Source organism: Cryptomeria japonica, chromosome 8 (genome assembly GCF_030272615.1).
Source record: "Cryptomeria japonica chromosome 8, Sugi_1.0, whole genome shotgun sequence".
Lineage (NCBI taxonomy): Eukaryota > Viridiplantae > Streptophyta > Pinopsida > Cupressales > Cupressaceae > Cryptomeria > Cryptomeria japonica.
This window is the reverse complement of record NC_081412.1, coordinates 448972237-449044325: the sequence shown is the minus strand read 5'-3', so window position 1 is coordinate 449044325 and position 72089 is coordinate 448972237. Positions and strand designations below refer to the sequence as shown.

At 36.9% G+C, this 72089-nt stretch overlaps 2 protein-coding genes across 2 annotated transcripts; both read left to right on the top strand.

Annotated features, from left to right (window-relative positions):
* The first annotated feature begins 13746 nt into the window (after nt 1–13746).
* On the top strand, nt 13747–62014 carry LOC131052616 (uncharacterized). Its single transcript, XM_057987226.2, has 5 exons — nt 13747–14382; nt 14670–14781; nt 17394–17514; nt 60061–61092; nt 61245–62014. The coding sequence occupies exons 1-5, from the start codon at nt 14142–14144 to the stop codon at nt 61683–61685; spliced, it is 1947 nt and encodes a 648-aa protein (XP_057843209.2). The 5' UTR covers nt 13747–14141; the 3' UTR covers nt 61686–62014.
* On the top strand, nt 31954–34879 carry LOC131048358 (uncharacterized). Its single transcript, XM_057982292.2, has 3 exons — nt 31954–33274; nt 33390–34088; nt 34183–34879. Exons 1-3 carry the CDS (start codon nt 32117–32119, stop codon nt 34561–34563), a joined length of 2238 nt encoding a protein of 745 aa, XP_057838275.2. The 5' UTR covers nt 31954–32116; the 3' UTR covers nt 34564–34879.
* Nucleotides 62015–72089: the final 10075 nt, after the last annotated feature.

The following is a 72089-nucleotide window of genomic DNA, read 5'->3' as shown; positions in this document are numbered from 1 at the left end:
ACCTGTAACTTCGGGATTCGCTCTAAAATCATCATATCCGACGGCCCTGAAAATTTGGTGAAAAGTTGTCGGGACCGTGGCGCCCGGTGCACATGGTCCCGGACATTTTTCCCGAAATTTTAGGAGCACGATCCAATCATAAAATAAAGCTTAACCCCAAGAAATTGGTAGGATATTCAATCTCTAGGTCGGCCAAAAGTCAAAATTAAGATCTAGGGTTTCATACATAAGAGCTCTCTTTCTTCATTTGAAAGGATCCGATTTTTGGTTTTCAGGGACCTCATATGCAGCGAAAGAGCAGATCTTTGAAGACTTCAACAACATTCAACATCCATCCATAAAGCATTCATCAATTTCATTCATGTATTTAGGGCTTGGAAGACATTGAAGAACAATAGGAGATTACTGACTGAAGATTGGCTTGTACTCCTCCCTTGAGGGTTGGGTATGATTTCATGTTGTTTTCATGTCTTTGCATAAGCTTCAAATATCCTTTATTCATGCTTTAGATCACTTTGCATCTTGATTTAGAGCATTTACATTATCATTTACAAGCAATTAGGGTTTACTTTCTAGGTTGCTCTAGTTTGCTTTCTTGCATTTAAGGACCTTGCACACACACTAGGTCTGCACACACAATACATTTTACAATACAACTTGGCTATTCGTGGAGGTGGAAATCACCGAAGCAGGGGTTTGACTAAGGCAAAACCCTATATAGCCACCCAAACACCTTTTCAGATATAAGTGCAGGTTTCGGGACTCGGACGACGCCGCAGGTTACAGATCCGGAAGAAGCAGACTGAGACCGGCCTTCCTACCAAATTTCAGAGCAAAAGACTAGGACAGGGGCGTGGGGCACCCTGGTCCTGCTAGGACAGGGGCGTTGGGCGCCCTGGTCCCTGGGACAGGGGCGCTGGGCGCCCTGGTCCTCCTGACAGACAACATTTTCAGCATTTTTGACAGGTTTTCCAGAGTGCAAAACAGCAGTTTTTGGAGCAGTTTCAGGGGCAGAATTAGGACAGTGGCGCCCGCGCCCCCGTCCCAAACATTTTCAGTCAGATTTTAACTCTGGGTACGCATTTTCATTCTTGTCTTATCCTTGTGTTTACAGCTTTCCATCATTTAAGTTCAATTCTGCAATCTTGTCATTAGTTCATACTTGCATTTTGGGGTTAGGAATTGAACTTGCATCATTTTATCTTTCAATTACAACAAGGGAATAGAAATCCTAATAGGTATCCCGTGGCTCTCTCTTCCACAAAAAGAAGTAGCCAATTGTGTGATACCTCTAGGCTCTTTCGTATTCCACAAGTGTGTGGTTGAAAGTGGGATTAGGGCGTGTTTGCTTAGTGTCACTTTTTCTCCTACACATTTTGGTGAACCCGACGTGAAGTCCAATCTTCTCTAATTCTGATTTATGTTTTCAAATTTGAGTGTTTATGCTATTTCAAAATCAAATTTGTATTTACAAGTTTTAATTTCTTGCAAGATTCAAAAATCTAGAGGAAATTTTTGCTAAAACCCTAATTTTTCAATTCAAAGTTGAACTTGTGGATAGCTTAATTGGGATCAATAATTTCAAATCTGATTTAGGAACTCATTTGAATCATAAATTTCATTTTCTAAGTCTACATTCTAAGTGCTTGCATTGGTTAAAATTGAACATTTCCTTCTATTTTGCAAGTGTTATCATTTGAAAAAGGAAAATTGTTGTCATGATGCATTCATTTCATAGATGTGATAATGGGTTAGCTTCCCTTGTTTCAATTTTTCCTTCTCCTAAAGAACCTCCCCCCATCTATAACAACATTTTAGTGCCTAAAAGAGTTGCTATCAATCCCTTTGAGACTCTCCCATGCTCTAAGGATGAAGACTTTAAGAGTGATCTTGACAACTCTCCTAAAATGTGCCCTTCCTATTTAGCTATCCTAGAGGAAGAGAATGATATCATAAACACCTTTCTTAATGTTACTTCACCTTCCCTACATGATGCCTCTCCAAGTGAAAAGGTATTGATGGATATTGACTTATTTTCTCCTAAAGTTGGTCCTTCCAATGGGGGCATGTTAGTGCAACAAGAGGTTATGAACACTTCTTTCAAAGATCTCCTTCCTAAGCATGAATCTTTGGAGAAATATGTTCATGTTCCTCCTAAAAAACACTCCCTTCATGAGGATCCTTTTGTGCAAGAAAATGACATTATCCCTACATTTCCTAGTGATGGCATTTCCTTTTCCAACAAGATTCCCACTAGAGATGATGAATTAATGATAAATGTTTATCCTTCTCCTAAAGTTTGTCTTACCCATAAGCATCCCTTAGAGAAAGAAGATGAAATAATAAGCAATTTCCTTAATTCTCTCTCCCCTAAAGATCATATTAAACATATTTTGAGGAAAGAGGATGAGTTTAACACATCTATTGATGCTCTCCCTTCTACGGATGAGGAATTAATAAGCAATGTTATCTCCTCTCTCGAAATTGACAATACTTCAAACATTCCTTTCAACAACTTCACTATTTGGGATGAACCATTAGAAGAAGGTGTAGATTATTCTCTACCCCTAGCCAAAGGGGATGAAATCAAGATTGAAAACTCCCTTGATAATTTCTCACCTTCCTTGAATCTCAATTATTCTCCCTCTAAAAATAAATCATCTCCCTCTCCTCAACTTGGTTCTACTCATAAGGAAACCCTAGTTCAAAGCAAGATGGTTAACATCTCTTTCAAAGATCTCCCTCTCAAAAGTGAGACTTTAGAGAGTAATGTTGGTCCTTCTCCTAGAGAGTTTATTCCCCATGTAGGTCATTTAATGATAGAGGATGATATGACCTTTCCTAGTATTACTCTTCCTACTAGAACATCAATGCCTATCCCTTGTCTCTCTCCTAAAATTGATTTGATTCGTGATGAGATTTTAGTGCAAGAGAAGACTATCAATAATTCTTCCAACACTTTTGTTCATTCCTCTAAACCATCCTCAATCAATTTGATACATGTGAATGAAACACCTAACAAACCTCTCTTCATTGTCCAAGGTGCTTGTCCTTCTCAAAATTCTCAACCTTTAAATAAGCCTATCTTAGTGGTTCAAGGTGGTTATGCTAATGATTCTTTTTGCACTCCTAAGAAACCTATTATTACTGTGCAAGGAGGTTATTCTACTAAGAGCCCTTATGAGTATGCTAAGCAACTAACTAGAGAGAGTTATCATGCGATTGCCCATACTTATAACACAAGAAACAATAGGCAACCTAATCCTCCTCCAGTTATCCCAACTTCACTTCCTCCTTCCCAACCTGTTCTTCCTCAAGCTCCTCGGATTTCACAGGTTCTTGGTAAGGAATATGATCTCATAGAACAACTTAAAGCTACCCCTGCTAAGATATCCCTCTGGGATTTGATTCAAACTTCTTCTGCTCATCATGGAACGTTACAAGATGCCTTGAAAGATTTGAATGTTCCTCCACCGAATACATCTAGTAATATAGCATCTTTAGTTAACTCTGTGATGAATCCTAAAGCTCAAATTGTGTTTACCCAAGATGAGTTGCCTACTAGTGAAATTCAACAACAATATGATCCCTTGATGATTGTGGTTATCATAAATGACACGGCTATAAGACGAACACTAGTAGATAATGGCTCTGGCCTTAATGTGTGTAGCATTAATCTATTGCATAAGATGAATGTGGATACATCCCTTATTGAGCCTGACTCTCGTCCCATTCGAGGCTTTGATAATGTGGCTAAGTCTTCATTAGGTATTATCACCTTACCCATCACAGTGGGACCTGTTACTTTGCCTACTCCTATCCATGTTATGTCGGGGAATCTAACATACAACTTGTTATTAGGGAGACCTTGGATTCACAGTATGCAAGCTGTCCCCTCTACATTGTATAGACAAGTTAAATTCATTTATAACAATAAGACATATACCTTGATAGGTGATACTAAACTTCAGGCTTGTTTGCAAACATCTACTTCCAAAGGGAGTTCTTCTAAGCCTTCCTCTTCTAGTGATGACTCGTTAAACAAGATACCTATGGATGAATCATCACCCTCTAATAATCAAAATTCTTTGGATGAGTCTAAAGCTCCTGAAGAAGATCCTTCTCGACTTGAGTTTACACATGAAAAGGCTTTTGATCTTGAGAAGGTTCTCGTAGAAGACGATTGGGGATCTCTTGATTTTAATCCCACCTTTGTAGGTGAATATAGGGTTCCTCCTAGAGATCTTAAAGGTAAAAAGAAGGAACAAACTAGAGATCAATCAGTCTTACTTGAACCTATGAGCAATAATTTTGTGGCCGCTTCTCAAACTTCTTCTCCTCACACTTCGAATTCTGAAGGATTTGATTCTTTGTCTTATGAAAAACCACCTTCTCTTCCTGAAATGGCTGATCGTTATGGTCATGGTTTTCGCATTTTTGCTAAGCATGGGTATCATGGAAATGGTTGTGGCACTCATGAACAAGGGATTAAAGTTCCTCTAGAGACTAATTTTCACAATTATGCCTTTGGACTCGGCTATAATCCCTGCAAACGTACCAAAGCATCTAAAAGACCATCTCTCAATGTGAATGCTATATTTAGTAGTGATGATGATCTCACTTCAACTAAATCATCTTCTACTTCTATCATCTCTCATTCCCCTCATAAGGAAATCTTGGCGATGAACAAATCTCTTTATGATTCCCCTCAAATTTCTAGATCCACTTATGAATCTTTATCTCCTATTCATCACAAAGTCCTTTCCTCCAGGGATAAGGCTCTAATAAATTACACTCATCCCTCTTCTAAGATTTCTTGTGGCTTTTCTTCTTCAAATTTTATCACTTTATACATTTTTTTGATCTCACTTATAGTTGAGCATTTAACATGTCATATTCAAATACCTCATTCAATCTATCATGTCTTTAAATAACATTAATGGCTATTATGTTGCTCATCATTATGTGACATTGGTAGCTCATTTACTGGGGGCTCATTGCCATTCATGATGGTACAATTTCAAGTGCAATCATATTTTTGAAGCAACATAATAGCCTAATTTTCTATGTTATCTCTTGTTCCTATGGGGACAAGAGTGATTTCATACATCTTTTCTTTTGCTTATGTCCAAATCTCTCCCTAGAAGATTGTGTAAGTCCTTCTCATTTAGGCAATGATCTTTCCTTATTTTTATCTAAGGATCCACTTTTTCCTATTCCGTGGATGGTGTGAACTTTATTATTTGATGTTATTCCTTGTATGCATTTGTTGTTGTTTGTTCAAGGATTCTCTCTTACAAGAGGTGTAAGTCCTTGACTACAACCTCTTTTGCACTTGGTAAAATACATCCATAATGAATTCACTCTCCCAATTGGGTTAAAAAGAGCGTCATCCTTCATTAAGAATCACTTTCACCTCGCAAAAGGAGGAAATATTGCATTCTTATTCTCTTCTTTGTCTTATTCTAGAAGATGTTATATTTGTCTAAGACAATTCCTCTCGAGGATAGGTGTCTTTTGTACAAAAATCTCTTCTCCTCTAAGGATCTCCTTTACACATACTACAAGATATCCCTTTTCAACTATCTTATCCTTGCTTAAAGAGTGCAAAACTCTCTTGCTTGGATCTATGACATTGTTGCATTTTTGGGGCATCTTCTTTTGTGATGAAGATAGGTATCCTTGTTCTACTTTGCTTATGACATAAACATTACACTTTTTGAGCAATGGGTCATTCTCGGAACCAGAGCACAGACTCTTAGAGCGAGATGTTTCCATTTTTCTTTTATGCAAGCTGATTATTCTCGGAACCAGAGCACAGACTCTTAGAGCAAGATGTCACGCTTTTGTACTATACATATATAGGTTGTAGCATACTCGGGCATAGACTCCTATGAGGTGCTTCTAACCTCACTTACACACACATGCACAAGGTCGAGTGGAACTAGCGGCATAAGGCTAGACTTTCTCACTCTCCTCCCTTACATGGATCACCTAGACAGACTCTAGGGGCTAGTTTTCCATGTCCTTTTTCGCATGGATCACCTAGACAAGATCTAGGGGCGAGAAGTCCATATTTTCTCTCTCACTATTCTTCTCATGGATCACCAATGTGTGTATTCATTCTTTTTTCCTTTCTTTTCTTCTCTTTGCATTTTGTTTCCATTTACATCCTTCATCTTGTGTTAGAGAACTCTCAAATCTTCACACTCTTTGTTGTGTTGGAATTGAGATTTAGTCCTCTTTCTTACCAAATGATTCTCCATTAGTTTTTTTATCTCATATCAAATCTTCTTGTGAGCATTTGTCATCAATATTCTTTAACAATTCGAAGTGGTAAACATGATACCCTGTTTCAACTCACTAAAATTAGCAAGCCGAAACAGGGGGGGCATATAGCTACCCTCGAATTTTCATCACCTTCCTTAGTAAGCATTAGGTGATTTTGTGATCTAACATGTGGTTTTGTAGGGTGCGGTTCCTAATTGTGTACTGCAGATACTGCTGGGGGCTTCGTTCGACAGACTTATGGATATATCCTTTTTCAAATAATGTTTACTTTTCTATACTTTAGCTTGCATATGCACGTAGTGTTCATATGACCGCTAAAGTGGGGGCTAAATTTAGCGTCGTAAATTGTACGCACTTGCTAGGGTGGTACAATTTCACACCTAGTTTAGTACCCGCCTTGGCGCATTTTGCATTTTGCATTGCATTTCCCCTTTAGCACTTAATTAATTAAATTAATTAGGTCTAAGGTCCTATTTTATCATTTCCTACATCATAAAGTTGGGCCCTTTCATTAAAGTGTGCCCTTTTCATTTCATTCTTCCAATACATCATTTAATCAAAAACCCTAATTAGGTCCTATTTTGAACTTGGGGGCTTGATTTCGGGGGTCAAAACATCTCAAAATCACCTGTAACTTCGGGATTCGCTCTAAAATCATCATATCCGACGACCCTGAAAATTTGGTGAAAAGTTGTTGGGACCGTGGCGCCCGGTGCACATGGTCCGGGACATTTTTCCCGAAATTTTAGGAGCACGATCCAATCATAAAATAAATCTTAACCCCAAGAAATTGGCGGGATATTCAATCTCTAGGTCGGCCAAAAGTCGAAATTAAGATCTAGGGTTTCATACATAAGAGCTCTCTTTCTTCATTTGAAAGGATCCGATTTTTGGTTTTCAGGGACCTCATATGCAGCGAAAGAGTAGATCTTTGAAGACTTCAACAACATTCAACATCCATCCATCAAGCATTCATCAATTTCATTCATGTATTTAGGGCTTGGAAGACATTGAAGAACAATAGGAGATTACCGACTGAAGATTGGCTTGTACTCCTCCCTTGAGGGTTGGGTATGATTTCATGTTGTTTTCATGTCTTTGCATAAGCTTCAAATATCCTTTATTCATGCTTTAGATCACTTTGCATCTTGATTTAGAGCATTTACATTATCATTTACAAGCAATTAGGGTTTACTTTCTAGGTTGCTCTAGTTTGCTTTCTTGCATTTAAGGACCTTGCACACACACTAGGTCTGCACACACAATACATTTTACAATACAACTTGGCTATTCGTGGAGGTGGAAATCACCGAAGCGGGGGTTTGACTAAGGCAAAACCCTATATAGCTGCCCAAACACCTTTTCAGATATAAGTGCAGGTTTCGGGACTCGGACGACGCCGCAGGTTACAGATCCGGAAGAAGCAGACTGAGACCGGCCTTCCTACCAAATTTCAGAGCAAAAGACCAGGACAGGGGCGTGGGGCGCCCTGGTCCTGCCAGGACAGGGGCGCTGGGTGCCCTGGTCCCTGGGACAGGGGCGCTGGGCGCCCTGGTCCTCCTGACAGACAGCATTTTCAGCATTTTTGACAGCTTTTCCAGAGTGCAAAACAACAGTTTTCGGAGCAATTTCAGGGGCAGAATTAGGACAGTGGCGCCCGCGCCCCCATCCCGAACATTTTCAGTCAGATTTTAACTCCGAGTACGCATTTTCATTCTTGTCTTATCCTTGTGTTTACAGCTTTCCATCATTTAAGTTCAATTCTGCAATCTTGTCATTAGTTCATACTTGCATTTTGGGGTTAGGAATTGAACTTGCATCATTTTATCTTTCAATTACAACAAGGGAATAGAAATCCTAATAGGTATCCCGTGGCTCTCTCTTCCACAAAAAGAAGTAGCCAATTGTGTGATACCTCTAGGCTCTTTCGTATTCCACAAGTGTGTGGTTGAAAGTGGGATTAGGGCGTGTTTGCTTAGTGTCACTTTTTCTCCTACACAATAACTGATGATCAAGGAGTTATTAAAACGGATCACAAGATTGTGGAAACCTTAGGTTTTATAGATACTTTGAACATCCCTATATTCCCTAAGGAGGTCATCAGACTTGTGTTAAGTAGAGTTCATGGAGAGTTCATATGGCTGGAATCAATTTGAAAAATTACCAAAGAAGCAATTAGGGAAGTTACAGGTTTACCCTCATCCGGTAGTAGACCTGATAAGACAAAGAAGATTCCCAACAAAATGGTGACAAGCCTAATTGGAGCAACATCTGACAGTAGATCACTTAGAGTAGATGATATTAAGGATGCAAATGTGAGATTTGTAAGTATGGTGCTAGGATACAAGGACACTCATGCAAATAGGCTAAATTATGTTTCTAGTCTCTGTATACATAGTGCTTATGAGATGGTAAACAACAATGCAATGATTGATGTTTGTGAATGGTTGAAAGATGAGCTTATTGATAACTTGAAAAAGATTAAAGGAGACAAGAAAGGCACATTCCATTTTGGAAATCTGTTGGTATGTTTGATGTTGTACTTTATTAAGGAAATGCCCGGTATTGGTCACAAAGACTTTGCATATGACATCTCGGTAGGTAAGCAAATTCTGGAAGCTTTCACCGGTATGGGATCAAACTGTGAGAATAACATTTCAGAGTATTTCAAGACTTTCAAAGCTAAGATGAGAGCTAGAGAAAGGTTACCATAGAGTATAGTAGATAAATATGACAAAGAGAATTGTTTTGTTATCGAAAGAGATGAGACATGGATGGAGGAAGTACTCCCTAGGACTATTTGGGTCACCGAGATGGGATATGAAGTAGATCTTACTATTCAGGAGACATATGCTAAAGCTTTACTAGATGCACCGAGAGAACCATCAGAAAAATTCTTTGGTAGTGATGAGACCATTGAGAGTGATGTAAATCTATTGAAGAAAAGAAAGAGAAGAGAAAAATACATTAGGGATGCATCCAATAAAGTAAAGGAAATCAAAGTGAATGTCATGAACCTCAGTGGCATATCGGCTAGTGAGCTTGAAGGACTTCAACCGGAGGCACGTATTTCACCGGTTGACACATCTTCTGGAACTGACAGTGATAAGGCATCAGAATTTAAAAGAGTTGAAAGGAGGAAGAGAAAACCTTCACCGGTACCCTCTCCTTCACCTAAGAGAACAAGGACCTTGAGAAAGAAACAACAGGCGGTTAGGGAACCAAAGAAGAAACTCACACCTAAGAAGAAAAAGACACTGACAAACCGCACATTGAATGACTCACTGAATGAAATAATAGAGGAAGGTAATTTGTCTAATGTAATCAAATGGTATACTTCTTCAAATGATATTGACAGAAACACTATTGAAGAAAGCATTATTCTTCATTTAGACATTTATAAGAAAGTTTTGATTGAAGTTGTTAAGGAGCTACCAAATGATCTCTACATGAGACTTGAAGCTAAAAGGATATCAGTGATGGAATTAGACAAGAAATTGAAGGTTGAAGCACTCTTGGTTGTTCACCCAGTTAACTCCAAAGAAGAAATTGACGAACTTATTTATGAGGCTAACCAATCAGTATTTTCTAGTGGACACTGACAGGTAAGCCTGATGGCTGGAAGAGTGAAGGAAATTGCAGATGAGACTGCAGATAATTGGGATATATTTTTTGTGGAGAAAGAAAAACAAGAGGAAATGAACACACCTAAAAAGACATTCAAAGTGTATCAGAAAGACAAGGACAAAGGTAAAGGAAAAATTGGAGGAGTTCCAAACATCAAGATTACTGACAATCATCCACCGCCACCTTTGGATACTGCACTGGTACACTTAGAAGATCCACCGGTTATTAACACTGAAAGTATTATATGTGATGATACTAATCTCGAATCAAAGATACTCTTTACAATGAATGTGGATACTCAAGAGGTAAACATTGTTGTGGATAAAGATAATTCAAAGATTAAGATTTCAGAGGAACCGACACAAATAGTTGACTCTCAGGAAGCTGAGATCCCAACCCAAATAGACCAACCGTTAGAGACTAAAAAACCTACTGAAGATAAAGGTACTTGCATAGGACCATTGAAGACAGAGATACCAATAGTTGAACTTTCAGAGAAACAAACCGAGGCAAAGGTACACACATAAACAGTGAAGCCGACAATCACAGAGACCTTAAAACAGTCTGAGAAACCTTTGCAAGTTGAGATGCAAACCCAGACTGATCCACCGAAGGAAAATGCAAGCAAAATGGATACATCTGATGGAAGCAAAGAGGTAATAAAGATAATTGGTCAGACATCCGACACATCTACAAGTGAATTAAGACCTACCAATGTTACAGAGGTACTTTTGGATTCAATCAAGAAGATAACGGATTGCAATGCATTAACCTACAAGGCAATTGACAACACTTTACCTATTCTTAAGTTGATTGCACCAAATTGTAACATAGATCATATTAAGGATTCTTTAGGTAAATTGGACACATTGTCCAAATTTATTGCTGATAATGTAATAACTATTGACAAGGTGAATGAGGACACAATCAAGGAGAGAGTTGAAAAAGAGAAAAACAAATTCTTTGAAGACACTATAAAGAAGTGTACAGGACACTTGAATACATTATTACTGGTACTTAACTCTACAATTTTGGAGTACAAGGAGCTATATAGGGAAACATGCAAACCTCACCTTTTGATAGAGGACATAAATAAGGAGATCAGTAAATCATAGAAAGAAATTGATGACATAGCTGATAATATAATTGGTTCATCCGAACACATATCAGTTTTTTAGCAGCAAATGACAGTTTTTGAGGAGAAGTTAGAAAAACTTGAGAAAGAGAAGGCAAGGATAAGGTCAAATGCCTGGGAACTTAAAAATAAACTTGGTCCTAAGTTGGACAATCTTATCTCTCAGAGAATTGAAATCTCTAAGGCATTAGTTCAAGGAGAGCGATCACCGGAAGAACACATGCACTATCTCACCGACACGATCCAACAGACTGAGGCAACTTTGAATGATAGCAAAAGGTTTATGCAGAGTCTAAATTTAGTTTTGGCAGATATCTTTCAGATTGTAACCAACCGGTTACAAACTTTGAGGTGAAATTTTTACACTCGTTTGACTATTTTTGACAAAACTTTGTCATTGATGTCAAAGGGGGAGTAGTGGAGAAAAAAATGCTTATGCAGAGGAGATCACTTGCTCAGGGGGAGCACATCTTTTTGGACTTCAGTTTTTGGAAACAGTTTTTGGATTTTTCTCATGAGTGTTGCCATCAATGCCAAAGGGGGAGATTGTTGGCATTCTACACTCTTATGAGAATAGTTGATGTTGTCATTGATGGAAACCAACTGACAATCATCTGGAAACCAACCAGAAGTTACCAACACCAGCATTAGACTTCTACATACACCAACAGGCACTTCACCGACATCAACAATAATGCATACCGACACTCAGGCCAACATGGAATAAAATTTTATTTATTGTTTTGAATTGTAATTATCTTTTGTAAAAGCCGACATGGTATATTGTAAAAGACTCATATATATATATATGGGATCTCATAGGTCATTTTTATAGAGGTAGAAGGAAGACATATGTGAAATATAAGGCAATTTTGTATAAGGTGATATAGTTGACAACGAAGGTTGTGGTTATTGACTGAGCTTAAACCGGTACCGAACCTGGCATGAGAGATGCTATTTTGAAGGAATACATTGTATTGGATTTTGATAATCCATTTTGTAGTCAGTGTGACTCTTTATTGAGTAGTGTGCTCTAGGCAGTTGGCCTTCATGCATGTGCAGGCCCCTCATTGTAAGTAGTATTTATTCATTGGCCAGTGAGTAAATATTGTGGGTCACAAATCCCACCGAGGTTTTTCCCACACCAGGTTTCCTCGTTAAATATCTTGTGTTATGGTGTTATTCCTAAGTTGTCTCTGTTATTCTTATTTGCTGCATTAATTCTTATTCACCGGTACACTATTTTGGGATGCAAAGTTTTAAATAAGTATAAATATTATGTTAACCAGTTAGACACTGATTCACCCCCCCCTCTTAGTGTCTTTGCGACTGTCATTGATTTTAACATAGTAATTATATGAATGGGAAATGAAAGGATGATATGTTTTAAAAATTGATTACTTAGATAAATCCCTCTTCATTTGTTGCTCTTCATTACCATTCATCCTTAGCATTTTAGCATAATATTTTAAATGTGGTGTTGTTCTTGCATCAAGGTTCAAACCCCATTGGGTGGAGATAAGGTCCCCCATTTGTGTCCTCATCAATTCATAGCTCTGATTCAAAAGTGTTTACCTCTTAAAAAGATAAAATAACTATAATGAACTAGCACACCTCAACCTCACCGACTCATAACTCTAGGTCAAAGCTTACCCCTTGAAAAAATAAAATGAAAATAATGAACTAGACATGTAAAAGATACAATGAGATAAGATATCATTCTCCACAATAGGTCTTCATTAAAGTTGAATAGACACTTCGAAAATGATCTCGCTCTAACATCTTCTAGATAAATTTTTCTAAAGATAAATATGCTATTTTTACTTTAAGAATTATCTATATTGTTATTTTATTATTATTACAATAAAAATAATAAGTACAATTTTGAAGTTATTATGTAATTGATAAATAAAATAGTAAATAATTTTATAGTTAAATAAATACAAATATAATAAATAAATTAGTAAAAACATTTTTTAAATTTATATTTAATTTAATTTTATGGAATGTTTGTATTGAGAAAATAATGTTTACTTTTATTTTATAGTTAATTAATTTATTTAAGGTTATTTTTTACACATTCAATCATGTATTACTTTTCAATAATTTTTCTTAACACACTTATGCCATTACATTCCAAGCCTTGGTGACACTTATTATATAGCTATTTACTAAAATTATTTTATTACCATTTTATTTGCTAAAATGTATAGCTATTTACTATTTTTTTATTAAAATTATTTCATTAAATTTATTTATTTATCTAAGGGTATCCTCAACTTGCGACTCCAATTTGAAGCCAAAACAAACCCTTATTCATTATAATAAACAAAAATAATCATATACATAAACATTTTATTCCTTCTTTAATAATTCTTGTAACACAATCTCACTCTATAATGAAATTCCTCCACATACTAACTTATCTTAAAATATTTATGTAACATATTATGATTGAGAGGTCCTTACAACTTCATTTCATTTCACACCAAAGCTTTTAGTGCATAATTTCTCTCTATTTATGATGGTGAGCGAATATTATCCGCCCTCATGAAGAGTTGTATCACCAAAACCAAAATTACTGTGAGAACTTTAAAAAAATGTACAATGTTACTCTGTGATGACATTATCCTCATCTTGTGTTCGATGGACCCATATTTATTGACACAACTCCTTTTGCTTTTGCATTTCCCATGTGAAACCCTCTGACTACGTAAACTTTAGTCAGTCCAAAGCTTTGTTGTAACGTTAGGTAAACTCTACTTGGCTTTAATCATGCCCCACTCCATGTGACTTCCCTCCAACCTTACATAAATAATTTCCATTTCCTTGTTACCTGCATGCCAAGTACAAGCACAGCCTTTCCTGTTACACAGTATTATAATACTGTTTGCAAAGCCCAATTACAAATAATACATGTTTTGTGTCTTGTTGTGGGTCTTCGTGGGACTCGGTCAGTTGCAGAAGCACCAGAAATAGTAGTGGCAGAGAGTTTTTGTTTTCCTGAAAATTCCAATCCATTCTGTACTGGGTGTTTGTAGTTAGCTTGTACATTCATGGGGAGCTAGCAAAAGCCAAGAGCTCAGGAATGAATGAGGGAGCTATGAATAACAATCAAAGGGCTTCCAGAGATTCTGCTTACCTTATGCAGCAGAACAACTTGCTGCTGCACAGGAGAGGGCGTAGTCTGGGAAGTGTAGTAAGGGACAGAGAGAAAGAGAGGGATGATGATCTGGCATTGTTTCATGAGATGCGCAAGCGTGAGAAGGAGCGCAATAATATACTCTTCCTCACTGCTCACTCTGATGACTTGGAATCATCCCCCATTGGTGTGTATTCACATACCCATCTGTTCACATCGCTTTTGCAGATCAATGGCATTTGTGGGTTTTGTGTCACAGTCTTTTTATAATGCACACCAGTACAGCAACCTAGTTTTTCCTTTCTGCGTAAACTGAGTACTGAATCTTTTAGGGACAACTATAACTCGCCCTCAGTCTGCTATGTTTGACTGAGTTTTTAGAAGTGTTTGCGCAACTGCATTGCATTTGAAATCTAAGCATTTGATTTTCTCCCTTCAGTGCGTTAAATAAAGCTGTTCTTGTTATGCTCACAGCTGCAACCAAATCCGGCGGCTCGCCGGTCTATAAAATGCCAGAATCACCAGTCAGGAAAACAGTGGCTGATGACTTGCTAAATGCAGATGGAGGCAAAAATGACTATGACTGGTAAGTAGCGCAGTTTTTTTTTTTAGTCCATCACATTATGAATCTACATTGTTGCTCATGCTTAGGCTTTACTGGTCTGGCATTTTTCAGATCACAGTGAAATTCTTGCCGGATGGGAGTGGATTCTTGCCCATATCTTTGTTAGGACTTGGCCTTTTATTATATTTTAAACCCTGCCCTTTTTTTGTTCTTGATCTATTAAATATCCCAACTGCGGCAACCTTCAGATTAGTCATCAGAACGGAGGGGTGTCTCTTCTATCAGGTTCACCTGGGACTTGCACCTGGCTTCGCTCGTTGCACTAGAGCACACCCAGTGAGTTGGATGTGGCGTTTTACCCAATTGACATCTCCTGTCAAATTTACATGGGAGTTGCACTCTACATTGTAGATTGGGGTACGTCACACCCAATGAATTGGATGCAGTATATAACCTAATTTTAACACGTTATTAAGTCTCACAGGAACGTGAACCTGGGGCTCTGCCTTGGAAGCTCCATATTCTTACCACGTGAGCTTATCCCGATTTGACAAATTGCTCCCACCCATTACGTATATGATATAGCTGAAATTGTTAAATGTGCAACCCATGGTCGTATATAGCAGAAACATGTGAAGGGTCAGTAGCTTAGTGGCAGATCACTCAGCATGGACAGGGGAGGGTCCAGGTTTGAATCCTGGCTTGTACATGTCTTACAACAGAATCTTTGCATGGGCAGGAGAGGGTCCAGGTTTGAATCCTGGCTTGTACATGTGTTACAACAGAATGAAGACTGTTGTTCAATATCCCATGCACAGTGGTCCATAAAGCTATACGTTTGGTCACAAGTCATACTAAGTGGTCATTAGCAATGTTGGCGGCAAAATATTGGCCATGGTTGGTCATTCTCCGACATCTTTTTATCAAGAAACTAGTATTTCTTAGGCACTTTATTGCCTATAACAAAGTGTGGGCTAATGATTTACAATTGACCTAATGTTTCTAATGCATTATTTGCCACAAATTTTTCTCTTTCCTATGCGATGCCCCTTTGATGCTTTCTACAGATTTATGACTGCCATTTACATTATACGTTTGTTAGGCAATCTTAACATGCTCACATTCACCCCTACATTCATTGCACATCACTTTTCTTAATCCTTCTATTTCTACTGCCGATATGTGAGACTTCTTCACAAGAATAGTAGCATACAAAGCGTATGCTGTTTTTAACTTCATTTAAGATTGAATTCAATTCCTATTTGCTATTGTGAACAAATTCAATGCTTGTAACCAGCCGAACATATTGTCTTATGCCCTTTTGAGTGCCTGAGAAACCAGAGTAATTGAAAGAAATATAAATATATAAGCAAGCAAATAGGAGAATGAAACACACATGAAAATGAGAAACATTATGCGGGATAACTCCAAAAGAGTAAAGCTGTACCACTTCATCTCCACTATCTTTATTGCAAATTTACTACCTTACTGCTTCCTTGAGGCCTTCCAGGACACACCAGCATGATATTAATGTCAACAGCATCCTAGCACTTGCCATTGATGTGCAACATACTGTGGATGGTCTGTTTCTTCAAAAATCCTTGATTGCTATCCACAGCCCACTCAGCTGTGTAGTTAAGACTTTTTTTGATTGCTCTTGGCAAGCCTGTATTCTATTCATCGCTTTCTTATGCACCCCACAGAATATTTTTTAATTTTATGCTAAGGAACAAGGAATAAAGTCGAATAGGAATACCCCAATTGACAAGGAATTGAAGAGACACCTTTTTATACTATTATTCTTCTTGAGTGTTTTGTTACTGGCAGAATTGAACTATGTTTTTCTCTGAGGTTCACAAACTGGCTTAGTTTTCTTTGACCTCAATTTGTAGAATTAACTCCCACTCTAGATTGCTGCACAGCCTTTATAATTCGTTTTTGATTGAAATTCATTGTAATGGGAATGTTTTCAAGAGACATGCTTATTAATTTGATTATTCAATGGCTTAGTAAGTTCATATTACCAACTTGTAAGTTCCTTGTCTAGTGACTCTTTCAATTTTTGTCCATCATTAGTCACTTAGGACCTGTCAACCCAGGTTTTCCATTCAGATGGACTTCTTTTCCATCATGCTCCTGCTGAGGTTTTTCAAGGTTCACTAACTTCCAGATGTATATTTTTCGTTTTAAATTTCCACTGATTGTTGATTACTACCAATAATGAAGGTTGGTGCCAACTAAATGACAAAGTTGTTAGCCTATATGAGCCTTTTTGTTGTTTATTGGCCTATACTGATACCATTATACTTGCAGTTGACTTGTTTTATATGTTAATAATTAGAACTTAAAGATTCTTGCTTATTTCCAGAAAATCCTACATCAAATTTTTTTCTGTCTGAAACTTGGAAACCACTTTCTCAGTTTGAAACTGCTCTTTTTTTGTTTACTGTTTTACAAATGCATAGTTCACTGGATGATGCTTTTCCATATGAAAGAAAATAAATGTCTTTTAATCATATTCTGTATCTTCAATTTCTTTGTGCACAATGGAAAGTATGGCATAATTATTGTGTGCATTTATGCACTTTGATAATAGTATTTGTTTTCAACTTTATTAAAATACTTTTTGACAGGCTTCTCACACCGCCTGGAACCCCTGTGTTTCCCTCATTGGAAAAAGAGATGCCAGCCTTAGTCACTGGTCCACGAGGAACTTCAACAGTCCGTGCACTACCTGCTTTGAAGCCTTCCAGAGTAAGTATTTTTACAATATATTTTGAAGTTGGTTTTACTTTTTCTAATTCTGAAAAGCTGATTATTTTTCTCTTTTTGTTTTTCTACATTTAGAGCTTTGACCTCTAAAAATACTGAAATGAAAAAGATTGTATTCGGGTTTGTGATACAATGATATACTTTCATGTAGAAACAAGCTATATTGATGAATTTTCTGCAGTTAAATCTTTCGTTTGTTCCATACAAATTGATTTTAGGACACTGGACAAATAATTTTTTTTTTGTTGGGCTAGAAAAAAGTTCATATTCTTTGCAAATCTCTTCAAGCCATTGGTCAAAATAGAGTATCTTGGTCTTTAAAAGCCAGATGACCAGACTTGCTAACGTAAACTAGACACCATAAAGGCCATTTGGAAAATTGCTTAGCAGTTCTAAAATTTGTCTTAATAAAAAAAAAGCTTACTTGATGGCCAGAGACTGTCCAATAAGCTATATTAAATTCTATTACCAGCAAAAGCCCTGCCTGAAAACAAAGTTTGTATCTGCAGGAGCCAACTACAATGCAACCAATTAAAAATTATCATATAATCTGTTTACCTGTTGCCAGGATGCTGTATAGACTGCAAAATGAAAGCAGTCTGTTGTATCCACAAAGATTTCCATGCCATGATAGAATGCTGATGATGCATCAGGAAGAAAATACCATAGTCAGAGTGTCATGGGAGCTCACATTGCCATATTTCTTGAACCAGGATCCTGAGAATGGTCTTGGGGGTTGTTTGCATGTTCTCTGCTGGTGTCAGTGCCAGTGCCAGAAGTGTGGGCAACAAGTCCACACAACCTAGCATAAGGCCCAGATGTTTACCCCAACAAATACATGCTCTACATGGTGATATGATGTAAGCCGACATATTCTTCTTGAAAAAGTCAGATGTAGGGTTACATATGTTAGGTGTGTCATCAGAAAATCCTTAAATTCTAGCACTGCTACTTAGGGAATTTAAAATGCTTTTGAATATGAATGATCAAGCAGTTTGAGAGATGCGAGAATCAAACAGAAATTGAATCATTAGCAGAGCCCATGACATAATCTTATACTGATCTTCACACAGTTTTGTTTCTCTAGAGGACTCTCGCTGAATATAATCATCTATTCTGTAAGATTGATCAGAGATTAACCCTATATTTTTTAGTCAAATTTTTATTTAGAATTCACTCAGCTCTATTCATTTTCTATGTCTTAAGCCCTTTCCTTTGCCTTTTTAATGAAAACCTTCATCTGACAACTGATGCTTTCTCCTTCCATGATTGAAGTTTAACAAGGCTTCTGAAACCTGCAAGCTTGAGTGCAATTCAGGAACTAACAGTTCATGTGGAGAACATAATTTGTGAGGGCCACAAAAATGTGGCCATGACACTTTATAGAGAGAGAATATCACTTATTATTTTGCTCTTGCATTATAATTTTCAATCTAATACCCTCTCTTCTTGGTCATTTTTGAAATGACAAAAAGCTCATCTTGCATCATGATAAATTTGTCTGGTCTTAAGAGGTCTGGTGACTATGTTTGTAATATACTCCCTTACAGCACAAAGTTACAGTTAACTTCATTTTTATTCATCAAGTTGTTTGATATAGTGGTGATAAACTTCAACATCTTTTGTGCAAGTATGATATACTTGATTCTTGATGAGCTTCAGTGCTATTTGATTTTCATAAATGAGTACTTTTACCTACAATAATGTTTCAAACGTAAACTATCCGGTATTTGTCAAATTTAAACTGCTTATTGGGATGTATCTACTGCTGCTTTATGTTTCACTTAAGTGGAGATAATAACAACAGTAGTTTCTTGATAAGCCATGAGATAGCATGTAATTATACAAGCCCCCAAGTTGGAATCTGGGTAACCTGTCAAATTGAATATCTTACATTTACTGTAAGAAATCCCAAGATCTGCTGTTCTCTCTCTGTAAGTATCTAAGGGGCCTTTTGACTGTAGGCTAATGCTCAGTCTTCCTCGCTATTATAAATCTTAAATCTAGATACAAAATGATTGCAAAACAAATATCCGGTGGCAGTTTTGATTCAACCAAGCTACTGACTGACTGCCTAGACATTAAATTAACAGCCAGCTTTCATTATCATAAAATCTTATTTGCAGTCATTCATACAATATTTTCTAGTAAGCTTTTGGTTTACTTTCTTTGTCAGATAAAGTGCACTTGTTTGTGTGCCACAATTCTACAGCTGGGAAGCTATGTTACTGGTTGGCTCCCTGTAAACCCCCGGATCCAGTTCAGAACTGGTTCGGATTTTGGGTTGGTCTGGCAGGGGAGTTGGCTAGGGTTCTCTTTTAGGTTCGTGGGTTCATCCCAGGTGAATCTGACCAAATCCAGACTGAATCTAACAGAATTTGGTGGCAGTAAGAATGAATGTGTGGGATTTTTATTATTTAAAAAAACTGCCCCTCACTACTATAAAAAAAACTTGTTGAATCTGCTTCCTCTACTTCTAATAGAGGATTGGTCAATAGATATTTAGAATGGCTTCCAAGTTAAGTTATGAATTTTACTCACTTGTTCTTGAGCGGATCAATGGATTTCACTCATAACATGTGAACAAACAAAGGGGTGAAGTCAATTTGAAAACAGAGCTCTATTGGGAACTTCTATACTTAGGAATGTGAAACCAAATAGCTTTGCCAACCACTTGCCTCTGGTACCTTCCTCAGTGGTCATGTTGGGTAATCACAACATGAAGATTTCTTTTTATATTTTTTTATGATGATCTTCAAACTTTAAATTTATGAAGACCTACCTGATTTTGTTATTTTAATGCTAAATTATTATTTATTTGTCTTATTTATATTTATATGAATGAATATAAGATATAGTTTTTTTTTATTGGTATATGCTAGTTATTGGTTCACCCCCTTGGACCTTTTGGTTCAGGTTCAATCTGGCCTGGATCTAGATTGAGAATTAGTTCAATGGGCAATGCAAGTAGGGCTCTGCAAGTTCCTTGTGGGTTTGTCCAAGATGAATCTGGGTGAATTTGTGACAAATTTCTGTATTTACTATTTTTTCTTTATTGCCGTGATGAACCCATCTTTTTCTTTTTGCCTTCAAATTATTTGAAATCTTGTCTTTTTTATGTTTCATGAGGTAGCACGAGCAAAAATAAGCCTTGAAATTGTGGGGCGATGTTCTAGGTCATAACACCATTTCAGCTTGCTCATATCGTTTATAGACGCAAAGGATAATACTATCTAAGATTGCACATTTGGTTTGGTTTTCCAATCTAGATGACTTACCCACCATTGACTGCTATATTTTTGAAGTATAGTAAATTTTTTGGTTCGCATCTTTGTATTGCAGCTTGTGCATATGTTGAAAAGGGTAAATAATATTCATTGATAATAAAAATTTATGTAAATAAATAAGTTTATATACCTATAGCTATAAACTGGTGAGGTCACAATGGGGGACCTCATCTCCAACCTAAACACTCAACAATGGCACCCCAACGAGGTTTGAACCTTGGTGGCAAGAACAACAACAGCACATTTAAACCATCACACTATGCCAATATTGGCAATTTTTCTTTTTTAGATTGCAGGAATTGGGTATAGCACCCACTATAAACTGCAGTGCGCTGGGTAAACTTTTTAACGTAATTGGTGACGCTGGCGCGACACATCCTCCGGTACCATGTGGGCTGGGGGGAGACTAGACCTCCTGCTTCACCACAAGAAGCTCTTGCCAATCGAGCTAGGCCCCCAACCCAATATTGGCAAAATTTAATAATATATATTAATATTAATTTTTTTATAATTTTATCATTAGTGTAATATTATATATTAACTTTATTAATAATATATGAGGCTTATAAATATTACTATACATTAATAATTTGTATATTATGCCTTATGTTCTTGATTTTAGGCTATAAATATGTATACATTTATAATTTTTATATATTTTTGTATGGACGAACCCAAAACAAATCCAAACCCCAATTTGTTTTGGTCAAATCCATGAACTGAACCACGAACCCGAACCTGAACCAGTATTAGGCTTTTTAACTTATAATATGTGTAAATTAATAAACTTATAAAAAAATTATATTTATAAATGAATACTATATTATTTATTAATGAAAAAGTTTATTAATAAATAAATACTGGACAAACCCAAACCCTAAATTTCTTTGGACCAAATCTCTGAACCAAATCCATGAACCTGAGCCTGAATCTGAACTGAAACCTAAACCTGAACCATTACCAAAATCGGTAACTTAGCTGGGAAGTAACACAAGAGGCCTAAGTCTTTCACGCCAAAGGTAATAGACAAACGCAATGTTGCCTTTTGAAATGCATCATCCTCATTACAGGTGATGATAACTCATGTACGTCTTGAGGGTAATACTATTATTGCCAAAACTCTTCACAAAAGACCCCTCTTGAATCTAGTGATTGTGAGATGGTTGTCAATTTTGATAGACTAAGGGTATTTGGGACCCATTTTAAACCAATATAGATCCTTTATGAACCCACAGACGACTTTCTCTTTACCTTTCACTTGAAACCCTTATAATTATGATGTAAAAGCTTTGTGTTTCAATTGCTAGTTAGAAAAAGTGGTCTTTACTTCCATCTGCTAGATCACTTGAAGTGTGCAGGTATGGCCACAACTATTCTGTTGGCTACCATAACTGCAGGAGGAAGCGTCCTCATGTTATTCTCTTCCCCATTTGCGAATCCCTTAGCAATTGACCCAGATATATGATTTATATATATCAAGTAGTCATTTATACACCTGTTTAGAGCCAATCAGTGACTTCTCAGGTTCTAACCTTGTTGAAATCGCTTTGTGTTCCCTCTCAAGCTTAACTATCTGCCTTTCTTTCTTTTTTCTAACCCTTCTAATTCTTTTCCTTATCCTGTTTGAAAATTTGTGGCTCAAAAGAATTTATAACATCAAACGTGAAAACATAGTTAACATTTTACCTGACTTGCCTCTCTGGCATACCACTGGTTTGTTTCTCTCCCTCTAATATGGTGTAAAAAGGGTCATTTATTTCTTGTTTGTAAACCTTACGGTACTTGCTTCTTCTGATGCATTTGTTCTGCTATCAATTTGTAGAGCCTCTAGCAAGTCAACTCTTGATATCTGATTCTAAGTTAGCTTATATTCTGAACCTGGCACTATGCCAATTTTTTTGAGCTCCTGCAATTATGATTTGAATCCTAATCACTGAAATGAGCATTGCATTTTTGTCCATGTCATCTTCTCTACAAATGTCAAATGATTACTAGCAAGGTTAAGCAGTTTGTAATCCTTTGCTCAATTAGTTTTTCCAATGACAAAGGTTTCCATACTTAATCTGAATTTTATCTCTTTCATCATGATATACGTGCTCAATTAATTTTTTTGGAAGTGCCTTACATTGTGTTTTTGTCATTTCCAAGCTTCTTCTGTTGATATGTCTTGCATAGCTGTATGGGGTTCCTGTTTTGCAAGTAAACAGTTGTATCAGTAGCCTCTATCCAGTATTAATTTTAAAGAGATTTGAAGATTTCTATTGTGACTGTTAAGTAGCTGTTTGAAATACCACTCCGTTTCTCCTTGTACCATTCCGTTCTGTTGACTTGTGCATGACGCTGGTGTTTTCTACTAAATCCCTTCTTCCCTGCAATACTTGAGATTATAGTTACGAGACTTGGACTCGACAAGCATGACTCGGATTCATGACTTGGGGGAAAATCTCGGCAAAGACTCGGCAAAGTGAAAAACCCAAGAAATCTAGTGATTTTTAAGGATTTAAATGTTTTTGCATGCACCCTTTATTAAATAAACCTTACCTTTATTAAATAAAACTTAAAGACACAATAACATCATCAAATAGAAGCTAATTCGGTCACATACACAAGTATACATCGATCACATAAGTATAAATGCAAATTGTAGCTGAAGGAAATAGCACACTTAGATATATAAATATTGTCAAATGTATACAAAACTCATGGAATATGAAATCCATGGCATCAAAAGATCCAAACAGATATCAAATCAGTAACTAGAAGTTTATGGCTTAGAGGAACCTGCATCCTTCCTATGATGTAGCAGCCATAATATTTTTTTAACTATGAATATGCAGAGATTTGCAACAAGGGATATGTATTATGTAGATTTTTATGATCATGATTCCCTCACGGGGGTTTGAGGGTGAGAGAGAGGTAGAGAGATAGGTCTAGATCTTGAGGGAGAGAGGAGAGAGAGAGATAGAGAGAGGTAGAGAGAAAGGATAGAGGAAGAGTGATAGGGAGAGAGATAGGACTAGAGTTCTGGGCAGATAAAGTGAGTGAGATAGAGAGAGTGAGAGCATGCTAATTACTAAAATTTGACTAAGTCGGGGATAAAGTGAGTGAGATAGAGAGAGTGAGAGAATGCTGATAGGAGCCTGTTGATTACTAAAATTTGACTCTTAAGTCTGAAAATTTAAAAGATGTAAAACCTAGAATTTGCAGTAACTCCTAAAGATTTGAAACCACTCTCAAACATCCTCCCAATATATACATGAAATATAATTGACTTATACTGAAAGTTATATTTCATGTATATATTCTGATGAAGAGAATGAGACTAACTTGAACACAAAGACGGGGAGTTAAATGTTATATTTCATGTATATTCTGGGGGCATGTCAGAAACCAAAAATACATTGAAATTTTAAGACAATTTTTTTTTTGTTTTGAGTCTTGCTGAGTCCATGTGACGGGACTCGCCCAGACTTGACAAGTCTGTTAGACTCAGCAAGTTTGTTCCAGACTTGGTCGAGGTTGAGTCTGGGCCCCTAGGACTCGCCCAGACTTGACAAGTCTGTTAGACTCAGCAAGTTTGTTCCAGACTTGGTCGAGGTTGAGTCTGGGCCCCTAGGACTCGCCAAGCTTGATTTGACTTGTGAATTGCCGAGTTAGGGTGAGTTTGTGCTAATCTCGTTTCTATGCTTGAGATAGCTATGTGGAAGTGTACTCTCCTCCATTATTTGTCTTGAGAACCTTATTGCTTTTTCCTGAGTAATTTCTACTACCCTTTTTAATAATCTTAAAAGAACTTAATAGTTCTGACTTCGTCTATAAAAATAAACCCACATATTTCTTGGGGAACCATCCACAAATTGTAAATTCTGAGCATTGCCGAGGGAGTCATCAGTAGCTCCCATATATCAGAATGTGCCTACTGAGGGATTGCTGTTGTAAATCCCTTTGTTTTGTTTTCTGGCTAAACAAGTTGCACAATTTTATTTCTCTTCATGTTTGTTTTTGCATTTGAAACAAATTCTTAAATTTTATCTTTGCAGTGAATCGACCCACAATTCATTGGTGCTGGAATTAACCTTTGCAGTGAGTACTTGTATTTTTCCTAATTGACTTCTTCACCGGTATAACACATTTTCTTCTTTTATCATAGCATCATCCTTTCTATTCCTTGAGTAAAGAACTTTTGCTGGCTCAAACAAAATATAATGTGTCAATGCTAAGTAAACTCTTGCACATAAACAATTTTCTTCACTTATGCTTATACTTTCTGGTCTTTTGAGCTTCGATTGCATTTTTTTGGCAAATCTTGATGTTTTTTTTTTGATTTTATGTTGTTTCATAATTTTGTATTTCAAAAACCTTAACCCTTACCTTACCCTGATCATATTTTTTGTCTTTTCAAAAACCTTAATCGTAACCTTATTTTTTCCCTTCTAAGGTGCAAGTTTTGAAAAAGATCATTTATGATTTGGTTTCCTGATTTATTCCTGAGATACATTTCTGCTTCTATAGTTTTTGGCATTTGATGTTTTTGATACAGTAAAACAATGAAATGAGGCTAGCAAGACTTATAATGAAAACTAGGGCAAATTAATTGTTATGGAGTCGAGAATAATTTCTTCTTGGGTTAAAGGTTAAGGAAAGAGTATTTATGTTGAAAATTCTTTAATCGCATATATGGAAGTAGAGCTATGTGTTGTTTCCATTGGAAATATTTATTCACAACAATATGATGACGATTTTGAAAGCCAATAAATTTGAAGAATTATAGGATAATGATAATTAGAGACAAAAAAATACTGAATTGAGCCCAAGTTAGCTTCAGAGGTTTACTTTTTCTTTTTACCTTGTGTTTTATTTAATTTTGTAAGCATTGAATTGCCACAAAAATAAAAAAAGAAGAAAAACTCTAGAGGTTGTAGGCATAGCTGGTGAAAGGTGGTTTTACATATTTGTTAACTATTTTTTATAACTTTTCATAAATCAACAGAAATTTGAAAATGTTTTTAACACTAGTAACTGGATGGCAAAGGGCGCCAATCATGCAAAACAGTAAAATATATGTTGTTCCTAATGTGGGATTAGAAAGAAAGAAAGAAAGAAAGAAAGAAAGAAAGAAAGTATATTAATGTTTCCATGAATGACCAAAAGTAAGTTTGTGGGACTCAAGAGAACAGCAGTATACAATAGAGGGTTCTAGGAAGAGAAACCTAGAATGGTGGAAAGTCCTTTTTAAGTGGAAGAACAAAGATAAAAGATACAAAACAATTGGGGACCACCAAGACAAGTGGTCGAGATATAAGTACAAATAGCCAAGAAAGGGGAACAATTACCCTGAAGAGCAAAGAGCAGCCACAAAGGAAATCTGAAGAACATCAAGTATCACTACTTGGACTAGAGATGGTGAAGAGCTAGTGCTGTCATCAATCATTGTGAGGGGACTGATATAAGATTTGATAATGCTCATTGAGGAGTACCAAGGGGCAGGAGAGGTATTCCCACTAGGATCAAACCTCACATCCAAGGCTGAGGTAATCCATATAGTAGTGAAAAAGCTTGTAATATGCATCTATCCTCGTGACTATGCGAGTGGCTGGGGAGGAGTGAATCTATGTTGACAAGAGGAAGTTGGCCCTCATTGTTGGGAAGAAATAGGAGCATGATGCTGAGGGGGAACATGTTGAGGTAGAAATAGTGAGAGATGTGGTCAGACAGGTCTATTTGCATGTATTTGAAAAGTAGTAGTATCCAAAGGCTGTTTAGGGTTACCTATTTCTTGGATATGTTGAAAGGAGGAGGTGATCAACCTAGAGGCTCTAGAATCCCCAAAGATATACAGCCAAACACTTAGTCTAAAATATTTAAAGAAAGTAGAGAGATTGTTGCTCGAGTCCCGATAGAGGCATTAATACCTCTTTCAAATCTCATAATAAATTGAGCATATGAAGATAATGTTCTTCTATCTCAACATCTTGTAGGGAGCAAAGATGATAGATTCAATCAAGGTGAGGAATATGGTAGCTCGCATGGGTAGCGTAGTTGGCTAAGGGCTTTGGGTTCTTTCCATATAAGTCTCGAGGTCGATTCTCGTTGGCTAGATTAAATCGATGCGTGTGGTTTGTGGGCAACAATGCACATCTCTAGGGGATTAGTCTTGCCTCTTCTCACCCCATTGGCACCCTAACTTGGCAAAAATAAGTAAGCCCAAGGTAAGGTCTGGTGGGAATTGCTGGGAAAAGTCACGGGGGTACCTCTATGGTCATCAAAAAAAAAAAGAAGGTGAGGAATATGGTAGTTTGTCTCAACCCATAGTTGATGGGAAAACATCTCATTTGGCCAAAGTGAAACTTTAAACAATGAGATCAATGATGTTGGTGATGGTGATGGCAGCAAAGTATATCATCTTTGACCTGTAGGAAATGCCCAGCATAAAAAGCATGCTTTGGGTTAAGGAGCACAAGATGGGAGGTTAAAATGACCTAGACGTATTGCTTGTAAATGTTCCTTCTAGCAACTCTAGTGATGGTCTCCTTTAAAAGAATGAGCCGATGAGGAGCATCCAAGGAATACATGAAAGGAGGTAGTTTGTCAATAGAGATGCCAACTCTAAAGGAGTGAGCCTTGGAGTACCAACAATGCTGGTGCCAATTGGATCTTGTGAGGCAATCCTCTTAGAGAGCAAAGGGCCAGATACGGATATCAATCATGACTAGAGGCAACGTCACCCATGGATCTGAGTCTGTCATTATAGACACTATAGAATGGACTTTAAATATTGGTGCCTATTGGCCTTTTAGGAGCACCTAAAGGTGCTATAACTAGTACTCAACATGACCACATGATTGATGCTGTAGATTTTTTTTTTAACTTTATTAGGATTGCTTGTTCTTTCAAATACTGATTAGAGGTTAGAGTTACAGATTCAGTGTGTATAATCAGCCTCTCAAAAAATTCTGAATGACTTGGGTAAACTTTTTCAAATCTTTGTGAGCATGTCCTTGTGCAAACTTCAAACACCTTTATTAATTGCCTTAAGCTGTATTCTGATATCATACAACCTCTCAAAAAATTCTGAATGACTTGGGTAAACTTTTTCAAATCTTTGTGAGCATGTCCTTGTGCAAACTTCAAACACCTTTATTGATTGCCTTAAGCTGTATTCTGATATCATACAAATTCAGAATTTTATTGGATGTTAGATCCACCATCTACAAATTTTGTTGTAAGAGATTAGTTTTCAGATATGTTAGAAGTTTCATCAAGTTCCTTCCTCCAAATTTCACAAGCATTTTTGGTGCATTTTACTTCAAAATGTAGTTAATCAACCACCAATATTTGATGAGCTCGAGTTACATATTTTAGAACAATAAATTTTTTGTGGCTGGGTTTAGAGTTTTGCTGGTGGTGTTCTTTAGGAGAATTTTTAGCAGTTCGTTTTATTCAAATATGAGCTTTTTTGATTTCCGAACATAAATCTTGTTCTGTGAGTTTCCAAGATGCAGTTGACATTTCAGCCTTGTCTAGGCATAAAACAATCAAGATTCTAACTCAGCATAAATAGGTTTAATCAAAGCTTGAACAGCTGATCAACAAACTATGAGAGAAAACGTTATTCCTAATCTTGTCCAAGGGTAGCTGACTATAACCAATTCTGACTTGATTTAGTATTTATTAAATAAGAAAAGAAACATCCCACATGTTTGAACCCCCAATCTAGCCCATATACACACTCAGAAGATATCAATTCATTGTGATTCCATGCTCTAAGCACTTTTGAAGAAATAAAATTAATTCTTCAAATCTTATCTTAGATAAAAGCTATCTGCAGGAGACTGAACACTTTCGCTTCATAATTATTTTTGAGGACAAGCCTGAGTTTGTTTCTTCTTTTTTTAAGGACATATTTACTGTGGCAATTTTGACTCTGAGATGCTCTTTTCTAGGTTAGGATAAATTTGATGTTGTGGATATCTGGATGTATTTTTCTGAAATCAATAACAATAGGATAAATCTTGAGGTCTCCCAGTAAATTGATTTTCTTTTCTATTTTTTCTTCTGTTAGACCCCTTTGTCCAACAATTTCTCTCGTCTATAGCAACCCTTGCAATGAATAGTACATCCATTGGGTCACAGATTCTCCCTTTCATTTAACTTTTAGTGTTTATTATATCTAATTTAAACGTTGACAAAAAAGATTTGGATATGGTGTTTGCTGGATGTCTTGTTGGAAAATCATTTAGTGTCTTTCTTTTCAAAATTTAAATGTTTCCTGGCCTGTATATCATAAGAGAATGTTCCCACGACTCTTGAGTGCAACTTAAAGTGGTACTGCCCCAAAACTTGCAGTCTTTGGTCAAACATATTTGTAAGGTACGTAAGCTCGCATCCCAAGTCTGACCTGCATACTTCCCTTATCAGGGCGTAGGTCAATTAGTCAAGCGTGGTTTACTTCTGAGCTTAGTCATTGACTCTTTAGGTCAAAAACTAAGGATTTGAATGTGTGGATGAGCCTGTGTATGCATGTACATGTTTGTGAGAGTGAAGTGAAGAATGCTCCTTGTTCCAACAACAACGAGGTATCAATTTAGTGTGGCCAAATAGTGGGTCGCATAAACTAATCAGGTGTGGCATATTGGGGCACCCTTTAAAAATTACCTTTTATTTTACCTTTGTACAACTTATTGACTTTATGCTAAGTTGCCAATTCGGTTACGGGTACAGGTGCGGGTACGGGAACTGGAACTCAGTACAGCTGTATAGCATTTTTTATTCCTTGGGTATGGTATGGGAATACACACACACATACATATACATGCATGATGTACGTATGTGTATGTATTGAAAAATGTAAAATTATATAATGTAAAACAATGATACTCATAATTGCCAATAAAATAAATTTGAATACCTTATGATTTGCAACAATGAAAATACTCATAATTCATAATTCAATGATTTATCAAATTTCAATACAGGATTAAAATTATGACCAATATTTAATAATCTTCACATTGCTCTTCATCAAAGGCATCAAAGTTTTAACATTTGGTTCAATTTCACTTGAACCACAATGAGTTACAATGCCACTTCCACTAGCCATGTACTATACAAGCTGCCTCATCTAAAGATATTTTCTAGCAAGTTGTGCAACAATAATGTCTAAGTCAACACACTCATGAGTTAGATCCCAATTCCTTGTTGCCCCCTCATTGTAATCAAGTTTCTGAAAAATAATAGAATTATTATTAACGAATATACAACTGTATATAAAGGAATTACAAGTATGTGTTCTAAAAAGAACAAACCGTTAATCTAAAGCTTCAAAGTGAAGCTAAAACGCTTAAAGCGCTAAATAAAGCTAAAAACTAAAAAGCAAACTATGCGTTCTTATAAAAGAAGCAATAGTTTCACTTAACGAACTAAAAAGCTAAAAAGATAAATGACCATTAATTAAAGAACTAAATATAAGTGACTAAAATATAATTAAATATTCTAATACCCTCCCTTAATGGTCATTCTATCTACTGCACCAAGTTGCCCTATAAATTTGACAAACTTTGCTGGGGTTAGAGACTTGGTGAGGATATCTGCAGTCTGATCTTCTGTTGGAATGTATTGCAATATCATTGATCCATCTTCAACATGCTTGTGGATGAAATGACAATGAAGCTCCACGTGCTTGGTCCGCTCATGGAAGACTAGATGATTTTTGGCTAATTTCAGAACACCTTTATCACAAAACAAGGGAGTATAGCGTCGTCAACCCTAACGCGATTTACAGGAACAAAAAATCACGAGCTTGGAAAACTTGCTAAAAAATCCACGAATAGTGCAAAACCCTCCTGAAAAAAATCTGCCAAGGAAGAGAAGCTTTAAAAAAACTGCTATTTTTTTCTTTAAAAAAAGCAGATTTAAAAAAAAAAAATCTCTTCAAAAAAAACTTTGAAATTTTTCACTAGAAAAAACTTCTGAAATTTTTAATTTCCATTCTTTGATACCATGAAAAATAATTGTATTATTAATTATGAATATACAACCGTATATAAAGGAATTACAAGACAGTGTTCTAGAAAGAATGAACCGTTAATCTAAAGCTTCAACATGAAGCTGAAACGCTTAAAGTGCTAAATAAAGCTAAAAAACTAAAAAGCAAACTATTCGTTCTTATAAAAGAAGCAATAGTTTCACTTAACGAACTAAAAACTAAGTTACCGGTACTTCCCATTTTGCCCACGAATCCGGATGCGGTGCGTATCGGATTCGGATTCGCCCCGGAATCCCTGTGGATTCGGACAGGGTACCGATTTTTTCCCCCTGAAACGTATCCGATATTTGACTCACGAATCCCGACGCATCCGGTGTAAACGTGGCGATTCCATACGGTTTTTTTGACGAATCCGCATCATTCGCAAATTTCGAGGGGTTTTTCCACGGGTCGAATATGTCATTTAACATTTAAAACCCTAAAGCAAAGGCAAAAATAAAAACTCGTGAAAACCGAAAAAACGCGAAATTTTGAAACCATATCGCGCGACGGCACAGGGGTTTGAGGACGCGCGATGGCACAGTGGTGAAAGAAGGCACGCAGACACAGAGGAAGCGCCACGGGCCACGGCAGGAGGCAACGGCACAGAGGACGCCCGCGACGACGGCGGGAGGCGCCACGGCAGGAGGGCGAAGGCACAGAGCAGGCGCGCGACGACGGCGGGAGGCGCCACGGCGGGAGGGCTTCGGGATCAGGTATGATATTAATTTTTTTATTATAGTGTGCTATATTTTATTAAATTTTATTATAGTTAAAAAAATAATTAAAATTTATTAGTTTGTTAAATTTTAATATTTATTATAGTTTTTTTTTTTTATAATAGTTTGCTAATTAAAATTTATTAGTTTGTTAAATTTTAATATTTATAATAATTTTTTTTAAAAACTACTCATTTTTAAAATATTAAAAATAATAATAATTTAATAATAGGTATATTTTTTAAAAACTATATTAGTTTGTTATATTTTTAAATATTTTAATTTAATAATTAAAATTTATTAATTTGTTAAATTTTAATATTTATAATTAATTTTTTTTAAAAACTACTCATTTTTAAAATATTAAAAATAATAATAATTTAATAATAGGTATATTTTTTAAAAACCTAATAACTTTCATAATTATAATAATTTCACTTTTATTTTAAATAAATTATTAAATTTAATTTTATTATTTATATATTTAACATTTATAATCTATTGTTTAATATTAAATATTAATATTTTTTTTTTAATTTGTTGTAGAAATCATAATGGCAACGACTACTAGCTCTACTCCTCAAAGCTCTACTCCTCAACGGACTTTCAAAACTGACCCAAATTCACCTTTATGGAAATATGTCAAAATAATAGACCAAGTAAAAGGTGGTGGAACATTTTTATGGATATGCAACTTCTGTAGTACGAAAAAAACTAGCTCCTACAGTCGTGTCAAAGCCCATTTTTGTGCCATTCCCCAACAAGGAATCAAACCATGTCTAGGAAAGAATGGAAATGGGATGTCACCTCAAGAAATAGCAGGATATATTAGAGAGCAAGAGGAAGCAGATGCAAGAGTTGGTCGTGCCTCAAACCATCCTTTGTTGACAAGAAGAGGAAGTAAATCAAAGAGGCCCCCTACTTCTCCATCTTATAGCGATTTTCCTGATATCGTGGTAGAGAGCCACCCATTCTTGGACCCAATTAGTGAAGAACCTGTTATTGTGAAGAGAAGCAAGGGACCATTAGAGAGAGCATTTAAGAATGATGCTAGAGAGATTGTAGATCAATCCGTTGGAAGATGTCTATATGCAAACGGTTTGTCATTTAATGTGGTACGATCACCATATTGGCAGGATATGTTGAAAAAGGTAAATGAGGCTCCACAAGGGTACATAGGGCCAGGTTATGAAAAGGTGCGTAGCACCTTACTAGCAAAGGAGGTAAAAAACATAGACAATGCATTGGCTCCCATTAGAAATTCATGGAAACAAACAGGGGTGTCCATCATTTCAGATGGATGGAAGGATACCAAAAATCGGCCATTAATTAATGTAATTGCAGTGTGCCCTAAAGGGGCAATGTTTCTGAAAGCTGTGGATTGTGAAGGACAGGTGAAGGATGCACAATTTATTGCTAACATCCTTATACAATGCATTCAAGATGTGGGATCTCAAAATGTTGTCCAAGTAATAACGGATAATGCAAAGAATTGTAGAGCTGCAGGTATGTTGATTGAGACACGGTTTGAACACATATTTTGGACACCTTGTGCTGTCCACTCTCTCAACCTCATGCTACAAAAGATAGGCAGGAAAATAGATTGGATCAAACAAATTTATGTTGAGGCTGAAGAGATCCAAATGTTCATCACAAACCATAACATGTCACAGGCCATTTTCAGATCATTTTCACAGTTGGAGTTGCTAAAGGTAATTGAAACACTTCAATTTTTAAAATCTACATTTCACTTTGATGGTTACTTAATTTTTTTTTTTTTATCATGTCTTCTTTGTATTCTAATTTTTATTTTTAATTTTTGAATAGGTTGCCGAGACCCGATTTGCATCCAACACAATCGTCTTGAGGCGACTTGTGAAGGTGCGACAGCCACTTGCTAGCATGGTAATTAGTCAAAGTTGGTCCCTATGGAGGCAATCCAATACTGAAAGGGCAGCAAATGTAAAGCGCATGATCCTAGATGACACTTGGTGGGATCGAGTGGAATATCTTTTGAGTTTCACTGAGCCCATCATGAGTATGATCCGTTATACTGACATGGATCACCCATGTTTGGGAGAGGTATATGATGGCATTGACTCGATGATTGAGAAAATGAAAGCCATCATCAATGCAAAAGAGCAAGATCCCGAAGAAACTTTCTTCAAAGAGGTTCAATCAATTTGTGTTGAGCGGTGGAACAAAATGACCACCCCACTACATCTTCTTGCATTTGCATTGACTCCCAAATTTTATAGTGATGAAATGCTTGCTAAGCCATCAAGGGTACCACCATATAGAGATTCAGAAGTCAGTGAAGGGTGTAGGACAGCACTTACTAAACTCTTCCCAGATTCTGAAATGGAGGATTTAATGACAAGTGAGTTTGCTGATTTTGTAGCCTCCAATGGTCAAAGTGTTTCCGCTCTCTGTGACAAGTATAAAAAGGATTCTCATGCTTGGTGGTACCTCAATGGCCATACATCACCAAACCTTCAAACTCTTGCAATCAAAGTTTTATCGCAAGTAAGTTTCTTAATTTTTATTGCTCTCTAAATTTAGATTTTTTATAAAATAGTTATAATTGTCACCCTCTCACTTTGTGTCAATTATTCAATAGGTTGCTAGTTCCTCTTCATCTGAGCGAAATTGGAGCACATACTCCTTTATCCACTCAGTGAAACGCAACCGACTGGCAGCAAGTAAGGCAGAAGAGCTCGTTTATGTGCATTCAAACTTGCGCCTTCTTACTCATAAACAAAATGAGTATAAGGATGGGAGCACAAAGTTTTGGGATGTAGATCCAGAGCGAACTGATTTGGATTTTTCAGCTGCCACACAATCTTTACTTTCTGGGGAGTCTGATAGCCAATGTGCTGCTAGTGCAAGTGGCAGTGAGGCTGCATGTGGTTCCAGTACTCTACCTACATCATCTAATGTCAATGATGATGTTGATCTTGATCTTCCTAGTGACCCATATGATGCTATTGCTGATTATTAGTTGTGTCATTTTATTGTTGAACGGTTGAGCCAGTGAACAATGAATTCGATATCTATCATAACATTCAAAGTTTGTAATTTTGTTATAGACTTATAGTTATATCAATATGAATCATATATGATAGTTCCAAGTTTTGTTTAGCATATGGATGATATGTGGGATTCTAAATTTAATTTTTGTTTCTACTTATTAGAGTGTATATATGTATATATTTATGATTTTTACATTTTTTTGTACGGACGTACCCATACGTACCCAGGCCCCCCCTAAAAAAAATGCCGTACCAGCGTACCGTACCCACGTACCCGTACCCGTACCCGTACCCGTACCGGCAACTTAGACTAAAAAGCTAAAAAGCTAACTGACCATTAATAAAAGAATTAAATATAAGTGACTAAAATATAATTAAATATTCTAATAGTTTCCTATGTGACAAACCTTCATGACACATGACATTTTCACAAATTTATATCTTAAGGGCAAAATTTTTGCATGTAGGCATTTATTTTGTTTGTAAAAATGTTTAAAATTTTTTTTTTTCTTTTTTTTTGGGGCAGCCCTTGTTTTCTCTCGGGTTTGCCTAGGTTCAGCCCAAGTTCACCTAGGGTTCCTCCTAGTCACCCTGAGTTTGCTGTGGATCCTTCATAGAAGGACCCACAAAGAACCCAGGGTGCCCGGGAGGGACCCTAGGAGAACCCAGAGAGCAAGTGCCAGTTTAGTGTCATGTAACATTCAACATTATTTTGAGTTTGAAACTTGTGCAAGTGGATATGCAATGGGAAGAGTCTCAATTTAAGGAGGAAGGCTGGTATGCTATAATTTGGATTTATTAAATGGTGCTGTCTTAAATTATAAATGACAAGGAGTTGTATGTGTTGGTGTAAAAAGTGAAGAATTGGATTTGCTGCATGTTTGGGTCGGAACTATATGATGTAATGTCCCCACTTTGGAATAGAATTTAATAATAAATAATAATATTAAAATAGAAAAGAATAAAATTTAAATTAAAATATAAAATAATATAATTAAATATAAATAAAAATTTAATTAAGTTAATGAATGGTCAAAAGACCTGGAAGGAAAAGTTGTGACCCCATCAAACATGGGATATAAAAGGGAGAAGAGAACCTCATTTTGAGAAGGGGATAATTGGGGAATCAGAAGTGCAAATCTGATTTAAATAAGAAGTGCAGATCTGATTGTCAAAGGTTGTGTCCCTTTCAAAGGGCAGAAGTAATGAAGAGTTGCACTCTTTCAAAGGGTGCTAATGGTGAAAGGCTGTGTCTCTTGCCAAAGGGCATCCATAATGAAGAGGTGTGACCTCTCCCTCACATTGAGAGATATAAAGGAAACCAGTCAAAAGCATCCACTGACATGATCGATCAGATCAGATCAGAACTATTATTAAGTTACATGAATTGACAGCCTCCTAGGAGGGGACATTACATATGATAACAATGATCACTGACCACTTCAATACTTGTAAACCTAAAACAAATTATTAAGCAAGAGCCTTCAAATGTGCCGACCACTTCAATACTTGTAAACCTAAAACCTAAGTTACCGGTTCGGGTTTGGATTCGGCAAAAAAAAAAAATCTTGGGTACGGGTACGGGTTCGGGTTCGTCCGTACACACACACACACACACACACACATATATAAACACACATACATTATATATATGTTCAATATATACAATCCATACAAAAATAAAATATACAATGTGACTTTCTATACATAAATGATAAATGATAAATGATAAATCCATAATTGCCAATGCCAATAAATATTCATATATCGCAAATGTAATCAGTAAACTAATAACTAAAGTCTAATATCATATTCATAATTTGCAAAAAAGATAATATTCAAGTTTCAAGTCTTTTTTAAAAAGTCATAAAGGGGCGAATTAGAGTTTTATTATTAAAAAACTATATTTTAAAAAGTCTTTTTTTATTGTTTTTTTGACTCGTGGGCTCCATTTTTGGGAACCCACAGGCCTGGGTTCATGCGGGTCCTCCTAGGTTCGACTTGGGTTCCACCCGGGTCCTTCCCAGGTGGCCAGGTTCCCTGTGGGTCCTGCGGCGCAAGACCCACAGGGAACCCAGCCACTTGGGAAGGACCCGGGAGGAACCCAGGGAGAACCCGGGGAGAACCAGGACTGGGCAAGAACCAGGACCCGGACCTAGGCCAAAAGGGGAAGAACTGATATCTTAGCCTAAAACAAATTATTAAGTAAGAGCCTTCAAATGTGTGGAATTCCTTCAACAATTTGACTTGGTTTTCGAGTATAAGGATGTTAACATGAAGGTTTGCTGATATGCCTTTGGACCTTTAATAATAATATAGATTTTAGCAATAGACATAAGATTATTCCAATATAAAAAAAACCATAGGCATAATATTGCAGCTTAAACATTCTGCATAGAGAGAATTGTCTCAAAGATGCTGATTTGGGGGATGTATGTTTTATCAATTTCGAAATTCCAAAGAGCAAGATACAAAGTGAAAAATTAATTACTTCCGAAAGTATGGGATTCTCTACAAGTTTGAAAAACTCATCCATGTAAAGAAGAGAAAATTTAGTACACAAGAGGGCACAAACGTCCAAAGTAGTAGGCCTTTTTGAAGTATGTAAATAAGTGGTAAATTTGCAGTGGTGCATTTACATGCTAAGATGCACAAGCAAGCCCAACAATAAAGAGTTGAGATCGCATATGCCATTTTTGGTTCAAAGACCACAATAGGAAATTATATCCATAGAATTTGTGGATGACACAAATACTTGTGGTAGCATCAAGGTTTTTAGGCAAATTGCAGACCGCATTGTGGGGGAAGATGAATCTTAAGTTTTAATGAAACAAACTTGCACAATAGAACAATATAACAGTAGTAAATATGCTACAAATAATTGATAATAGTATGCCACTTTGAGGGAGGAACCTCCTACTCCACTTAATACCTCCAATATTATTCAATAATAAACAATATTCAAAATGATGATAGTAACTAGCCACTAACTCCTATGTGTACCTAATTATGCCACGTATTACACCCAGGCCAACTTAGACAATTATAACCCCTAGAATGCCTTAAATATCTATATATGATTATAATAATGATTAAGTAACCTATTAAAGAGTTAAGGTAGCCACAAATCGATCTTGTAAACCACCCAATATATACTATAGGGTAAGGGGTATAGCTTAAGTTGATCCAAAAGGATTTAAGAGAGATCAGATTTTCACAGTCCATACAGATTATTGCTTTGTTTCTGGAATCCGCTGTGTAAGATTTTGTTTGCGTCAAATATAAGTAATATAAGTAATAGGAAAAACATGTATAAAAATTAGATTTTAGATACAAAGAACGAGTGTTTGACAATGTTGTAGATTGTATGAGACATAAACAAGTGTGCTAGCATCCACAACTATACTGATGTTAAAACTCGGAATTTGAATTGTACATGCATCAATTAAAAATCTAGTGATTGTTGGTCTTCCCATGGCCTACAAAAATTCAGTTGTTCATTAGAAAAACTATAAACGAGGTTTGTACAAGAGCACTCAATCCATTAGTAGTTGAATAAGTTGGTAGAAGTAGAAGGCAAGATCCCCCATTTGTTGTGATTATCATTTCACAAATTAATAAAGGACGTTAGTAAGGCACATCGCCACTACCAAGACTGGTTTTTCCTCCACATTGGGGTTTTTCTACGGTAAAATCAGTGTGTTGTGAGGTATCTTATGTTTGTTTATGTTTGGAGCACAGTAATTCCTTGTCTCAACAAGTTGAACTTCTTATAACCAAAGTGAGCAAGAGAGTATTACATATTTTAATTGATTTCTAAATTTTGAAGTAGAGTTTAGAGGTCAGTTTTGTTATTAAAGTGATTTAATCTTTAGTGGATTTGTGGAAGGTTTTGCATGATTGTAACAAAAACTCAAAGTTTAGCCATGGTGGAATTAAATGCATGTGTGATAGTACTAGAAGGCTACACGAGAGGCATCAAGGATAATCAACAATGGTGAAGGCAACAAGGTAAAATGGAAGAACAGACTTCCATTGGCAAGTTGATTAAAGCTATGGCAAAGATATTTTATTCTATTGAGGATGATATGAAAGAAGAATATTTTTTAAGCGACCCTAATATAGAAGCAAAGAATGTGAGTCCACTTAAGGTTGGAACAAAAGTAGAAGTTAAGCCTTTTCATGGACAAATTAATTTAAAAATATTAGATATGTGGATTAAACAATTGGAAGTTTATTTTTGTATGCATAAAATAAGTGGAGCTCAAAAGATTAGTTTTGTAGACCTTAAGAGCATGCTCTTGCTGAAGTGAGGGTGAGAGGATCCGATTAAGGATTGTCCATTCTTGTAGCCAATAAAACTTTTAGATCTAAACCTTATTAAAACATAGTAGATTCAACTTAAACACTATGTAAAGAACAACTTAATTTTATTTGTTTAATAAAAAATGAGTTGTTTACATGCTAGGTGTCAATCTTCAATTACAAAGCAGATCTTATTATCTCACTTGATGTCTTTCTTCTTTCTTTACTTTCTCGGTTAGCTTATATTTGTTTGTTTTTGTCTAATCTTCCTTGTAATTTTCCTTATTTTCTTCTAGTTTTTGTTAGATGTGTTCCATCTCTTTACCTTTGTGCCTTCTTGTCTCTCCTATTTCTTTTTTTACCTCAAATCATATCAGACCTCTTTATATACAAAAAGTATAGAAAAGATGTGTGGCAGATGGTAACATGATGCACATCCATAGATTAATGCGATAAGGATCAGCACCCCAAAATTAAATGTTTTTTTCTCATCAGCCAACAATGGGAGTCTACACATCAACCTTGGTTCACTGGTGATAGTCAACATTATCATATTTGATACACTTCAAGCTATAAGTCTCCAAATTTAGTGAGGTTTCATATGGGTGAGCCCTTTTAGGGCCATAATGAAGTACTGTAGTTTAATAATTGGGACAATTTTCAAATACTTGCCACATTGGTCAAATGGGTTATCATCATATAGTAAATAACTTGGCATTGGTCTTGTTGTGACGTACTTCACACATTGCCCCATTGCAAATGGGGACCCCCTACTTTTTTGGTCCTCTCGGTCTTTTTGGTTTTGGTTTGTTGGGTCTTTTCACAGTGGTCTCTTCGGTCTCCTCAGTTTGCAAGTGATTTGGGTGAAATTTGATCAAGTTTGCAAGTCGTTTGAGTAAATTTGGCTAAGTCTGGAACCTGTTTTGCCTATTTTAAGGTTTTGCCCTTCAAACTTAGGTTTGAGGTCTATTCCTTAGGGTTTTGAAAAAAATGAACATTGCATTGGAATCAGGGCCCTTCAACGAAGCTACCAGTGAAATTTGAGCGAATTTTGAGCAACATTCTATTTTTAGAAAGTTTCTATTTTTTAGGGTATTTCATTGCCTCCCGGATTGTCTTTATTTTGCCAAAAAATCAAACTTACTATTTTTAGTAAGCATCATCCCGCCTCGGTTTGCCCAAATTTTGACGTTTTGAAGTACTTACTATTTTTAGTAAGTTAATTTTTGGCAAGTTCTTCACAGGCAAGAGTCCGGACACTGAAGATTGAACATTCCCAAAAATCCATGGCTAAATCCGAAAAGTTGAAAAAGCAAGCAATTGATCGACAAAATGACTAAGTGTGGAATTCCTTTTTGAAGTGGAAAAAGAACGAAAAATCTTCTAAGGCAAAGGAAAAAATCCACTTCAATCCCAAATTGGCATTCCAAGTCTGGAAAGGTGAAAATGGCCAAGTCTGGAGAAAATCAAACAAGAATTCTTCATCCCATGGAAAAGGCATTCCAGGAATAGCATGGGCGCTAAAGTGACCCCATGGAGGAATTCTCCTTCATACCAAAATCCTCCACATGCAAGGTTTAGCACTCAAGTCATGTGTATGGGTGCCAAATAGGGGGTGTGGAGGAATTTTCCTCCAACCCAAATTTCTTTGCACCACATCAAATCCACGCCCCAGTCCAGAGAGGGAGTGCCAAAGTGAGGTCATGGAGGAATTTTCCTCCTTGACCAAAGTTCATTCACCATGTGTTTCTAGTGCTCAAGCATGAGAGGTGGGCACTAGATAGGGGGTGTGGAGGATTTTTCCTCCAACCCAAAATTCCTTCACTGCATGACTTTAGCGACTAGGAGTGAGTGTAGAGCACTAGACAGGGGGTTAGGAGGAATTTTCCTCAAGCAAAATTCTTCCATGACATGGATTCAACACCCAAGGTTGAATTGGAATTATTGATCAAGGAAGAAAACAAGAATTCCTCCCTCAAGTATGAAAATTTCGCCCAGGATGAAGAAATTTCAAGATGAAGAGAAAAACTGGCCAAGTGAGATGTTTTCTCTCTCCTGAATTCTGGAACCTAAAAATGGAAAAAATTCCTAAAAAATAGGAAAAATGCTAAATTGATAAAAAATCTCCCTCCGAACAAGATGAATTCAAAAAGCACAAAAAAAATTCTTCTCAGGTAAAATTTTCTCTCCAAGAATTCCAGACATGCAAGAATACTTTAGAAGTGGGAAAGATTGTTAAAATTCTTCCAAGGCAGGAAAATCTTCCAAAATGTCTTTTTTGAGCCCGAAATGGAAAGATTCTTGTAAAGGATGAGTTGGCGACATGCAAAGAGAATATTCCGTATTAATGAAGCACAACTCGAAAAATTATAAAAGTTCCTATGACGGCAGGGTCCATTTGCATGGCGAGAATCTATTGAGTGCATGGCAACATGATGGCACATTTATTGCTAGTGGACATCTTGACCGAGTAGTGGCATACTTAATGCATGGCGACTACCATATTCTAAGAAGTGATGGTGCATTCAATGCACATTGGGCGAATTTGAAAGAAGTGCATTTAATGCACAATGCATGCCATTTTGGGCAGGAAATAATTTTTTGTAAATGGGCATGATGGGCATTTAATGTTTATTCCCACCTTGTTGTATCATGTGTGTGGAATCTTTTGGGTCTAAGCCCTAATTAGGGTTTGCATGTAATCAAGGCTGGAGGCCTATATAAGGGGTTCACCCCTTGATTTGTATAGCAGAGAGATTTGTATGAAATTGTTGCGATAAGTTATTGAGATAATAACAATGATGCATTGTTCTTTGATGGTGTTCACTTAAGTTATTTTTCAAAACTTGCATGGTTTCACCTTTCCTCACTTAGAGTAGATTTATTTCAAGCATTTAGATGAACAAGATTGATTGCAATGTTTTAAGGCGAAGATTGAGTGCTCATGCCTTTTGTTGATAGATGATTTTTATCAACAGTGCAAGGTTGGATTGAGCTATTTTTATGTGTATACTTAACCTGAATCGTTGGATAAACATTGCTCTTTGATGGTGTTTATCAACGGTTTAGAATCTCTCGAACACAACCTTTGAAGATTGCACCCGTTTTATGTAGTTGTCTACTAGTGGCGAAGTAAAGCGTGGTAGATCTCATCTGAAGCATTGTCATCTATTGAGTTCTTAGTCTTAGCTTAGTCTTCTTAAACCCTTTCCCCTTTAATTTTTGTCCATTCTGGTTCAATTCATTCGAAGTAGAAGCATCACAAAATTGCTATATCAGATGATGAAGTTCCAACCACAACAAAGAAGTGAAAGAATGATCCAAACGTAAGTCCCCTTGGATTACCAACATATCACATCAAACCAACTGAGTCACGTCCATTGCAAATCGGAACCTCGGAGTCAATTGTTTGAACTTATCGCAATCTTAGCATACAATTGAACTTTGATCAAGAGAGAGTAAAGTGACCGTTGGAAAACTTTATTTTGTGTTGGGCATGGTCACAAAACGCATGTCAATAGGTCCTAAATAACTCGTTGGATGGAAAACATAAATGTGATGACCAATTATACATGAAATTAGAATGGAACATTCTATATGCATGGTAAAATCAATGGTCCCAACCACAAGCAATGGGAATCAATTTCAGTGCCTTGTGGTGCCATTGATGGCTTGACAACACCCGCGATTGCAAATAGGAACCTTTGAATCTTATGAAACATAACTATTGTGACGTGTGGTCTCTCAAACTTGTCTCAATATGTCTAGAAAACTAGTAAAACGCTTGCAAACCAAACAAATCAATAAAAAAATAATTTGATGAATGCAAGATTGCTCTTACACGTGAGATGCAATTGCATCATCTTGTATGGTGGGAAGCATTTGCTATGAATTTCAATGAAAATAAGCCAATAATTGATAAATGGGAAGAATTCATAAACTTCATAAGAAAAAAAATCTATTCCATAGGACATTAAGTCAATAAAAAATAAAATGATGTATTAAAAAAGGACAAGATGGTCAAATTGTGTAGGGCTACACCATAAAATTCTAGCGAGAAACTATAGCGAATGGCATGGATTTTGAAATGAAGGACATGATGACAAAATATATCTGCAAACTCTATACTCACATGTGAAGAAGGGTGGGCACCACTAACTTAAAAGACTTGGATGAGGCTTGTGTCCAAGCATGTAGAGGAGGGGAAAAAAGGATACAAAAATCATTGCAATCTAGAATGGGCATGTAAATTCAAAGGTTGGAAGCTTCATCTTGAACTACATCCTAAGATTATGAATAAGGGTAAAGAATACAGTACAAAGAAATCTATGCTAACTATTTATGAAGGTTAAACGGAAATGGGGGATAGATCAAGATGTAGATAACAAACTTGGATGCATGGCCATTGTGGAAAATGAACTTGAAGAGATGAAGAAACCTTTTGTCTTGAAGTTACAAGTTGAAAATAACATAATTGATGTTTTGGTAGATCAAAGATCACGATGTAAATCTTATTTCAAAAGATTTGGTTAGGAGGCTTGGGTTTAAAATAGAGGAACATCACATCCATACCCATTGGGGCATATTAAAATAGGTGCAGAGATACAAATAAACGAAAGATGCAAAGTAAAAAGATTGGGATAAAAACACAATACATGGATGGGATTGAGGCTGATGTCATCTCTCTTGATGCTTTTGATATTGTTCTTGGTAGTCCCAATCTTTATGTTAGAGATGCTATTACCATAGGAAAGAGACGCGGCTCTTCACTTCAATTAAGGCTATATAAGGTGGATCTTCATTGGGGAAAAATCATCAGCACATCAACAATACATCATTCTCAAAAGCAGATCGAAGCCTGCAGCACATACAGACTAAAACAATAGCATCAAACATCAGATCAGTCAAGGTTACAGCTAGTCGATCAAGAAACAATATTTGAGAGATTTCAGTATAATCCTTACAATCCAATATTCTTGGTATAAATAATACCCACATATATTTGTCAATTTATTATATATATATGTTTATATGTTGATGATGCTTAATAAGATTAATGCTTAAGTGTATGCGTCTATGGTAGTAAATAGATATGCATACTGTTTGAAATCCACCTTGCGAGAGAGGGCTTGAAGTGTAAGTGAAGGGTGACGAGCAGGCTCGTAAGTAGGCCATCCTAGAAGGACCATAGCGGCCTAGGACAAAGAGGGCACTTGCAGAGTTAAGGAGCCCCATTACAACCTACCCCCGACCCCACAGGATGGTAACCGTCTTCTAGAAGACGAGACATGAATGGGGAAAGCAGGTACATGTTGCCAAGCAAGCAAGAGGGTTGTGGTAGACATCTACTCTTGGGCTTGGTGTAGAAATGGCTTCGGGCGGACCCATCATGTCTCTTCCTCCACACCCTAATATGCTTGTGTAGTATTATTGATAATCTATGAATATGATATGGTTTGCCTAACCCTAATGATTGAATATATATATATATATATAGAACATCTTGGTCAGCAATCCCAGTACTAAATGCATAAAGTTAATTCTAAGTGGCAGTCATCCTTAAAAAAATCCTAACAATAAGCTACAATTTAGTAAGGGTCAGCGGGTGGTATGGAGGAGTTGCCACTTTTGGGTGAAAGACATTACCATGGGAAAGGGACATGGCTCTTGACTTCTCTTAAGGCTATATAAGGCGGATCTTCATTGGGGAAAAATCATCAGCACATCAGCAAAACATCAATCACAAAAGCAGATCAAATCCTCCAGCACATATAGACTAAAACAATAGCATCAAACATCAGATCAGTCAAGGTTACAACCAGTCGATCGAGAAACAACATTTGAGAGATTTCAGTATAATCCTTACAATCCAGTATTCTTGGTATAAATAATGCTCACATATATTTGTCAATCCATATATATATGTTTATATGTTGATGATGCTTAGTAAGATTAATGCTGAAGTGTATGCCTCTATGGTAGTAAATAGATATGCATACTGGTAAGTAGGCTGTCCTAGAAGGACCATAGCAGCCTAAGACAAAGAGGGCACTTACAAAGTTAAGGACCCCATTACAACCTCCCCCCAACCCCACAAGATGGCAATTGTCTTTCGGAAGATGAGACATGAATGGTGAAAGCAGGGACATGCCTCCAAGTAAGCGAGAGGGCTGTGTTAGACATCCACTCTTGGGCTTGGTATAGAAATGGCTTCGGGTGGACCCATCACGTCTCTTCCTCCAAACTCTAATATGCTTGTGTAGTATCATTGATAATCTATGAATATGATATGATTTGCCTAACCCTAATCATTGATATTCTACATCTTACCAAGTAGAATATCTTGTTAAATGGCATGATTCTTGGATTTGAATCCTGCAATCATTATATATATATATATATATATATATATATAATGATTGCAGGATTCAAATCCAAGAATCATGCCATTTAACAAGATATTCTACTTGGTAAGATGTAACCCTAACCCTAATTTGTTGCAATTGTGATTTCTAGGGTAAATTGGGAAAGACGATATCACATTAAAGTATATATTTGGATATGTTGCACATGTTATGATTGCAAGATTCTAATCTAGGAATCATGTCATTTAAAGAGATATTCTACTTGGTAAGATGTAGCCTTGACCCTAATTTTTTGTAATTGTGATTTCTAGGGCAAATTGGGAAGGGGACATCACATTAGAGGACAATAGAGTAGGGCAAAGTAGCTATAGTAAGTGCTAATTAAGCAATTGAATTAATCAAGAAACCAAATAATGTTGTGTACTTTTTCTTAAAGATAAGAATAAAGACGAGATTGGTAGTTCTACTTTGACCAACTCAAAATTGGAAGGCTTGGATGAACTCTTGTCCTTTTTTTAGGTAGTGTTCATAGAATTGAAAGGGTGGTCGCGAAGAAGGGAGGTGGAGCATGATATTTGACTCCTATCAGAGTTTCCTCTACCTAACAGCGACTTGTATTAACAATCCTTAAGAGCAATGAGGTCAAGAGGTAGCTAGAGGAGCTATTGGAGCAAGGGATGATTCTACCTTGTAATTCATCTTGTGGGTCATCCATAGTGATTGTGCAGAAGAAAGATGGTTCTTGGAGATTGTGCATATATATTATTTGATTCTCAATAAAATTACTATAAGAATAGATATCCTCTCTCAAGGATAAAATATTTGTTAGATCAACTTAGACATGCTAAGTATTTTACTAAGTTGGATCTTAAGTCAAGTTATTGTTAGGGGTGAATGAAAGAAGATTGCTTTCAAAACTAAGCAAGGACTTTATGAATGATTAGTACTTCCTTTTGGCTTGAGTAATGTGCCTACTACTTTTATGAGATGGATCAATGATGTTTTAAGGGGATTTATCGATAGTTTTTTGATAGTCTATCTAGATGATATTATAATATCCAATGCTATATAGGAAGGACGCTTAATGCACATTAAGCAAGCCTTGCAAAGGTTAAAAGAAAAACTATTAGCAAAGAATTATTGGTATGTTTAGAGCATGTTGTTGGAGGAGAATAATTAAGAATAGACCCATTCAAAGTTGAAGCAATTATAAACTAGTCTACATCAAAGAGCACTATAATTAGCGAAGAATCATTGGTATATTTAGAGCATGTTGTTGGAGGAGAAGAATTAAGAATAAACCCATTTAAAGTTGAAGCAATTATAAACTAGTCTACATCAAAGAGCACTATAAAAACTCGAAGTTCTGTAAGGTCTGCTCAATTCATGAAAAAAATTATTCCTTTTTCCTATAGAGGTGCATCTTTACATCAAATTGCATCATATGGGAGGAACTTTAATTGGGGTAATCAACAAAATGAAGCTCAAAGTCAGGGTATGAACCTTGGAGAAGCATACTTGAGTGTGGAGGAAATGATGTAGATAGGCCAATAAAGTGCGCCACTGTCAGGTTGAACAAAGCAATGAGTTTGACAACCCTTTAGAATCTCTTTTGGCACTGTCGTCTGAGTTTCGGTGATAATTTCTGAGACCTGTGGTGTTGCATATGCGACAAGGAGAGAACAGGGAAGGAAACATGTAAATCAAGAAATGGGAAACATCTGGTGATTGAAATGAGTCTCCAGATCTATTTATTTTTGCATGTTTAAATGTGATGGGTTCTTTTGGCAGCTTCCAAGTAGGATTAAGAAGCAGCCAAGGTTGTAAGTGTATGACACAGAATAGAGTTTCATGCTCCAAGAGAGCTATCTTGTTGTGTAAAAACGGATGAAACATTTCTAAAGCAAGAGTAGAACTATCTATTTTTACTCCAGGAAGGTTTACTCTATGTAACAGTGTCAAACATTCTGTGGTTTTCTGTCTATATTCTATTACAGCAGGAAAGGAAACATGTGAGTCGAGGAATACGAAGCATCTGGCAATTGAAATGAATCTCCAGCATCTATATATTAGTCTACATGAAACAGTTTCTTTTGGCAACTTGCAAGCAGGATTAATAAGCAGCCAAGGTTATAAGTGCATGGCAGAGACAAATAGAGTTTTATGCTCCAAGAGAGTCATCCTGTTGTGTAACAATGCATTTAACATCTCTAAAGCAAAAGTAAAAGCTGCATTTCTAAAGCAAAAATAAAGCTGTCTATGTCTACTCCAGGAAAATTTCCTCTACGTAAATCAGTGTCAAATATTGTGTGGTTTTCTGTCTACTTAATTTTTCTGCAATTTTATTATCCGTTTATGCTGTAATTTGTACTAGTATCTTCAATTGAGTGCTTGTACATGCATTCTCTTTTGGCATGTTGAAGTTTCAGCAGGTTAGCGTCGGAGTTGGCAACATGTTAGGTCTGTGGTGAATTTGCAACAATTATGGATTGCAGGTCAAATTTTGTTTTGACATGAAGTACTTGAAATACATCTACTGTTGGCTTGTTGATGTTTTCAGCAGGTTCTCTTTGGAGTTGGCAAAAGCATGTTTTTTCCGTATGGTGAAATCGCAGCATTCATAGATTATGCAAATGATTGTTGCAAATTACAGATTAAATTTTGTTTGCACATGAATATATCAAGATCATAATTAAACCATAGAAGCAGATCACAGAAAGATCTTGCAATAATTTGTGAGCTCTCATTTCTTGCTCTCACACCCGTTTTTTATTGTATAAAATTGCATAATTCCAGGTCCAAAACCTAGTGGTAATGATTTTTTTTTTTTTCAACTGACATTTTGTTTTAATTTTGCAATATTTCATTGTCTGTTTGGGTTTTTTCTGCATGGTTTGCAATTTCAACTGGTTTTTTGTGGTGTTTGCTGTTTGTGTTTTTTTCCTGTGTGGGTTTTTTGTTCACAGTTTTTAATGTCCTAAAAAACCTTTCACAAATTCTACTATAACAAGCATCTGGAATTTTTGAAAAGCAATCAAATTCTCTGCAGTATTTCTGATTGTAATTTGTGGTTAGGGCTTTTTTCCCTGTTCCTGAAAGCCTGTTCCAGGTGTGTCCATTGTTTTAAATTTTATTTTTTGCATTCGTTTCAGTGTAAAATAATTTTTTATTTATTGTTTAAAGGTATAATATAATAATTGATTAATTTAAAAAAAATGAAAAGTTATAATATAATAATCTATTAATTAAAAAAATGAATTTTCTCTCATTTGATTTTGTTTTTGTTTTGTTGTATATTTGTTTTTTATTTTTAGTTTACATTAATAATATTAATTTTTAATTCTTTAAAAGGTTCTCCACTTCATTTTTGAGTTGTAATATATTATTTTTAGTTTTAAATTTCAAATTTTTGTAATTTATAATTTAATATACAAACATATTTTTTTTTAATGAAACTTATTATATAATGTATTTGTTTTAAATTTCAAAATTAAATAAAATATAATTTTTTAAATGGTTATATGTTTTTTCTGATAGGTAAATAGCTGCTGAGGGGCAGCACCCATTATATTAATATAAAGGATTTTTACATATATATGTTTTTGAAATATGCCTAGCTTTCCTAATACCTATTATCACCAAAATGGCCAAGTGCCCATGTAATACACCCGAAAAAACCAAAAACTGCCACAGAGAGCAGTACTGTTATCTACAAAAAATCCTACCACCCTATATAGTATCATGCCAAGGTTACAATATTTCGGGATACTGCCTGATAGTAATACCAGAAAATAAAAACAGAAGAGAAAAACCAGCAACCTAAGGCTCAAGTAGAGCCAACGTCCGCATCCTCAGGACCAACAGCCTCTGTTTCACTGCTCTCCCCCTCCTGCAGGCTCTGCTCGCGTTCTTTAGCTTTCCGAACCAGGACCGCTCTCAACACCACAGGGCATTCCATTCTGCAGTTTGCATGGGCTTCAGAATCTGCCATTTCTTCTGGGAGACGATCATCATCCGGTATCCATTCTTCATCGCGACCAAATCCCCAATCATTTTTAGGGTCTTCCTCACCGTTTTCCTGAATTCCTATGTCTTGTCTTTCACTCCGACCCTCCACCAACACGAATTGCCTCATCCATGCCTTGCTAAGACCAGGCAGAATGCCAATTGCCTTTAGCAAGAAAGAAATATTCTGGTCCTTCCCATCCCATTGAGCAACCAGGCTCCCCTCATCTAGGGCTTGCACCACTACAAACTTCTTGACCTCGACTCCTGCTCCCAGAGACATATAGTAGTTTTGTGGCAACGGGGTGCGCAAATTGGCATCAATATTATCCAGGATTGTATCAATCTCACCAAGGAAGCAATGCCTGAATATCATTTGAGTCATTTTCTTGACTCGCTGCTTGCTCACCCCCATATAAACCAGCATGGCGACGAACATGGCCGGGATGTCTGAGTTTACCTGGCAATGGTGATAAGCTCTAAGAAAATCCCCACCCAAAATTCTCTTCACAGCATGCAAAATGAGAGGATGCTTTGCGGCCATAACTGCTAACAACTGCTTGTCAGAAATTTCCCCCAAGAAGGCCATTTGTCGCTTAGTAGACTCCAACATAATAGGCGTATCCATCCCTAGCCCTCCTATCACACTGAACCCCACCACACCGAGCTAGCTGAACTATACGAAGAAATGTGAGAAAAATAGAGGTGAAGGGTCTAAAAGTAGACCCATACATGCACTCTCATGATAACCAAAGGGAAGTGGGATGTCCTAGCACTTCTATCATTAAGGATCTCTCATGCCAACCAACTCATAAGCCGTCCCAACTGTAGTGGTGTTAATACGTAATATCTGTTTCTTGTTAAGGAATGCCAAATCAAATCTGTTGGGATGGGTAGTAACGAAAGATCAATGCTCCCATTGTTCGAGAAAAGCGAGGGAGATGTGACATGAGGGAAAATAATCAGACACCAACTGAAAATATGATGTGATCATGGTACCATTAAATCATGAATTTATAGACAGCGCCACCTCTTTTGCTAAATTATCCGCCATCACATTCCCTTCTCGATACACGTGGCTAATGTGGAAATCATCCAATCCGTCCAACAAGGATTTGATTGGATGAAGCCATTGATGATTGAGAATCCAGCTTGGAGTATCATTCTTTCTAATTGCATTTACCACGTTTAAGGAGTCGCCTTCGAAGTGGATTTTCCGGGCCCCTCTATTGACCCCCGCCTGGAGGCCATGTAATGCAGCCCAAAACTCTGCCATGTCGTTTGTGGTATGCCCAATGTAGTTTGAAACTTCCTCCAAAGAATTTCCAAATTCATCCCTGATAACACACCCAATGCCACTAGGGCCCGGGTTGCCCAACGAAGCCCCATCAAAATTTACCTTGACCCAGCTAGGATCTGGAGCATTCCACTGAATCGGGGGTTTGGAGATAGGCGGGAGGTTACTGGAATTACTTCCAAAGAGAGTGGGTACTGAGAGGTTTGGAAAGGTGAGTTTCAATCTTCAATCCCATCTTGTATATGTGTTCTTCTTCAAAGTCTTACCTTTGGCAACTTCGTTTGTTAGTTCAAACAATTGGGATTCAATCTTTTGACAGAGGAATCTCGAGTCCATAGATTTATCCTAAAAATAACGTCGATTACGCTCCTTCCATATTTCCCAAATCAAGAGGGATGGGAGAATCAGCCATAGATCCCCAAATATTGCCTTCGTGGTCCTTTGTGTCCACATTTTAGACCATTCATCGATCCTTGCCGGGAATGGGCAATAAAGGTTTAGTTTTTGCATGAAATACCACCATAACATCAATAGGTGATCTATCGATTCCGAATTCTTCCCACATAGAACACATCTGCTAGGACCATGCACTCCAAACTTCACGAGCCTGTAACTAGTTAGAATTTTCTTCTGCAGTGCCATCTAGGCAAATACCCTGACGTTCGGCAAACAATACTTGTTCCACAATAATTTCGATGGCCATTCTTGATTAATTCTAGCAGTTTCTTTGATCTTGTAGCCTAGGCTGACCTTGTAGTTTCCATCTTTAGATCCAGACCATCAAATAATGTCTTCCCTCCTAGATGGGATGATCGTTCGACTGTTCAGAATATTATTTAAGCTATCTTTTTGCTGTTGATCCACATCCAAATTGTTAAGAGCCCGCCATCTCCAATTCATGAATCCATTTTGTTGAACTATCTCTCCATAATCATTGACCTTGCTTGCCCATAACTGAGATGTCTCCTTAATTTCATTTAAATTTGGAAGCGAGCTCGATATCTCCCCTCCTCCCCATGAATCATTCCAAAAGGATATATTTTGTTTGTTTCCGATCTCCCAAGTTACATGATTGCTGATAATATCCCTGCATTCCAATATGTAATTCCAAATTGTTGAGCCTTTGGGAGGGTTAAGTGTCGTAAGAATTTTTTTTGGCTCAACCGAATCCAGGTATTTGTTCTTGAGAATTCTGACCTATTTTTGATCACCCCCACTGCACATGGCCCATACAAGCTTTCACCCATGGCCAGGTTCATTAAAGACAATTGGTGAATGCTTGCGCCCCCCGATTCCTTGGGTCGACTAAATTTTTGTCAGGCAACCAAGGGAAACTAATTTTGTTCACCTACGTCGTTCCACATAAATTTCCTCATGATCCGGATGAGGTCATCTTCAACAGCCGTAGGGATTTTTGAGCATGCCATCGAGAATACAGGGATTGCAGCCAATACTGATTTGATCATAGTGAGCCTTCCAGTCGAAGATAGCCACTTGCCCTTCCAATTTTCTAGCTTTGACTTGCATTTTGCAATCAACATGTCCCAATAGCTAATCTTGTTCAGTCCTGTAAATAGGGGGGTATCCAAAAACCTTCCTGGGAAGTTTGCAACCCTTTGGGTAAGAATCCTAGACATGGCTCTTTGTAGCCTTGGTTGTGTATTGATGAAGAAAATTTCTGATTTATTCCAGTTAATGCTCTGTCTTGATGCTTTGCAATATTCATCCAGGCATGATTTAATGATTCTTGCCTCACTCCTGCTCGAAGCACCAAAGAGGATCGTGTCATCCGCAAATTGGAGGTGAGTGGTATGCTCAACCCCATTTGCCACGTTCACCCCCACCCAACGCCCATCTTGGTACAAACCGCGAATAGATCTTCCCAAGGCCTCTGCCATAATGATGAAGAGAAAGGGGGAGATTGGGTCTCCCTGTCTTATTCCTTGGGTGGAGGAGGAAAAACCATGAGCAGATCCATTTACTAGCACAAAGAACTTTGGGCTAGATACGCAGCTCTTTATCCACTTAATCCAACAATCTCCAAATCCAAATTTATCCAAGACCTCGAAAAGAAATTCCCTATCCGCTAGATCATATGCTTTCATAATATCTAACTTCAGAATCATGCAGACATCCTTGATTTTTTTGGCGGAGTGAAGTGTTTCATGGGTCGTGATGATACCTTCAACAATCGATCTTCCCAGGGCAAAACAACTCTGCTCATCATAAATCATGAGATTGATAACCCGTTTCAACTTGTTAGCAATGGTCTTTGTTACAATCTTGTATACTATGTTACAAAGGGCAATAGGTCTAAAATCCCCCATCTCCTGAGGGCAACTCTATTTTGGGATTAGAGCTAGGAAGGTGTGATTGATAGCTCCCAACATAGACCACCCGACTCTTCCACCACCCGATGAAGATCTTTGCCTATGATGCCCCAATAGGATTGGAAAAAGGCTGCAGGAAAACCATTAGGACTAGGGGCCTTGTTTGGGTTAAGCTGGAAGGTTGCTTTCTTGACTTCCTCCTCATCAATTCATCTATATAGCTCTTTGTTTTGGTCTTCAGATATTACCGCTGGGATGGAGTCTAAGATTTTATCCCTAGCCACTTGATCCACCTGATTACATCTATTTAGAATGGATTCAAAAAAGCTCACTGCTTCTTTACTGATTTCCTCCATATTCTGAGCCATGCTACCATCCGCTTTCTTTATTTGTGAAATTTTGCTCTTGTTTCTATTAGCAATTGCGGATCTGTGGAAGTTGTTGGTATTTCTGTCTCCTTGAGCCATATCTCTCTCGATTTTTGTCTCCAATGAATTTCTTCCCTTTTCAAGATCTCATTGAGCTCATCTTTTAGCTTTTTTTCTTTGAGGAAGTCCTCATTTATCATGCCATTACAAATGACAATTTCGTTGTTTCTCCCAAGTTATTCCATCACTCTTCTTTTCTTTGCAAAAATGTTCTTGAAGTGTTCTTGGTTCCATTCTTTGATCTTCGTTTTAATGTATTTCAACCTCTTGCAAAATTTATACATGTGTGAGTTATGTCCCATATCAATCTCATTCCACCAAATTGAGATCAAATTCTGCAAATTGGGATCCCTGCTCCCTCCGGGGTGGCACGAGGATATATCCAACCGAACAGGGTAATGATTTGTGCCTGAAAGAGGAAGGATGAGGGCTTCTACCAGGTGATTCTGTGTATAAGGCCAATCTCCGAACAACAAAAATCCATCTAATCTTTCTGCAATATTAGAAAAACCTGCCCTCCTATTTGTCTAGGTAAAAGCACCATTCTTGGGGCCAATATCCATAAGTTGATTATGGTCAACAAAGTTCTGGAAATCTCTTTGGACAATATTGGGTCTCTGAATACCACCTGCCTTCTCTTGATCATTTAGGGTGGCATTGAAGTCCCCCACAATTATACTTTTTGCCTTGTTGCATCCATCTAGTATGCTTATGATGAGATTCCAAAGTTCCCTTTTTTTCGGGGTAGCAAGTAGGCCCATAGACATTGAAAATAAAAAAGGAGTCATTGCAACTTAGCAGAGTTATCCTGCATTGCTGCCAGTTCTTCCCCTCATCCTCAACTTCTCCTTTGACCACCAGTGGATTCCAAATAATGCCAATACCTCTTGAGGCACCCTCAACTTCCACAAATTTGCCAGACCATTGCCTCCACAACCTCATTCTCTTATCGATATCAGTTCTATTCCACTTTGTTTCTTGAAGAATCCAAATATCTCCTTTTGACTTATCAATTTACGCTTGATCAAGCGCCATTTGTTAGGGGCATTCAAGCCCCTGACATTCCAGGTCGTGATCTTCATTGCCCTTGGGGAAGGGGGGCACCCTTCCCTGTCAAAAGTTTGGTTTGTCCAGTAACCATTGCTGCTAACTTCAACATTGCTTTGTTTGACTTGCGCCGTCTCCTGCCCTTGGGTTTGATGTTAGGCTTGTTGATTTTAGATATAGTGACCTCAAACCCTTTCATGTTGCAATCACCCAATTCCTTAGTTCCTCTTTCATCATCCTCTTCCCACTCCGATCTAGAATCCTCATCCCCAATCTCTTCCACATGGACTTCCAAATCATCTGCACCTATGTCTTCATCATGTTCTCCAATGATGTGTTTAGGTTGTATGCAGATTTCCTCCTGCAGTCCTTGTTTCTCATGTCTTAATCTCTCCACAGCGATCTTCTCTTCCTTATCCCCCTTTGGGGAAATGGGCAGTTTCTCACCATGTGGAATTGATGAAACCCTCATTTGCGATTCTATCTTTGATTTTAGAGATTTTGCCTCCCGAAGTAGTGTTTGCAGGTCTGCCATATTGTCTTCCACTGATTTGTCTGCTTGTATCTGAACTATGTCGCACTGATGTGGCATCTCCTGTTGAGATCCATTTGTGGGGATGGTAGGGATCTCAGAAACTCCCATAATTTCCTCAACTGATAATTTCCTTTGGGGCTCTGCGCTGTCCGTAACTTCATTCATTCGCTCTGGTAATTCTGAGTCAGAGGGGGGGGGTCCTTACTCTGTTCTTTGAACCTGTTATCTACATGTGGCAATTCTGTCTTTTGTGTGCATGAATATGCTCTAGAGATTTTTGCTGAAACTTCACACTCCACCCCAATATGTTCTCTAGAAAAGCATTTAGGACAGATAAACATTTGATCTTCTTTGTCAATTCTCTGTGTCCACACCTCCCCATTACCCAAGATCCTAACTTTATTCGGCATGCTTGAAATTTGGTTGACACTGACACATATCCTTGCAAAACTTCCCCAGATCCAGTTTTCCAGGATTTCATCTGCATATATAAAAGATCCGAAGCAATTGCTGACTTCTTTCAAAGACTTCGTATTTCAGTATTCTGATGGTATATTGTATAGCCTTACCCAAACCGGACATTCAGGTTGTAGGGTTGAAATTTGGTTGCCAATCTATCAAATGAACTTCAATACCGTCCAATATATAGGGGCCACTGTTTAGGGTTTTCCATCTTTCATTTCCATCCGGGAATTCAACCATAAAGTAATCATTAGGGAGCGACTTGACCTTAATCCCATTTCCCCATTGATCTCTACACTAGTTAGCAAACTTGCCCCTGCCCTAGTGTCCCCCACCCTATTTGGTGAATATGCATCTATTCCGGAGATCTTTCCTACTTTCATCAATTCTATTATTATTCAAAAGGATTGTTGAAGTGGAGGGGTCACTCACTTGATTTTGAAGCTCCGTATGTTTCCGGGAGCATTCATCGGTTTCTTTAAGATCTCCCTTTCTTTTCCAAATTTCATTGGTTCGGATGGCGATACCTGGATTCTTGGATCTCCAATTGTCAACCTGATTTGCTTTTGGAATATTTGTTTGCCTGAACCACCCACTCTTGCCTATCTTGAACCTTTGTTTTTGTCTTTTGAAGGTGCTCTGCTACACTATCGGTCGGGAAGGTATCTTGCCTCCTTAGGTTCTGTTGTGGGATCGGCCTCTGTCTGGGCCAAGAAGGCCCAGGATTTTTCAGACGCTTCTTCTGGGTTGTGATTTGATCTCTGCTCAAGGAAGGACCCGCTTGATGCTGTTTTTGGTAAGAAGGATGGCATCTGTCAATCCATCTCCCCCTTCAAAAACCCATTGGGGCCGATACATGCCAGTATGTATACCATCATGCGGCAACAGTGGGATCCGAGATCTTTCCAAACTCAAAGTTTTCCATTTTTCTTTCGCTGCCAGATCCTGGATGGTTTCCATGGGTAGCATCTTCTGCCTCTTGCGCTCAGATGCCCACGCCACCTTGCTTCACTCCATGCCCGCTGCCATGCTCCGTGCTGCTCCTTTAGGAATTGCTTCCGATTCAAATTTTCAGCAGTTCGTGCCATCTCCCCCACACTTATATATTTATTTTATACATATATATATATATATTTATTTAATATTATAATTATATTTGTTATTCTATACTCTCTCTCTCTCTCTCTCTCTCTCTCTCTCTCTCTCTCTCTATCTCCCTATATCCCCCTCCTATCTCTCTTTCTCTTTCTATCCATATCTTTCGATACCTCTATCTCCTTAAATGGTTATATGTTATTTTCTTTAAAAAAATAAATTAAACGGGGATGATCCTGCAGCGTGACGGTTGTCACGAGCCCTGTTGAGAGGGCGGTCCCATGTTCGAGTCCCTTCGTCTTCGGCTGACCTTGTTTCCTCCTGTGATCCACGCTGCTCCCGTGTCCATGCATTGGTGAGGCGTTGATGTCTCCTCGTATTCGCTGTGCCTTGCCCAGATCATGATGCCCCCCTGCCAGTTTAAGGAGCGACAAAAAAGCCTGTGTTGGAGAGATAAGGAGAATTGTAATGCAGTGATAAGGAGATGTTTGGAGAGATAAGGAGAATGGAGTGATAAGGAGAGATAGATATAACAAAAATATTTGTAAGTGTGGCATTCATATCATCGAGGAGGTGTTATTACCTCATCTTGTAATCCCTTGGGGAGGGGGCCCCCCATTGTGACCCCCACTGGCTCGTAGCTCCAGTTAAAAGCGTTCTTAATAAATACAAAATAATCACAACGTTACCGATCAAAAAAAATAAAATAAAATAAATTAAACTGTTATACATTAGTATTTTTAGCAGACTAACTAATTTTCAAATAGTAATATATTATATTTAACTCTAAAATTTTTAATTTTTGTTTTTATTTATAATTTTATATATAAACAAAAACAATTCTAAAATTTATTAAATAATGTATTATTTTAAAATTTTATGAGTAAATCAAAACATCAACAACGTTACCGATCAAAAAAAAAAAAAAAATTAAACTGTTATACATTAGTATTTTTAGCAGACTAACTAATTTTCAAATAGTAATATATTATTTTTAACTCTAAAATTTTTAATTTTTGTTTTTATTTATAATTTTATATGTAAACAAAAACAATTCTAAAATTTATTAAATAATGTATTATTTTAAAATTTTACGAGTAAATCAAAACATCAATTATTTCTCCTTAAACTTTTTACTTCCTGCAATTTACGGATTCTGAAAATTTCTAGATATTTACACAATATTATCCCAAGGGATTTAAAATATTTTTCTCTTTTGATTTGCCGAGATATTCCGAAGAATAATATTTTATTCTCTTATCTAATTGGTATGTAGAGGAAAGTATCTTGTAGTTTAGCACTTTGTGTTTAGTGGCCGATAAGTATATTGTATAACTTTCCAAATAATGTATGGAAAAGTAGGACTAATAATATTATGTCATGGTTAAACTACTATTTTTGTTTGGCATATTCAATTGGATGGATGGATACTTTTGAATCGATTTACTTCGGCTTTATTAAAATACCCTAAAATCTAAGGTGGTCTTAAATGTTGGTGTCAATAAGGCCTTGTACCTAGTGAAGGTGTTGTACTTGGCTAGTTAGGTCCTAGTTGTCCTTTTAGAAGTCTTAATTGTCTAGATAAGATCTTATCATTATCTTATTTTTATGACTTTTATTTAATTTTAGTTACCTTGGTCATTTAATAAATTGTTGAGGTAGTTGTTTCATTACATAGGATTAAGAGACATGTCATAATCTTGTCTAATCCTATGTCTCAACCTTGTCTTTATAAGAAAGGCATCTCATTGTACATTTTCATATTCAAGCAATCAATCTTGCATTATTGAAGCAAGTTCTTGCCATTTTCTCGGAAGATATTTTGGTCTAGCAGCTTATCCTGGGGTCTTGAGAGCTCACAATTAACTCGTACGTTAAATTTGTGAAAAGTAGTATGTGATTGTTATACATGTGTCATCTTATTTTGGCTCTTGTACTATTATTATTGACTACTAATTGTATTAAATATTATAATTTCAGACTTCTACAACTTATAGTCACACATCATAAAAATTGGTACTACAATCAACATATCCTATCTCAACTATTAGTCTATGCTGAACAATGGGGGTCTTTTCCCCTATAAGGCGTGCATGCACGCACCATATGATTCAGCCTGGGAAATAGTAATAGAAATATGATTGACGAAACAGGTGTGACAGATGGGTGAAGAAATCTGGTTAAGAAATTTTACAACCTGATAGCACATGCCTATTGTGCTCACTATATCAAAAATTATATAAATATTGATATTTTACAATAGAGCCAAATTTGAAATGTTTAAAGAAGATGCAATATCCAAGGTGAGGTAATACCTCAAGTTAGGAGAGCCATAACGTTATCTATCTAGAGATCTGTCAACAATTAAATTTTTAATTTGTGATTTTGCTTTTTTCAAGTTTGTTCAGTCTTTGAAAATGTCTTTTGTCTTGTGAGAACAAGGTTATGCACAAATGCCTGTATGCTGCTTCTATCATATACTGCATTTTGAGTATATTGCGCATCAAAGGCATTGAGGAAGTTGAGTGACAAAATCCAAGGACAATGGAGTTCGTGGAACAAAACGCATTTGTGCAGTTATAAATTGCAACTGAGTAAACGTTAATTATTCCCCTTGGTTAAATGATTACAATATAGTCTCTATTACACTAGTCATGAATGCTGCTATCATCTCTTTTACATTTTTTGGTACTGTTTCACACTTAAATTTCTCTTGCCCTCCTTGTACATGTCAACAGTCAAAAGTCAAACTACAAATATATTTAAGGTAGCATGCAGGTCATGGTCTTTCTATGTCTGTTGTTCATGGCTGAAACAAAATTTTTGTTACTTTGTCAACATGATCAAGTTGCCCAACTTGAATGCTTTAACTGGCTTTTAGCTATCATTATTTAATATTGGAATGTTTCTTTCAGGCTTTTTTTCAACTGAATGCATGAATTGGTGTATGAGATTATTTTCTCAAATCATTACAAAATAAAAATGGTCTGTAGTCTACTGGTTATGAACATCACTTCTACCTCTTTTGTATTTTTTTTTGTTCAGTTTGAACATGAGTTTTCTCCCAGTGCTTCTTGTATGTGTTAAATTATACTGTTAAGAAAATATTTAATTCTGGGAGCATTCTGTTTATGGTCTTGCTATTTCTGCTGTTCATCACTGAAAGAAAATATATTTGTTTTCCTTTGCCACTGTGTTTGAAGTTTGAACTGCCCAGCCTTTAATTGGTAATGACATTATATTTTTAAAATGTGTCATATAATTAAAAGACGGTCTCTATTGCACAAGTCATGACTGTTCATTCCATATCTTCGATTTTTTTTTGTTCTGTTTCATCATCAAATTTCTCTTGCTGTTTCTCTTATGTGTCAAATTATAAATATATTTTGAGGGAGCATGGGTATCATGGTTTTGTTATTTCTGTTGCCATTGCTGAAAAAAAGTTTGTTTTCTTTTGTTACTCTGTTTGGACTGCTCAGCATGGCCGTTTTCCCTATTCTGTTCCTATATCTGTATGATTTACATTGGAATGATCTCTTTCAGACTTTTTTTGCACTTAATGAACTAGTCGATGACATTATATTTTTAAATGTGCAGCTCATGAATCATCAGATGGAAGCAACATCCATGTCTGCAAGGAGTAGTTTGATTTCACGACAGACTACTACCTCTTCTGGGTCAAACAATTCTATGAATACAAATATTAAGAGGTCATCAATGTCCACAGGCATGGGTCATGTTCCATCTCGTCCATCTACTCCCACCTCAAGGTCGACAGTGTCTGCACCAAAGTCCATGATGCCTACATCACGGTCTGGAGCAACTGCATCAAGACCATCTACACCTACATCGAGAACTATGGTTCCTGCATCAAGATCTGCAGGGACTGTATCAAGGCCTTCAACCCCTACAGCAAGGCCTACTTTGCCAGCCTCAAGGTCTACAGTTCCTGTATCAAGATCTACAGTTCCTGCATCAAGACCATCATCAAGACCATCCACACCGACAAGGCGACCTTCCACTCCTTCCTCAAGTCAAATTAGTACTATGCCACCAGGCCGCTCTTCATCGGTGAGTAAGGCGGCCTCAATACCTTCTAGAAATTCAGCACCTTCACGAGGAAGCTCTCCTTCTGTAAAATCTCGACCTTGTCCTCCTTCATCTATGCCTGATTTTTCACTTGATGTGCCTCCAAATTTGAGGACAACCATGCCGGAGCGACCAATTTCAGCCACAAGAGGCAGACCTGGAGCTCCCAGTGCTGCAAGATCTACTAATGAAGCATCTAATGCTAGTGGCAGGCCCCGAAGACAGTCTTGTTCTCCAAGTATCACAAGAGGAAGAATCTCAAGTGAAATGCATGGCAGTGACCGATCTAGTGTGCAGTCCAGCAAACCGCATCGTAATGGAAATGACATCATGATCCCTGGCCTACTTGGTAGCAAGATGGTTGATAAGGTAATCAGTGCGAGAAAAGCTGCTCCACGGCAGGAAGATCAATTATCCACAAGATCTACTACATCCACTATGCATTCCAAACGACCAGTAAAGCCTGCATCATCTCCAGATAGTACAGGTTTTGGGCGGACTCTTTCTAAGAAATCCTTGGATATGGCTTTGAGACACATGGTATGCTATGCTTTCATTTCTTTAGTCTGAACGTGTAAGTTTTCATTTATGGATGAAATTTTATGCCACCTATTGATGATGGTGGATCAAATGTTTTTGCAAACAGCCTTAGTTGAAGACTATAAAAGTCAAACTAACATGATTTTTTCCAGGATATACGTCGAAGTACACCCAGTAGCTTGCGGCCTCTCATGACCAATATTCCAACATCATCTCTGTACAGTGTCAGATCAGGAGTTGCTAGAAGCAGGCCAGCTAGTATTTCTGACTCTCCAGTAGCAACAAGCAGCAATGCTAGTTCAGAACATAGTGTAAGCATTGCTCTAGGCCTAGGGAGTGAATTGGATGATGATGATTTTGGAAGTGAGAGAGGAAGCAGAATCTCCCCGGCAAGTCAGCAAGGTAGCATTCATTCAAAGGGAAACTTGGCAAGCACAAATTGGCTGCACAGCCCAGGATTTAGAGATGATAAGTATGATCATGACTTTTTATACAATCAAGAATTAGGAGAATTGTCTGAGCCGTCAGAAGGTTTTGTAACTTCAAGAAGTGTGGCTGCAGACTGTGAAAGTAAACTAAGATTACAATATTGACATATTAATGGATGTAATTGTTGTAATAGGGCAAGTCAGCCTTGATATTGTCATTGCAGCTGGAGCTTGCTGGAGTGAAGGTATTGGTGACTCGAAAGGAGACAGTTGTATCAGTACAAATTGTTTAGAGATTTATCATTTGCACCACTTACTGCACTTTTGGAAAAAACATAACGTAGAAGTGGTCTGCTTTTTTCAATTTTTTGCTGAATTCAATGCTGAGAGGATCAAGTCTGTATCATTAGTATTAAATGCCAGGAATGTATAATGTTGGACGCTTTCTGAAAATCAATTAAGTCTTTAATGTGCAAACCTTGTGTTGGAGAATACTTATATGAGCTCTAGATCATGAAATGTGTGGATAGAGTCAGTTGTGTTGACTTATGGACGGTGCAGATAAATAGGAAATACACTCTGGAAGTATGTCTCACAATGAAGATATTGTCAGGTAAAATACTCAAATTTCATGCATTTTTCTTAATTGACATGCAGAAACACTCAGCAGTTGTAACATTCAGCAACAAAGGCTTGTGCTAAATCATGGTAAACTGGAAACAAGAATAGGGTGTCACAGAATTATTTGTAATATTTTTCTCGTTCCATTAAATATACATCATTTGATGGGATGTTTGCACGAATTGGCTACCAACCTGAAGTGTGGTTGGTTGCTAGTCTGTCAGGCATAGTATAGGTTTCTCCTTAACGGGCATGCCTAATTTTGTGAGTCTGTAAACCTTTAATTTAGCTTCACTTTTCACAGTTCTTACAATTGATAACTAGATAAAAAATCTAGAGGTGTTTCCCCTACAGGTTTTAGTGGACATAGGATTTCTTAAGATGATGTATCAAAATGAAGGGAAATTAAGGATTGCTCATACTAATTGAAGGGAAATTATCTATTTTAGATCATAGTTTTCCCTACAGGTTTTAGTGGACATAGGATTTCTTAAGATAATGTATCAAAATGAAGGGAAATTAAGGATTGCCTATACTAATTGAAGGGATATTATCTATCTTATATCATAATTAAAGTGTATCAAAATGCTTTTAGAGGCTGATTGGCTAAGGATAAGCAATGGTAATTATAAAAATGAGTTATATATTCATAGATAGAGATAGAGTAAATGGACTGCAGAATGAAAACATAGAAACACCTGTTGCACAATTCATTGATAAATCATATAAATAGATTGATCATAGGTGGGCTCGGAATAACCTAAAGCAGTCAAATGGATGAAGAGTAATGCTCTAGGCTGCTGCATTTTGGAAGAGGAGATGATTATGCTTCATGAATGCTTATTCCTATATCTAATGGATACCTGATCTTGATATCAAATGGGCAATTGCATTTTACAAAAGTTATGTTCTATAACATATATGAGGATAAATTTTTTGATTGCAGGGCCTTTTGAATCCGAGTCACAATGGTGAAGATGGCATGGATAATCAGTTGATCAGGGATTTGCTACTGTTGAAGATATTGTAAAATCTATGTAGCATATAATGGGATAATTGATTTTGTGTCTTGGACAATAGATGGTTCAAATTGCATGATGGTAAACCTGTACATAGTGCAATTTTTAAATATGATCAGCAAGTGCGAGGAAAATAAAAGAAACAAAAGTGCTACTACTGCTTTGTTTCCATTAACCTCCAATCTTTGGCATTTACATTGCTATTTTCTTTCTTGGTTATTGTTACAAAAGTTATTAATGCCATTTCTGCCTTAGTGATGAAATTGGCAATTGCCTTCTGAGAATTTTGGATATATATACTTTTTCAAAACCGTTGCATTAGTTACAATAACTTTATAAATAAACAAGACAAACTCTGGATAGTTCCGAACTTCTATAAAAGACCCCAGCAATGACACTTGCAATACACACACGTTGTGTGTGTAGGAAGTGTTATTAGGAGACTTGCATGTAAGAAAAGACAACCTGAGCAACAAAAGGATGGGATGATACAAGCACACATTTTGGGTAGAATGAAAATTGCCTTACAAGGTCGTGAACTAGGACACCATTGATATCATCTACAGAGGCGCAAAACCTTATGTGAATTATAAAATTTTCAATAAAAGCAATCACAAAATCATTTTCATAATGGACTCCTTCCATTACAGATTTACAACACATCATCAAGGGTTTCATTTACGAGAGATAAATTAAGGTCATGTCTAAGATTGATATTCATGAAATGAGAAATAAATATCACAACAAGATCTGTAACAGCCGTCAAAATCCTATTCTGTTTCATCTTATGTCAATATGTTATCAAGGAGTCTTGTAGGTTGCTCATGCACCAATGATAGATTGGGCGTATATTCGAGTATGCAAACTATTTATGAGAAACTGCAATTTTTTTGTGTTGTCATATAGATGTGACGAAAAGAAAGCAAATGCTACAAGGTCATGCTTATGTAGCAAATATACACACAAAAGAACATTTGACAGTCTGCTTTTCTTCCTTTAGGCTTCTTTCCAGAGAGATGACAATGGAAGAATTATATCTTGCATGGCATTTTGAAATATGATGATTAAAACAAGAAGGCTATGTAGACCGATATGGGCAGTAAGAAGGGCAATCAAAGACTACTTTGGAGCCATGGAGCTACTTAAGGTAAAGAGTGTTGATGTTCATCGTGGGAAGGGTCCAAATAAGCATTTAACCGTTGTGGCACTAATGGGCATATGATGCCAAGTGTTGGAAGATATATACTTGAATTATACTCCCATGGAAGAAGGCAGTCCAAGAAGGAAGAGACCTAGGATGTTGTCCTAATATGAATGAGAACTTGGCTTTCATAATGCAAAAGGTAGGCCAAGATGCAAGTGAGACCATCATGGTTAATAATTTATTAATTCAATCTTTGAAAGAAACTTGATTTCTCAAAGATGGATGCAACACAGATTGAAGTACTATAAGTTTCCATAACTTACTCAGTAGATCGCTTGTAGAAAAAACATGCAAGTTGATGAAAGTGGGAAGCTTGCCATAGCTACCACTTACATTAATGAAGTGGAAATTGACGTGGTGCCTCTTGATGTGTGGCAAAGATGCAGCGTTGAAGATAATAGACATTCAAGGAGAGCTTGTAATGCCTATAATGCACATAAAGTGTGGAAAAAAGTACACCTTAATTTGTCTGTCAAAATATTATGATCAATGCAACATACTTTAAACCTCACCATGGAATTAATAACAATTTCTTTTCATGTGTAAGATGGAGACAAACCTAAATGACGTAATTAAGTATGTCCAAGTAAGGATATGATTAAAATCTACCTTAACCCTTTGCGATCATCACGGGTGTTAATAGGGCATCCATTCAATCGCAACTGCTAAAATTCGTATCAGCCTACTATGGCATCTACTATGGCATCTTTTATATGCCTTCAAACACTTACTATAAATCGAGACCGAGGCAAAGCTTTAGAACATTAAGTATAGATTCAAAAAATAATAAGGTTAAGCTTTGGCCTACCTGTAAGGCATCTTATATATAAGTGAAATTTTCTTATGGGAGGATGGTCTGTTATTCGAGATGAGAAAAGCTTTCAAGCATAAATGAATCTATTAAATTTGAATGAAGAAGTAACTAGATTGTGATCCTCAAGACATTAAATATTTCAACAAGAATGTGAAGTGTTTTGCTCGTTCTTGCATTTTGAATTCTATACAAGAGGTTTCTATACCGTAATTGAATGTTTCTAGCACTCAATAAGAAGACATTGATAGCTTGAGCTAATAAGTAGGTGGAGAATTGAAGTCGTTGTAGCAACGAGAAGGTGAAGAAAAAAATGAGTGGAGAAATTGATATAACTATTTTGTATCTATACATGTTCATTTGAGCAATACATTTTGGTAGAAGACCATTTTCCAATACCATTTGAGTTTTGCTTGTTGCTTGTTGCTTTTTTTCTTCATTTAAATCTTTCATTTATGTTTATAATAGCATTTAATTTCTCCATTCACATTATCATTTGATAGCACTAGCCAGTACATTAGTTTACCATTTAAGTAAGGAATTATAAACCACTCTTCAAAAATCTCCATTTATGATAAAGGGGTAAAAAACCTCTCAAACCACAAATGCAAATCAATAAAAAATTTGACTTAGGGTATGCTCATAATCTAAAACCATGTACATTTGCAACTTAGATATGTAATTAAATGTAAAAAATCAACAAACTACTTCTCATTAATTCAATCCAAATGTTTAGGAAATGAATAGACTATATAGAAAATCCACAAATACATTGCATGACAGCCTTATAGGCATTACAAACACTTCGAAATTCGATATAAACTGATAATAATCAGTCACAATAACAAAGAGAAATTACAAGCCAAAACATTTCATCTTATGCATCCTATTGCAAACCTCCAGCCTACAATAAGAATCAACATGGCTTCAAATCTTTAAGCTTGAAATCTACCCATAATCATATTTCTCTATCTTCAAAGACAAATTTCTTCTTCCCCTCAAACTTCCCAAAAATTTGAAAATGGGACCCTGAAAATAAATGTTGAAATGTGCCTTTTAACAACAATAGTTACAATACATAGTGATGTCTCCAACGACTCTCCCACCTTGTCGGATTTGAACGCGTTCACTGTGGATGGATTTTCCCCCTTCCTCCTGTCGGTGGCGTCGGCTCTGCGATTGCATCTCGGTGTGGCGAGGCACTTGGTGATGGTTCGATGGGTGTGGGTGGTGTGTATGCCACCACTCTGGTTGGGTTGTGCCCCCCACCCCTCCTTATGTCTTCCACAACTCCGGCTGGTTTGGGTCTGCTCCCCCCCCTCCCATTGGTGGTTCTGCTACACCTAGTGGAGGCATTGGAGATGAGATGACTCCTGGTGTTGTTGAGGTCATGGCCCTTCCTAGACCTCCTAGATGAAGTTTTGCTCGGGTGGCTGGAGTTGCTACTCATCCCTCTAAGGGGATTTACCCTCTTCCTTGTGCCAAATCCTCCCCTTTGATGGTTTATGGACATGATATTGTAGATAATATTGAGTTCTATCAGAGTCGTGCATTGGTGTGCAGATTTGCTGGACTCTAGCCTTTGATGAATACTAAGAGGGGGGGGGGGTGAATTAGTATACCAATAAATACTGAACTCAAACACTTAAACAATTTAGTAGTAAACCGGTATAACAGATTTACTAACAAATCGGTTAAAACAAATGCAAACCAAACAACAAATAAGGCATTTACACACGAGCACAATCACCATAACACGAGATTTTGACGTGGAAACCCAAATGGGAAAAACCACGGTGAGATGAAACTCACAAGTAACTATCTACAAAATAGTAACCAGACCGGTTAAGATCAAACTGGTTAAGTTCATACAATGTTCTTCACCAGAACAGATCCTGTTAGGAATCTCGATCTCTGTTAGGAGATAAGTCCGATTAAAGACTACCTTGTGAGAGGATTTCAGATCCATAGTTGTGAACCACCTTGTTAGAGGATTTACAAAGGCTTTGCTAGGCCTACCCGGTTAAGGGTTTCAGACTTGTCGAAGATGTGAGTAATCAACAAGTGAGTGATCTAAATACTAGCACAATATGCTTGGTTAGATCCTTGACAGCTCATTGTTAATGCATTTCAGCATTACTTCAGTCCTCAATATCTCCACACTCTATTTCTTCACACAGACCTAATCTTCTTCTATGATCGCACATACAAAAACCTCATCAACCACCTAAAACCCTAGACATGATGTCCTTATAGAGGAATCTGATTTCATGTCGGTCCAATAGGATTACATTGCAAGTTCCTAGGTTCAGTGCATCTGGACACATTTGGTAACACGACACAAAATCACCGCCAAAGTGTCGGTGGATGATAACTCATCACAAAAATACCAGTTGGTAACTCATCACAGAGTAATACCGGTTCATACATTTAGCCGATTACCGGTTCACATATTTTACCAATTACCGGTTTGTTAAAATGAAGACTGGGAAAAATGATAACAACCGCTTTGTTCCTTCGTACTGCTTTGGGATCCTCGAACTGCTTGAGGTCTTCATAACGCTTGAGATCGGTAAACACTTTCTGCAAAACACCGATAGTCTAAAGACTATAATACATAATACCGGTTGGAACAAATACCGGTTGAGCATAACTCATTATACAAAAAGTGATCTCAAAGCAAGTGTGTGTCCATCAATGACAATCACAACATCATTATCAAAAATGCCAACAACCTTCTCTTCCATACCTCCATCGTTGGGTGAGTGTTTCTTGGAAGCCTCTGGTTGCACATAACATTGAGCTCTATCCTTGTGCTAAGGGGTTTTTCATTGCTATCTTTATTTCTTCTTCGGAAAGAGATTTGGTTTTGGGTAAGTTGTGGGCCTGGGGATCGAGATGACTTTGTTTTTGTAAAGTCATGGACAACTTCCTTTAACCCCTTTATTGAACCACTTAATGTGCATTCAGTTTGGGTTCACCTTCCCAATCTTCCTCTCCATTTGCGGGAACTCTCTTGCTATGAGGCCATTGACAACTCCATTGGATGTTTCTTGAAGGTGGATGAGGCCACATCTTCTATGGAGCATTCTACCTTTGCTCGAATTTTAATTGACATTGACATCTCTTTGCCTCTCTCGAGAGATGTAGTTCTTATGGTTGGGGATGTGCCATGAACACAACCATTGGATTATGAGGGCCTCCCCTTTCACTATTGGAAATGCTTCTCAATAGGTCATCTTGCTTCAGAGTGCTCTATTCCTTGCCATAAGGGTGCTACTACTTGGTGGAAGAAAGCTACTGTAGATCATTTGACGGTCAAGGTTGACTCCTCTCTTGAGGATGATTTCTTCTCCTAGGAGGATGTTGTGCCCCTCACTACTACAGTTACTCTTTTTGATCCTCTCGCTTCTACTGTTTTGGCTTCCATTGCTGAGGCCCCCACTCTTGATTCTACTATTCTGCAGCGTCCTACTCATGCTGAATCTGAATCTGATGCTATTCTGTCGTTGAAACCTTTCACTATTTTGCCACAACAACCTGCATCCATAGTGGATAGATCTATTGCGGGGACCTCCCCGCACTCTTATTCTGTTATGGATCCTTGTGGCAGTATTGCCTGGACTATTGTTTGTTGCAGGCATAAAGGGGATGTCTTCCCCCCTCCCCTAAACCCCTATGTGTCAAGGATTGGGCGCTTATCCCCCTCCTTGAGCTGGGGTTTGGGTTTTTGGCTTGATAGGTTTTTTTACGCTTGTCTTGTTGTGGAAGTGCCGTCACGACTAGTCTTTGTTTTTGTTTTTCATAGTTGCAATTAATGTGCTGTTAATGCGTTGCTACTGGTTAATGTAAGGGTCCAACACCTAGTTTTTGCTTCTTTTAATATAAAAAACAACAATAGTTACCAATACCTATTTTTGGTAACCCCCAAAAAGTCATGCCCAAACAAGGGAAAAACATCTTCCCAACTTAGAAATTGCCTTCAAAGCTTTTGGATGCTTTGTCGCCTCCACCCACCTGCATGCTAAGAATAGCAGTCCATTATGCCATCAACTCCACTCAATAAGACCCCAAAATAGAAGTTGCTCAATCACTCATTCAAACAACTATCTTTTAGGAGTGAATTTGTGATTTGTTACAAGTTGTAACTCCAAGAATCTATGCCCCAAGAAAGAATATTCTAAATTTAGGTTGAATATGCCAAATTCAAATTTGAATCTCTTTGCATCAGATAACCAAGGTAATTTGAAATGATATGTTTACAACCTAGGAACCTCTTCTCAACAAATTTCTTAACTAGCTCCTCTTGCAACTTGCTCATACACACACTCCACCATAGATCTTGTGCATGACTGCCTCACTTTCAACACTCTATTTGCACGCTTAAGAACACTACTCACACACCCTACCCATAGATCCCAGTGCTAACTACTTCCAGCAACGCTTATACCTGCTCACTCAGGAACTCCCACTTTGATATGATTGAAAAATGGGTGAATACCTTCTCAAAAAAGAAATGTAAATCAATGAAATATTTGACTTAAAATATCCCAAAACCACATACATTTGCAACTCAGATATGCAAGTAAATGTAGAAAATTAGCAAACTACTTCTCATCAATTCAATCCAAACGTTCAAGAAATGAATAAACTACATAGAAAATCTGCAAATACATTACATGGTAGCCTTATAGGCATTACAAACACTCCAAAATATTATATAAACTGATAATAATTAGTCACAATAACAAAGAGAAATTACAAGCCAAACACTTAATCTCATGCGTCATGTTGCCAAACTAGTTCTGAAACCTTCATCCCACAACAAGAATCAACCTGGCTTCAAAAATCTTTAACCCTAAAATCTACCCATAATCATTTTTCTCCATCTTCAAATCTACAATTTGTTCAAAGACAAATTTCTTCTTGCCCTCAAACTTCCCAAAAATCTACACATGGGAATCATAAAATGAATGTTGAAACTTGCCTGTTAACCACCATAGTTACCAAAACCTATTTTTGGTAAACCCCAAAAAGTCATGCCCAAACAAGGGAAAGACATCTTCCCAACTTAGAAATTGTCTTCAAAGATTTTGTATTCTTTGTCCCCTTCACCCACCTCCATGCTAAGAATAACAATCCACTATGCCATCAACTCCACTCAATAGGACCTCAAAATAGAAATTGCCCAATTACTCATCCTTGGGCGCACATTTCAACAAATTTCTTTTAGGAGTGAATTTGTGAGTTGTCACAAGTTATCACTCCAAGAATCTACAACCTCAGAAGGAATATTCTAAATTCAAGGATGAATATGCCAAATTCAAATTTGAATCTCCTACCACCATGGATGCTCTTGCAAAGATAAATGTTAGAAGAATAAAAGCTACAACCTCTACATAATAGTGACATGTTAATTCTTGAAGATCTTAGATGTGAGGAGTTGAGAACATTTTTTTGTCATTTATAGGTATATCAATTCTCTAAAGGGGGTAGACACTTCAAAAGGGAAAACAATAGTTTTATTTTGTCAATATTTTTCTATTCATGAGAGTATTCATGATCTGAGTTCTACTATCGTGTGTGGTTCTATTTCCCATGTCACAATAAAGAAGTATATATAAGTTTATTCATTTTATTAGTTAGATCTTAGTATTCTAAAGATGAAAGCCTTTTTTTTGAAGAATCACATTATCTCAAGGTTGTGCAATTAGAATTACATAAAAAAGTCTATATATACTTTATTTTCTAGTGCATAAAATTAATAAAAAAATAAATCAACAAAATTAAATGTTGGTAATCTTTATATAAAATGTTGAACACAAATAACCTAGAAAGAAGTTTCTTTTGCTATAGATTTTTAGGATTAGGGAATCTAGGCTTAAAGAATTGAATAAAAAATATTATACACTAATACAAAATTATTAGTGGGACTTGAAGACATAAAATAGTTGAATCATATCATTCTTCCATAACCATCAAATGTGATTTCTCTCTCATAAAAGAGCTTATTTATTCTTAAAAACTATGGTAATGCAATTATCATGTTTTCATAAATATCAAATGATCTTTCTCATCCTAAAACAAGAAGATTATTTACTCTAGACAAATATGGCAATGAAGTTACATAAGCTTTGACAAACCGTTTCTTCCATTCTTGTATAATTTTATATTGATTATAGAAGATCATATCATCTACTTTAGAATCTCAGTTTGAGAAGTGTGTCAGGTAAATATTTTAATGTGATAAGTGACATTGGCACACCACTGTAATAATGCAAAAGTGACCTTGCAAAGGGAAGAATTATGTTCCCTTGAGAGCCAATTTCACAACATACATTCAGATATCTCCAACTAGTGAAACTGGTGAAGATATCTAATTATAGAAATGGTAAGAGTAGACACATGAAGTTATCTATCTAAGTCTGAGCGTCTCGGTCAAGGATGTCTACGTGACACGTTGTAGTCTCGTATAGACCGCAGACAGAAAAGACTTAGAAACACAAAACTCAACTCTGTGTTCTTAAGATAAATTGCAAAACCCAAACGTTAGAAACGTGATAACAAATAGTTTAGATAATAAATATAAATAGAAATGAATGCGAATGAAATAAATAGAGCAAAAGCAAACTCTCGTGCATTCGAATGCCTTTAATTAACTTGCACACATGAAGAAGATGAAAAATGTTGGGGGTTGTGTTTAGAGGTCTACCTCAGTCAGAACCCCACTTTGGTGTTTTCACCTCCACGAACAACCCAGATAGATAGATAGATAGATCAAAAGATAAATAAGTTAGAATGAAAAAAAGATCAAATAGATAGGGGATGTGATAAATCCCAAGATGCTCAAGGATGAGATAGATAGAATGATAGAAAGATATTGCCAAAGAGGCATGATAAAGCCAAGAGAGTTG

Coding starts and splice junctions, on each gene's coding strand:
- LOC131052616 (XM_057987226.2), top strand. CDS start 14,142: ATGAATGAGGGAGCTATGAATAACAATCAAAGGGCTTCCAGAGATTCT. Junction 14,383..14,669: donor CTTGGAATCATCCCCCATTG/GTGTGTATTCAC, acceptor TTATGCTCACAG/CTGCAACCAAATCCGGCGGC. Junction 61,093..61,244: donor ATATGGCTTTGAGACACATG/GTATGCTATGCT, acceptor GATTTTTTCCAG/GATATACGTCGAAGTACACC.
- LOC131048358 (XM_057982292.2), top strand. CDS start 32,117: ATGGCAACGACTACTAGCTCTACTCCTCAAAGCTCTACTCCTCAACGG. Junction 33,275..33,389: donor CACAGTTGGAGTTGCTAAAG/GTAATTGAAACA, acceptor ATTTTTGAATAG/GTTGCCGAGACCCGATTTGC. Junction 34,089..34,182: donor CAATCAAAGTTTTATCGCAA/GTAAGTTTCTTA, acceptor ATTATTCAATAG/GTTGCTAGTTCCTCTTCATC.